The 62,561-nt window shown below is 46.5% G+C and overlaps 1 protein-coding gene across 2 annotated transcripts; it reads right to left on the reverse strand.

Annotated features, from left to right (window-relative positions):
• Nucleotides 1-16,411: 16,411 nt before the first annotated feature.
• On the reverse strand, nucleotides 16,412-59,168 carry LOC134352437 (B2 bradykinin receptor-like). Of its 2 annotated transcripts, none has more exons than XM_063059799.1 (2): nucleotides 59,037-59,168; nucleotides 16,412-20,412 (listed from the first exon to the last, which is right to left on the reverse strand). In XM_063059799.1, the coding sequence occupies exon 2, from the start codon at nucleotides 20,375-20,377 to the stop codon at nucleotides 19,328-19,330; it is 1,050 nt and encodes a 349-aa protein (XP_062915869.1). In that variant the 5' UTR covers nucleotides 20,378-20,412; nucleotides 59,037-59,168; the 3' UTR covers nucleotides 16,412-19,327. The 2 variants fall into 2 exon arrangements, with proteins under 2 accessions (XP_062915869.1, XP_062915821.1); XM_063059751.1 differs by lacking the exon at nucleotides 59,037-59,168 and adding an exon at nucleotides 43,691-44,002.
• Nucleotides 59,169-62,561: the final 3,393 nt, after the last annotated feature.

A 62,561-nucleotide genomic window follows, 5' to 3' on the forward strand; every position in this document is an offset into this window, starting at 1 on the left:
TTCAAAGAGTGACATACCTGTGGCAGAGGAGGTGTGTATGTTTTGGGAGAGTCTGGCCCAGAGCAGATACTTCTAGGTGGGAGGGTTAGAGGTGGTGAAGCATCGCAGAAACTCCTTCACTTACTAATATTCTCTTTCTGACTGTCCATTGGTCTGTGGATGATAGCCAGAGGACAAACGCACTGAAGTGCAGAAGAGCGTGCAGAAGCCGGAGATGAATTGTGAACCCCAGTCCGACATAATGTCCCAGGAGAAGCTGTGGAGGCGAACTACATGTTAAAGAACCAGGTCTGCCATTTGGGTAGGGAGGGGGCTGCCTGGAGAACCGGTCCACCACTGTCAAGATCACCATGGTCCCATCGGAAGGTGACAAACCCGTGATGAAATCAATGGCGATGTGGTACCATGGGCATAGAGGGACCAGTAGGGCCCACAGGAGCCCAGAGGAATTGGACTGGGCATGGAGCAACCAACAGACAAGCGTCTGTGATCATGGTGGGACACCAAAACCAGTGTTACAGAAAATCCAGAGACTATTGTGCACCTGAATGGCCAGAGGGATGAAGAGTGGGCCCACTGCAGTGGCAGTGCCTCAGAGCGCATGGCCACCGGCACATACATGCGGCTGTCTGGTGTGTCAGCCAGAACAGGCTCATGCCGTAAGGGTTTGGTTTTCAAGGTCCCAGATGATCGGGGGGTGGGGGGGGGGAGGCTGAAATGATGGGTTGAGGGTCGATCTCCATTTCAACTGGATCAAACTGTCATGACAGGGCATGCCCTTTAGTGTTAATTGAGGCAGGCGGGGAGGAGATGAAGCTGAATTGCTTGAAGAAGAGGACCCAGCGAGCCTGACATGGGTTGAGTTGGCAGGTCTTGTACGGATATGGGGTTCTGGTGGTCAGCCCAGATTAGGAAAGACTCAGTATCCCATCAGCCAATGTCTCCATTCCTCCACAGTCAATTTAGTGGCAAGTAGTTTCCTATGTCCTTCTCCATAACTCCGCTATATAGAGTGGAACTTGCATGAGAAGAAGTCTTCCCGTCCGGACCTCACTGGGGGAGGATGGCCCTGATGCCCGTGCCAGATGCATCCTCCTCTACCACAAAAGTTCCGGAGGGGTTCGGCTGGTGGAGAATGAGAGCAGGTGTAAAGCATCTCTTGAACTCCTTGAAAGCGTGGTCCCAGGTTATCCATTAGACTTGGGGAGGTGAGGAGTGGTGATTTGGCTGTAGTTTCTGATGGAACAGTGCTAGAAGTTGGAGAAACCCAAGAGGCACTGTAGCTGCTTGAGGGAGTGTGGTCAGTGCCATTCAACAGTGGTGTGCACTTCCTCTGGCTCCATGATTCAAGGTTCAAAGTGCATTTATTATCAAAGTATGTACACATTATACAACCTTGAGATTCGTCTCCTAATGGGCAGCCACGAAACAAAGAAGGCCAAAAGAACCCATATAAAAAAGACCATCAAACACCCAATGTGCAGAGAGAAAAAAGCATCATGCCCATTTGGAAAAAACACATAAAAATAAAGAAGACTGTTGAGCACCCAATGTGCAGAGAAAAAGAACACACCATGCAAACAGTAACAGTAAGCAAATAGCGTTCTGATCTGAAGTCCACAAAGAGAGTCCCATAGATCAGCGCAGAGTCAAGTCAAGGAGCCACGATCTGAACCCATCCCTCGCCTCGGGCCTTGGGCCCCAACCCCCTGACCTTTTCAATGTGTCCCAGTGCCTGAATCACCATCCAAGCATCAGGTTCATCACCTCGACACACACACTGGGGCCAGGACCCCACTGCCTCGATTCAGCCTATAGCTGACCTTTCATATCCAGTACAGCACTTAAATGCGCACCCAAACATGGAGTTGAGTCACCCCGATCCCCTCTGGTGCCTGGACCCTACCGCCCCAATTCGGCCTGTACCTGCACTTTCCGATTTGGCCCCGTGCTTACGTCTGTCCAAGCATCAAGTTCAGTTGATTCGGTACGCTAAGGTGCCTGGACCTCGCTGCCTTGATTTAACCTTCAGCAAGGCACTTAAAATGATTGAACCTTAGGTCTGTCTCACTCTGAGCTGCCTCGCCTTGCCTCGGTTCTGCCACATCGAATTCCCTTCAAGGCCAAAAGGAAATTACAGACTTTTACTTGCAGTGATCACTTACCAGAAAAAGTGTGATTGACAAAGTATTTAGTTGTTTTCCTTGTTTCATTATCCACTAGCTAGAACTCACTGAGGTTCACCAGGGCCATCTTAAACAAGAAGTGCAATGGAGTGGAAGTAAGTAACGCAGAGAAGGATTGACTAGAGTGTAGAACTGGCATTTCTCTAACTTGTAGCACCATTGGTCTGAGGAAATGCTGAAGGACTGAATGGACATGACAGACATGGTCCTGAGGGTCCTTGGAGAAGATGAGGATGTTGAGGTAGACACACACATACCTGTGTAGCATATCTTGGAGGCTCCCGTTGATGAAGGCTTGGAAAACAGCCGGGCTGTTGGGAAGTATAAAAGGCATCACCAAGTATTCACAGCGGCCAGTGGGTAAAACAATAGTCTTTCATGGATCAGGGTTACATGCTCTGTAGATCCCGTTTGGTGAAGATCTGGGCCCTGCGGAGCGTTTCAAATAACTATCCATCAGCGGAGACAGTATTGGTTCTTTCTGGTGATTTTGTTGAGTCCACTATTGTTGATGCAGGAACAAAGACACCCAATTTTCTATTAACAAAGAAGAATCCTGCTCTGGCTGGGGACTGGGATGGTCTAACAAAGCACTTTGGTGATGTCGTCATTCATGGCTTGGATTTCAGGAGGGGAGAGGAAGAACAGACAACTTCGGGGAGGGGTGGTGCCCGGGAGGAGGTCAACCACAAAGTTATGTGCTCTGTGAGGTGGCAGGGTGCTGGCTTTCCTTTTACCGAAGGTGATAAACTAAGTCGTGATACTCCAGTGGGAGATTGGAGAGGTCAAGGGTCTCCTCAGATTTACAAGGTGAGGTCAACTCAGGTTGCAGGCAGGTGGTCCCCAACTCAACAGTGAACTGGGTGACCGTGTGAAGTGAGGGTCGAGAGTGGGTAGCTAGCAGTAACCCAAGATTAGAGATCAGGAGGAATTGGATGGATTCGTGGTGCTCTCCAGTGCTTATATGCACAGGCCATACCATCGCAAACCCCAAGGGACGTCTGTCAATGTCCGTGATGGAGAAAGGGTGAGAGATGGGCTTGGTAGGGAGTCCAACCCATACAAGGTAGGGAGTAGCTGGTCCAGAAAGTTGCTTGTTGAGCCGGAATCCAGCAGAGCCCTGGGCGTGCATAAGGCCATCAGTGTGTGGAGGGGGACAGAGAACATGAGTCAGGCTATGGTGCTGGAACGAGGGACCAGGGGAAGGCCCTTCGTCTCTACCTGGTGGTGCTGTCTTCCCAGATGTAGTGGGTGTTGGATGCATGAATGATCACAAGTTGCTTCTCCACTGACATTTGCATTCTTGGTGGGGAGGGGGAGCTGGGAGGGTGGTTAAGGGAGCTCACTCTAACAGTGTGCTTCCAGAGGCATTGATATGAGGGTCCTGCAGCCTGTAATAGTTCTGGGAACGGAACTGGGGTTGGGGCTGTTGATCTGGAGGGTTGTTACATATCAGGCTTGTCAATGCGGAGGGCCAGAGTGATGAGGCTTTTGAGGTTAGTGAGCGTCTCCCGGATGGACAGCTCATCTTTCAGGTGCTCTGAGAGGCCGTGATGGTGACGGGCCAACAGCGCTTCTGCATACCAACCGCACTGTGCCGCAAGGGTCCTGAATTCCACAGTGTAATCTAGCACCAAGCATGAACTGTAACACAAGCAAAGTATCCGATCCACTGCTTCCATTACACCTCCAGGATGGTCCATAACTCAGCGCGTCTCAATGTTGGTTGAAAATGGGAGTTTTATTGCCCCAGTTAGCAACAGCCCAGATCAGAGCTCGCCCAGTCAAGAGAGAAATGATGAAGGCAATCTTGACTCAGTCCCTGACATACTTCGATGGCTACAGCTGGAAGTGTAGGACGCACTGGGACAGGAAGTTACAGCATCAGATTGGGGATCCATCGAAGTGTTTGGGCACTGGAATCAGAGGCTCCAAGGAAGGAGGTTGCGGTCATAAGATGGAGGGTTGGCTGAGAGTGGCACGGGGATGGTCAATTGCTTCCTGCTGCTTCTGGATTGTGTGTTCATGTTGATGGACGACTTCCTTTACTCTGCTGGGTCCATAAGCGATTCACTCGTCCTGTTCGGAAATGCGGAAGAGGCTTGGTCCAAACACAGAGCAGCAGTGAGCGATAACACGGGACAACAAAGATTTTGCTTCCTGGATACTTCTGGGGGTATCTTATGGATTTTGGACTGCTGATCATGAAAATCACCATGAAATTTCCCTCTCATGCACCATTTTTTTAAAAATCGCCTGTATTTGTTATTTCAATTCATAATTCAAGTCAGTTAAAATGGTGCCCACGATGTAAGCTGCAAAGATTTCTATCTTGGCCGGGCATATAGTGTGTACTCAATGTTATAAAGTAATTTTATTTTCAGGAGTATTTGTGATAGCAAAATGTCTCGCTACTGTTGCAACTTGCTGTTATATTTTTGGCAAGTATACACTTAAATCTCAAGGACTCCTCTTTTTAAGAAAGCCAATGAGCTCTACTTTGACTGTAAAATTGACAACCAAGACAAATCACTTGTTGTGCAACACATACTGTCGATCTTAGAGCTTGGCTCAGAGGTCCTTGGAAATGATTCACTGTCCTGATGATGTGGCGAGAGCAGAAGGATCATGTGACAGACTGCTATTCTGTCTGGCCAGTGTGTCTGGTTACTCAGTTAAAACCAAGAAACCCACTGAATACCCGAATTTCCCTTCAGCCATGAGACCCGTGCCGCATGACGATAGTACCAAAGCCAAGGCCAAGGCCACAAGAGACATGGAGTCTAGAGGAAGCAGGCAAAGATGTCATGATGCATGAGTCAGGAATGGAAAATGATTTTGAACCCTCTAAGTCAAGTGAGCCTTATCCGATAACTCTATCGGAGTTAAATGACCATATAACCATATAACAATTACAGTACAGAAACAGGCCATTTCGGCCTGCCTAGTCCATGCCGAACGCTTACTCTCACCTAGTCTCACCCACCTGCACTCAGCCCATAACCCTCCATTTCCTTCTTGTCCATATAGCTATCCAATGTTACTTTAAATGACAATATCAGACCTACCTCTACCACTTCTGCTGGAAGCTCGTTCCACACAGCCACCCCTCTGAGTAAAGAAGTTACCCCTCATGTTACCCTTAAACTTTTGCCCCCTAACTCTCAACTCATGTCCTCTTGTTTGAATCTCCCCTATTCTCAATGGATAAAGCCTATCCACATCAACTCTATCTATCCCCCTCATAATTTTAAATACCTCTCAAGTCCCCCCTCAACCTTCTACGCTCCAAAGAATAAAGACCCGACTTGTACAACCTTTCTCTGTAACTTAGGTGCTGAAATCCAGGTAACATTCTAGTAAATCTTCTCTGTACTCTCTCTATTTTGTTGACATCTTTCCTATAATTTGGTGACCAGAACTGTACACAATACTCCAAATTTGGCCTTACCAATGCCTTGTGCAATTTTAACATTACATCCCAACTCCTATACTCAATGCTCTGATTTATATGACCTGGTCGGAGATTTGGGTTTGTTAAAGGCAAAGCAGAATTACTGGATTCAAGATTGAGGCTGGATGGTCTGAAGGAATGAAACATGCTGGCGATGCAAGCAGGGTTTAAACAGGCTGCTGGTGTTGTTGGAAATGAGTAGCAGGTGATTCCAGTAAGCTGGGTGGAGACAGTCTGGTTAGTTGTTGGAATCAATTATTAGGGATGAGATTATGGAATACCTGGAAGCACATGACAAGATAGGCCAAAAGCCAGCATGGTTTTCTGAAAAGAAAACCAAAAAAAAAGGAAAATCCTACCTGACAGACCTACTGCAATTCTTGAGAAAATTACAAGCAGGGTAGAAAAAAGAGATGCAGTAGACGTGGTATACTTGGATTTTCAGAAGGCCTTTGACAAGGTGCCACACGTGAGGCTGCTTAGCAAAATAAGAGCTTGTAAAATTACAGGAAAGTTACTGGCATAGGTGGAGCATTGGCTAGTCAGCAGAAAACAGAGTGGGAATAAAGGGATCCTATTCTGGCTGGCTGCCGGTTACCAGTGGAGTTCCACAGGGGCCGGTGTTGAGTCAGTTGTGAAGAAGGTGAATGCAATGTTAGCATTCATTTCAAGATATATAGAATGTAAGAGCAGGGATGTTATGTTGAGGCTGTATAAGGCACTTGTGAGACCACACTTGGAGTATTGTGTGCAGTTTTGGGCTCCTTATTTTAGAAACAATATGCTGATGTTGGAGAGGGTTTCGAGAAGATTCACAAGAATGATTCCAGGAATGAAAGGGGATGAGGAATGTCTGGCAGCTATGGGCTGTATTCCCTGGAGTTCAGGAGAATGAGGGGGGATCTGATAGAAACATTCCAAATGTTAAAAGACCTGAACAGATTAGATATGGCAAAGTTATTTCCCATGGTGGGGGATTCTAGGACAAGAGGGCACGACTTCAGGATTGAAGGGCGTCCATTTAGGACAGAGATGTGGAGAAATTACATTAGTCAGAGGGTGGTAAATCTGTGGAATTTATTGCCACAAGCAGCTGTGGAAGCCAAATCATTGGGTGTATTTAACGCAGAGATAGATAGGTTCTTGATTAGCCAGGGCATCAAAGGGTATAGGGTGAAGGCAGGGGAGTGGGGATGACTGGAAGAATTGGATCAGCCTATGATTGAATGGCAATGCAGATTCGATGGGCCAAATGGCCTACTTCTGGTCCTGTATCTTATGGTCTTATGACAGGAATAATAAATCAGCCCTAGTCTAATGGTGGAGCAGACATGATGGGCCAAATGGCCTAATTCCGCCCCAATGTCTTATGGCTGAGGTGTGCACCATGACAAAATACAAGGAGCATTTGGAGGGGTATGTGAAGAGGAAAGGTTGAGAGAGAAGTGGGCAAATGGCACAGTGGGCCTGAGGGGCCTGTTTCTGTGCTGTATAACCGTACATGTCTTTAAAAGCCACAGCCTGAGCAGATCTGGAACGCAGATTAGAACTTCCACAATGACCGCATAAGGGAAGTTGGTCCTCGGCAGTGGGAAATGTCGGCAGGCATCAGGGGAAGCATCTGGCAGACCTGAGTTACTGCCCTAAACCCCCAATGAACGGATGTTGTGTTGGAGAACTTGCTTCTTACAAATAAGAACAGTTTCAGTGCTTGGTAGTGTAATGGGAAAGCGCCGCGGTGTCTGAGGGCGGAACGCGAATCCCTGTATATTCTGCATTCCACTTTCGGTCTCCGGTGCAGGCTTACAGCTTGAACTGTCAGTGGGCCCTTCTTTCTCCCTCCCTACACGTCAGTATCTCTCACACGAATAATCTCTAACATTGATTTTCACGCACAGTCCTGCCTCTCTGTCTCTGGCTGATTCTCCATGTCCCCTGCACGTTAGTATCTCTCGGGTGCATACACTCACTGTATCCCATTCACTGGCTCTCGCACACACTCCCCACAGTCACTGTCACTCTCACATTGTGTCTCTCACAGCCTCACACACACTGTCTCTCTCACACACACACTCCCCACAGTCACTGTCACTCTTACACTCTCTCACACACGCACTCCACACTCACTGTCTAACCAGTGTGATGGCTAAATGGCTATTACAAATGGGCATAATTTTAAGGTGATTGGAAGAAAGTATAGGAGGATGTCAGAGTAGCTTTTTTACAGTGAGTGATGGGTGCAGGGATGCCTCGCCAGAGGTAGTGGTGGAGGCAGATACATTAAGGGCATCTAAGAGACTCTTAGCCATTCACTGTCTCTGTCACACATACTGTCTCACACCCACACTGACTCTCCCACATAACCCTCTCCACTCTCACTGACTCAGTCTCCCCCAGTCTCCCTCACACACACTCCCACATACCCTCTCCACACTCACTGACTTAGTCTCACCCAGTCCCTCTCACACACACAGTCCCTCACACACACACTCTGTCTCACACACACTCCACACTCACTGACTCAGTCTCACCCAGTCTCTCTCACACACACACTCCCTCACACACACACATTCTGTCTCACACACACTCCACACTCACTGACTTAGTCTCCCCCAGTCTCTCTCACACACACACTCCCTCACACACACACACTCTGTCTGACACACACTCCACACTCACTGACTCAGTCTCCCCCAGTCTCTCTCACACACACACTCCCTCACACACACACACTCTGTCTCACACACACTCCACACTCACTGACTCAGTCTCCCCCAGTCTCTCTCACACACACACTCCCTCACACACACACACTCTGTCTCACACACACTCCACACTCACTGACTCAGTCTCCCCCAGTCTCTCTCACACACACACTCCCTCACACACACACACACTCTGTCTCACACACACTCCACACTCACTGACTTAGTCTCCCCCAGTCCCTCTCACACACACACTCCCTCACACACACACACACTCTGTCTCACACACACTCCACACTCACTGACTCAGTCTCCCCCAGTCCCTCTCACACACACACTCCCTCACACACACACACACACTCTGTCTCACACACACTCCACACTCACTGACTCAGTCTCCCCCAGTCCCTCTCACACACACACTCCCTCACACACACACACACTCTGTCTCACACACACTCCACACTCACTGACTCAGTCTCCCCCAGTCCCTCTCACACACACACTCCCTCACACACACTCCACACTCACTGACTCAGTCTCCCCCAGTCTCTCTCACACACACACTCCCTCACACACACACACTCTGTCTCACACACACACTCCACACTCACTGACTTAGTCTCCCCCAGTCTCTCTCACAGACACACTCCCTCACACACACAGACTCTGTCTCACACACACACTCTGTCTCACACACACTCCACACTCACTGACTCAGTCTCCCCCAGTCCCTCTCACACACACACTCCCTCACACACACACTCTGTCTCACACACACTCCACACTCACTGACTCAGTCTCCCCCAGTCTCTCTCACACACACACTCCCTCACACACACTCCACACTCACTGACTCAGTCTCCCCCAGTCTCTCTCACACACACACTCCCTCACACACACACACACTCTGTCTCACACACACTCCACACTCACTGACTCAGTCTCCCCCAGTCCCTCTCACACACACACTCCCTCACACACACACACACTCTGTCTCACACACACTCCACACTCACTGACTCAGTCTCCCCCAGTCCCTCTCACACACACACTCCCTCACACACACTCCACACTCACTGACTCAGTCTCCCCCAGTCTCTCTCACACACACACTCCCTCACACACACACACACACTCTGTCTCACACACACTCCACACTCACTGACTCAGTCTCCCCCAGTCTCTCTCACACACACACTCCCTCACACACACTCCACACTCACTGACTCAGTCTCCCCCAGTCTCTCACACACACACTCCCTCACACACACACACACTCTGTCTCACACACACTCCACACTCACTGACTCAGTCTCCCCCAGTCTCTCTCACACACACACTCCCTCACACACACGCACACTCTGTCTCACACACACTCCACACTCACTGACTCAGTCTCCCCCAGTCTCTCTCACAGACACACACTCCCACTGATGCGCTAGCAATTACTCCAAAAGATTGGAAGTCGAGTAAATACTGAAAGGCTTTTATTAACAGTAAATGAACCACCGTCCATGCTGAGTATCTGCCCCGGACTGAAGGAGGAGCAGTGGCACAATCACCTTTATTCAGGGGACTGTGGGAGGAGCCACAGGAGCAGTCAGCAGAGGGGCGTGTCCAGACAGGTAACCCAGTTACAACATATATATATGGTTTACCACACCCACACTCACTGACTCAGTCTCCCCCCAAGTCTCTCTCTGACACACACTCCCTCACACACACACTCTGTCACACACACTCCACACTCACTGACTCAGTCTCCCCCAGTCCCTCACACACACACTCCCTCACACACACACACTCTGTCACACACACTCCACACTCACTGACTCAGTCTCCCCCAGTCCCTCACACACACACTCCCTCACACACACACACTCTGTCACACACACTCCACACTCACTGACTCAGTCTCCCCCAGTCCCTCACACACACACTCCCTCACACACACTCCACACTCACTGACTCAGTCTCCCCCAGTCCCTCACACACACACTCCCTCACACACACACACACTCTGTCACACACACTCCACACTCACTGACTCAGTCTCCCCCAGTCCCTCTCACACACACACTCCCTCACACACACTCCACACTCACTGACTCAGTCTCCCCAGTCCCTCTCACACACACACTCTGTCACACACACTCCACACTCACTGACTCAGTCTCCCCCAGTCCCTCACACACACACACTCCCTCACACACACACTCTGTCTCACACACACTCCACACTCACTGACTCAGTCTCCCCCAGTCTCTCTCACACATACACTCCCTTACACACGCACACACACTCTGTCTCACACACACTCCACACTCACTGACTCAGTCTCCCCCAGTCTCTCTCACACATACACTCCCTCACACACAGACACACACACTCTGTCTCACACACTCCACACTCACTGACTCAGTCTCCCCCCAGTCTCTCTCTGACACACACTCCCTCACACACACACTCTGTCACACACGCTCCACACTCACTGACTCAGTCTCCCCCAGTCCCTCACACACACACACTCCCTCACACACACACTGTGTCTCACACACACTCCACACTCACTGACTCAGTCTCACCCCAGTCTCTCTCTGACACACACTCCCTCACACACACACACACACACACTCTGTCTCATACACTCCACACTCACTGACTCAGTCTCCCCCAGTCCCTCACACACACACTCCCTCACACACACACACTCTGTCACACACACTCCACACTCACTGACTCAGTCTCCCCCAGTCCCTCACACACACACTCCCTCACACACACTCCACACTCACTGACTCAGTCTCCCCCAGTCCCTCACACACACACTCCCTCACACACACACACACTCTGTCACACACACTCCACACTCACTGACTCAGTCTCCCCCAGTCCCTCTCACACACACACTCCCTCACACACACTCCACACTCACTGACTCAGTCTCCCCAGTCCCTCTCACACACACACTCTGTCACACACACTCCACACTCACTGACTCAGTCTCCCCCAGTCCCTCACACACACACACTCCCTCACACACACACTCTGTCTCACACACACTCCACACTCACTGACTCAGTCTCCCCCAGTCTCTCTCACACATACACTCCCTTACACACGCACACACACTCTGTCTCACACACACTCCACACTCACTGACTCAGTCTCCCCCAGTCTCTCTCACACATACACTCCCTCACACACAGACACACACACTCTGTCTCACACACTCCACACTCACTGACTCAGTCTCCCCCCAGTCTCTCTCTGACACACACTCCCTCACACACACACTCTGTCACACACGCTCCACACTCACTGACTCAGTCTCCCCCAGTCCCTCACACACACACACTCCCTCACACACACACTGTGTCTCACACACACTCCACACTCACTGACTCAGTCTCACCCCAGTCTCTCTCTGACACACACTCCCTCACACACACACACACACACACTCTGTCTCATACACTCCACACTCACTGACTCAGTCTCTCACAGACAGTGACTCATTTACACTTATTGACTCTCACACATTAACTGTCTAAAGAGGGGCATAATTTTAAGGCGATTGGAAGAAAGTAAAAGGGTGGTTGGTGCCTGTGATTTGTTTTTCTTAGAGCACAGCGGCTGGTGGTGCATGGACTGTGCTGCCACAGGGCGGTGTTAGAGCCTGATACATCAGAGGCATTTAGGAAACTCTTCGATATACATGGAGAATAGAAAAATGCAGAGCTATATAGGAGGGAAAGGTTATATTGATCTTAGAGTAGCGTAAAGGTTGGCACAACATTGTGGGCCGAAGTGCCTGTACTGTAGTGCAGTGTTCTCTGTTTTTGGTCTCTAACACTCACTCTCTCCCACACTCACATGCACACACATGGCTCTGACACAGTCACTCTCACAAGTGAGAGGATGGAAGTTTAAATGTGACGTTTGCGGCAAGTTTATTCTACACAGCGAGTGGTGGGTGCCTGGGATGAGCTACCAGTGATGGATGTGGAAGCAGCTGTGACAGAGGTGTTCACGAGGCTGTTAGACACACGGACGGACAACGAATGGAGGGGTATGGACCACTGACAGACAGATGTGAAGTTTTAATTGCCATCATGGTCAGCACAGGTATGATGGGCCAAAGGGCCTGTTCTTGTGCTGTACCATCCTATGTCCTGTGTGCCAAGTCAAGAAAGAGCTGCCGCCCTCGGTCCAGACCAGTACAGCAGGAACCAGCAGCCCCCAGCAGCTCAGATTTCAGGTGCCCTTCTGTGAAATGGAGCGCCAACCATTCAGGTATCAGACATCTCTTTGTCACCTCACCTCAAGGTTTATTCCCTCGTCCCCCTAAAATGGTGAGCATCCCCAGTCTAAAGCACCATGAGTGAGGAGCACACTTCAGCATGAATGGGTCACAGACAAGAGAACATCTGGAGACGCTGGAAATCCGAGCAACACACACAAAATGCTGGAGCAACTCAGCAGGCCAGGCAGCATCGATGGAAAAGAGCACAGTCGATGTTTCAGGCCAAAACCCTTTGACAGGACTGGAGAAAAAAAAGCTGAGGAGTAATTTAAAAGGTGAGATGGGAGGAGGGGAGGGAGAAACACTAAGTGATGGGTGAAACCTGGAGGGGGGGGGATGAAGTAAAGAGCTGGGAAGCTGATTGGTGAAAGGAACAGAAGGCAATTGAAGAAAGAAAATGCACCAGAGAGAGGTGTTGGGTGGGCAAGGAGATAAGGTGAGAGAGGGAAAAGGGGATGGGAAACAGAGAAGGAGAGGGGTAGTTGGGGGCGTTTCCGCAAGTTTGAGCAATCAATGTTCATGCCATCAGGATGGAGGTTACCCAAATGGAATATGAGGTGTTGTTCCTCCAACCTGAGTGTGGCCTCATCACGACAGTGGGGGAGGCCATGGATAGACATATCGGAATGACAATAGTACCTAACAACAACTCCTCTGCTTGCATCTTCAGAAACAGCTCTATTTCTATCTTTAATATCTCTATTTTTCCCTTTCAGGGTTCTTTTGAAGACCCTGACCTGGAGTTACATGATGACTTTGGTTCTTCACTGTAATGGGATCCGCTCTCGGGGTCTCACGACTGGCCATTATTCAATATGCCACAGACACAGCCTAGAAGATTAGGTCGCCTTCAGAGTTTCAAGATTTTGTGGCTCTGGAGGGGGGCAGACTTGAGGTAGGTGCCTCTCCAGGAAATCGGTGTGTTGAGGGAGACAGAAGATCTCCACCTCACCAGAGACCCAAGTTCTTTGGGCACAGAACTCGGAAAAAGCGACGCAACGGACTTTTAACGTCAGAATCAGCGAGTTGTTTGTTATGTCTCTTCTTCACTGTGAAACGGGGACACCTCTTTTTCCCTTATTAGAGAGAGAGAGAGAGCCTGTGGTATGTCAAATTACTGGGCGAACAAGTAGTCTTTGGAGTACTGCAAGTCTGTGTCTTTATTGATGCTTTGCTGCATATTTGAGTGCTCGGTGGGGTGTGTCGATGCTTTTTTTTGCCGGTGGGGGAGAGGGGATTTTTGCTTTGCTGCTGCTTACGCGTGGGAGGAGGGGGGCTTTGTGGTTCTAACATTTAACTGTCATTCATTCGTTGGGGCACTTAGGGTTTTTGCAGATGGTTGCAAAGAAAAAGTATTTCAGGATGTATACAGTACACATTTCTCTGACATTAAATGTACCTTTGAAACCTTTGAATGGGAAGTGGAACTAAAATGGGTGGCCACTGGGAGATCCTACTTTTTCTGGTGGACTGAGTGTAGGTGCTCGGCGAAGCGGTCTCCCAATTCGTGTCAGTCTCACCAATACACAGGAGGCCACACTGGAAGCACTGGACACAGTATATGATCCCTACAGACTCGCAGGTGAAATGTCATCTCACCTGGAAGGACTGTTTGGGGCCCTGAATGGTAGTGAGGGAGGAGGTGTAGGGGCAGGTGTAGCTCTTGTTCCACTTGCAAGGATAGTGCCAGGAGAGGGATCTGCGGGGAGGGAAGGATGGACAAGGGAGTCGGGTAGGGAGCAATCACTATGGAAAGCGCAAAGTTGGGAGGTAGAATGTGCTTGGTGGTGGGATCCCATTGGAGATGACGGAAGTTTCGGAGAATTATGTGCTGGACGCAGAGGCTGGTGGGGTAGTAGCTGAGAACAAGAGGAACCCTATCCCTAGCAGATGGCAGAAGGATAGGTAAGAGCAGACGTGCGTGAAATTGAAGAGATGCAGTTGAGGGCAACATTGATGATGGAGGAAGGGAAGCCCTTTCTTTGCTAAAGGAGGACACCTCCTTTGTTCTAGAATGAAAAGCCTCATCCTGAGAGCAGATGCAGCAGAGACGGAGGAATTGAGAGAAGGGGATTGTGTGTTTACAAGTAACGAAGTGGGAAGAGGTATAGTCCAGCTAGCTGTGAAAGTCTGTGGGTTTATATTAGACATCCATAGATGAGCTGTCTCCAGAGATAGAGGCAGTAGATCGAGAAAGGGAGGAAGGTGTCAGAAATTGACCAGGTAAATTTGAAGGCAGGGTGGAAGTTGGAGGCGAAGTGGATGAAGTTGACGAGTTCTACATGGGTGCAGGAAGCAGCACCAATGCAGTCGTTGATATAGCATAGGAAAAGTGCAGGATGATCACCAGTGTAGGCTTGGAACATAGACTGTTCCACTTCACTGACAAACAGGCAGGCATAGCTGGGACCCATGGCTATCCCTTTTGTTTGAAGGAAGTGGGAGGAGCCAAAGGAGAAAATAAGTTCTTCTAGGCAGAGGAGAGTGGTGATGGAGGGGAACTGATTAGGTCTTGTGTCCAGAAAAAAACTTTGAGGCCTTTCTGGTGAGGGATGGAGGTGTATAGGGACTGGACATCCATAGTGAAAATAAGATGATCAGGGGAAATCCAAAATCATTTAAAACATCCAGAGTGTGTGAGGTGTCACAGATGTAGGTGGGAAGGGACTGAAATAGGGGGGATAAAACAGAGTCAAGGTATGCAGATACAAGTTTGGTGGGGCAGGAACTACCTGGACAAGCGGGTTTGTGGATCTTGGGTAGGAGGCAGAAAAGGGAGGTGCGGGATGCAGGAGCTATGAGGTTGCTGGCAGTGGATGGGAGATTCATAGAGTCAATAAGATTGGTGATGGTGTGAGAGACAATGAATTGGTGTTCGTTAGTGCATCCTGTTCGAGGGGTAAGTAAAAGGTGTCTGAGAGTTGGTGCTGGGCCTCAGCAAGGCAGAGGTCAGTTCTACACCTGCCCCTTTCACCTCCTCCCACACTACCATTCAGGACCCTAAACAGTCCTTCCAGGTGAGGCAACACTTCACCTGTGAGTCTGTTGGGGTCATATACTATGTCTGGTGCTCCGGGTGTGGCTGCTTAAATATTGGTAAAACCTGATGTAGATTGGGAGACCACTTCGCCGACCACCTACGCTCAATCCGCCAGAAAAAGCAGGATCTCCCAGCGGCCACTCATTTTAATTCCACTTCCCATTCCCATTCTGATATGTCCATCCATGGCCTCCTCCACTGTCATGACGACGCCACACTTAGGGTGGAAGAACAACACCTTGTATCCCATTTGGGTAGCTTCCAACCTGATGGCTTGAACATCGATTTCTCGAACTTATGGTAATGCCCCCCCCCTTTTCCCTCTCTCACCTTATCTCCTTGTCCACGCCCCATCACCTCCCACTAGCGTTCCACCCCCCCCCTTTTCTTATTTCCATTGCCTTCTGTCTCTTTCGCTGATCAATTTCCCAGTTCTTTACTCCATCCTTCCCCCTTCAGGTTCCACCTTTCACCCGGTGGTTCTCTCTCCCCTGCCCCCTCCCCCCTTTAACTCTACTCCTCAGCATTTTTTCTCCAGTCCTGCCGAAGGGTTTTGGCTCAAAACATCAATGGTACTCTTTTCCATAGATGCTGCCTGGCCTGCTGAGTTCCTCCAGCGTTTTGTGTGTGTTACTCAGCATAAGTGGATTTGTTTCTTTCAGTCAGTCAGACACACCCGGAAAGCAGAAGAATGATCATTAATTTATTAACCTTGTTCATGGTAACACAATTAATATCATTGTGACAGTTACCCAATGCATATTTCACTTGCTTGTGGAGTACATAATTTAAGTGCATCACATCAACTCAAAACTAACAAGCCTGGTGAAACATTATGTGGTTTTCAGGGTGATTTCACTGCCATGCCAGTGCACTTTCCATTGACTTCTTCAGTATCAGTGTTTTCCGTCGGTAATTCACTGGCACCCGTGGTGTCCACTGCCACAGTCCCAAACTCTGAAATTCCCTCTCCATCCTCTTTTATAACACTGATCTATGTTTGAATCTCTTTGTGAAGTCAGATCATAAACCCTTCCAGATATTTAATACAGGTTGCTATTAGGTTCTGTGCATGACTTACAAATTTCCAATAATTAGCTACATTTAGCAATAATATTCTTGAATTTTGCCCACCCTATATATTCTCTCTTCTCCCCTCTTTCATCAGGCAGAAGATACAAAGGCCTGAATGCATGTAACGTTAGGCTCAAGGACAGCTTCCATCCTATTGTTCTAAGACTATTGAATGGTTTCCTAGTACGATAAGATGGTCTCTTGACCTCACAATCATTATGAACTTGCACCTTACTGTCTGCCTGCACTGCACTTTCTCTGTAACTGTTACATTTTATTCTGCATTCTGTCATTGTTTTCCCTTGTGCTATCTCAATGTGCTGTGTAATGAATTGACCTACATGAACAATATGGGAGTCAACACCCCACCCAACTTTCCATCCTTGTTTTTAAACTCCCTTTGCCCCCAGGTGGGATAGCCCAGACATCTCCCCCTTGGTTCTCCACTACAGTCTTAAAGAACCTTCCTTCCCCATCACCAACATTTAGGTCATCTGAGTATCCAAATAACATTCTCTTGCTGCCTCTTAGGAACAAATTCCATCTTAGAGATGCTACATAAATTCACATGGTTGAGGTTAAAGTATCTTATTGGCCATTAGACATGCTTTGGGCTCTGTCAATAGCCCTCCGCAGAGTCCCAGAGACTCTGCTGATTTATTTGATTATTCTCTTATTGACAAATTGTTCCATCACCTCAGGATGAAACTCTCCAGTTTGGCTGCTCCCATTGTCCGGTAAGTTTTGACTCTGCAAGTACAGGTATGCACTAATTAATCACTTCTAACCAAGATCTTAAATTAACAAAGATCTGTACCAATCAGTGGCTAGTTAACATCTCAGTAACTTTTGCAATCTCAGCCAAAACCACTGTTATAAGATTATTGGACAGATCTCTTGTACTTTAAGATGAACTCTTGACCACACAATCAATCTCATTGTGACCTCGCACTTACTGTCTCCCTGCACCTGTACTACCTCAATGCACTGATGTAATAATTTGATCTATAGAAACAGTGTGCAAGACAACTTTTTCATGGTATCTTGCTACATATGTCAATAATAAACCAATTCCAAATCCAGCTCCAATTATAGTTCCACATACTAATACACCACCTCTTTCTCTGTAGCAGTCACTGATAAATAGAGCAACATTGAACAGAAACAGGTCTTTCGACCTGCAACTAGATCATATCCCTCCTTATTCCTCCCATCCATGTACTTATCCAAACTTCTGTTAAATGTCGCAATCAAACCCACATCCACCACTCCCGCTGGAACTCGTTCCACTTTCTCACCACCCTTTACTTTGCATCTATACCTTTTCAAAGCTCACTCCAGTAATGATATAACAAACCTCTAGACTTGATGCACACTGAAAGTTAACAGATATAAATGCATATTCAGATGTACAAAGTAAACCATGGAGATATCGGCATCTGTACGTTGTTATTGCTTCCAAAGTCCACTGCTAGTGATGGTAATACAGTAACTACTTTGACAGTAGCTAAGCTCTTAGGCTCAATTGATCTTTGCCAACCAAGTTGCCTACTTGAGGAGTCTCATTTGACTGCACTGCATTTTCTCCGTAATACTTTATTCTGCATACTGTTACTGTTTTCCCTTGTATTACCTTGATGTACCTATGTGATGAAATGATCTGTATGTGTGTCAATAATTTACCAATTCACCTGCATTTCTAACTTCTGGAAACTTTGGTTTACAGACAGTTCTTGGAGCCTTTGCATGACCCTGATGTGACTATACTTAGAAAGATCAGCTCTCCAGCAAATTGCGGGCAGTTCTGTGGTCAGACACCAGTTCGGGTCCCAAGGATGCCAGACAATAAAGAGTAACCTGCACATCATTGGAGACAGTCCAGGAGAAGTTCATCAGGAACATTGCCAGGAGGAGAGTCAATAGTTCAATAGTTCCATTTCCTATCAGAGAATGTATACAATATACAATCTGAAATTCTTGGTTGCCCGATCAAGAGAGGCTTGGTTCTGTATTTCTTGTAGTTTAGAAAATGAGGGGTAATTTCTCAATATATGGAGGATCCTGAAGGGAGGCTGATGCTGAGATGTTAGTCAGAGAATGTCAGACAAGGGGGCACAGTTTCAAACTAAAGAGCCAGTCATTTAGAGTTATAGAATAATACAGCAGGGAAAAGGCTCTTTGGCCCAACTCGTCTGTGCTGACGAAGATGTCCATCTCAGCTAGTCCCACTAAAGTACATAAACATTTCTTCTTGCAGAGGGCAGTGAACCTCTAGGAGGTTTATTGGAGTTGGACAACTGCGGGTATCTAAAGTGGAGATAGATTATTTTGTTGTAATACGGGGGAATTGGTGCAGAAGAGGAGTTGAGGCCAGCATCGATCAATCATGGTCATAGTGAACAGCGGGGCAGGCTTAAGGCCTACTACCTGCTCCCATTTTCCTGAGCTTCTGTGTCCACAGACTGACAGGACGTCCTATCATTGAAGAGAATGTAGAAAGGCAAGGAAATGGCATGTTAAAGGTGGCTCCACAGGAGAGGATCTCTCACCCTTCCCAGCTCAGCGGTCTAACCTCTCCAGAGTGGAGATGAGTGTGTTGTGGGTCACTGTGGAGTCCTGGAATGATGTCAGCGACGACTTCCTCCTGGCCACAGACTGGGTGTAGAGCTGCTTGACCTTGCTGCGGAACTGCTTCCCCACCATAACGTAGAGGATGGGGTTGATGCAACTGTTGGTACATCCAAAGAAGGTGACGATCTGGTTGCCATTATTGAGAGCCTCATTCCAGGCACAGCCAGTCAGCAGGCCCGCATCGTGGAAGAACTTCAGCACCCGGAAGATCTGGAAGGGCACCCAGCAGACCAAGAAGGCCAAGAGGACAATGAGGATCAGGCCAGCTGCCTTGCTTTCCTTGCGCACCAGCGTGAAGCGCTGCAGGCGGTTGTTGCGGAGGACGCTGAGGATCTTGGCAGTGCAGAAGCTGAGGACAGCTCCGGGGATGACGAAGACGCCGACAATGAAGACGATGTTGATCTTGAACTCCCAGTCCTGCTGAGGGTACTGAAGCAGGCAGGCAGACATGTTGAGGTCCTGCCGGAAGACCACGCGGCGGAACAGGAAGGCATGGCTGCTCATCAGCAGGCTGAAGGCCCAGATCAGGCCGCAGTTAACCTTGGCGCAGAAGACTGTGCGGATACGCCCAGGATTGAAGACCCTCACCAGGGCGAGGTACCGATCTATGCTGACCATCACCAGCAGGTAGATGCTGCTCCAGAGGTTCATGTACATTGTGAGGTTGACGAAGCGACAGAGGAACTGGCCGAAGGGCCAGGCAAAGCGCTCGGCAATGTTGGCCGCCCAGAACGGGAGGCAACTCAGCAGCAGGAGGTCAGCACCCGCCAGGTTCCCCAGGTAGATCTCGGGCACTGTGCGTCGGCCCCGGTGTAGGCAGAAGACCAGGAGGACGAAGCTGTTGCCCACTAGGCCAAAGATGCACACCACCATGATGTAGACGGGCAGGAAGGAATACAGCCAGTCCCAGAAGATGCCATCAGGGCAGGAGCTGGAGTTTGTGAGGCTGCTGGCTACGCTGAGGTTGTAGGATGCCATTGGAGGCAGGACCAGTTGTCTCTTTGCGGAGATGCCTGCGGGGAGAGAGGAGAATAGTAACATATGAAATCCATGATCCAAAGTTCATTTATTATCAATACCAAAGTACGTATATGTTACTATATCCCACCTTGAGATTCATTTTCTAACAGGCATTCACAGTATAACAAAGAAATGCAATAGATTCAATGAAAAACTACACACAAAGACTGACAAACAACCAATGTTCAAAAGAAGACAAACTGCAAAAATGAAAATAAAATAATAAATAGATAGGTAAGTAAATAGGTTGATAGATAGATAAATAATACTGAGAATGTGAGTTGTGAATTTCTTCAAATTGGGCCCATAGGTTGTGGAATCAGTCAAGAATTGTGGTGAGTGAAGTTATCCACGCTGGTTCGGTAGCCTGATGGTTAAGTAATAACTGTTCCTGAACCTGGTGGTGTGGGACTTAAAGCTCCTGTGTCTCCTGCCTAATAGCAGCAGAGAGATGGTCTAAATGCTATGTTCTCCAGCGATATCCGGTGGGGGTGGGGGGTGTAACATCACAGATCGCTCAGGTGGGTGCGTGAGAGACGGATCACTAAAGGGAGGAAGAGTTGGTTGAGAGACAGATCAGTACAGTGGTGTGGGGGTGGGATGCAGATTGATCAAGGCAGATCATTGTGATGGGAGTTCTGTGGGGGAAGCAAGAAACGGGTCACTCCTTTGGAGGGGTGGAAGGGAAGCTGGGAGGCACGAGAGACGCACCTGTTGCGAGGTGAAAGCCAAATCGCTCTGGGAGAGAGAATGAGGAGAGATCGAGTCGCATGGAATTCTGTTCTCTGGTAATCGGAAGAATGAGAGGCAGCAATGTTGTTTCCACTGGTAGCTGAGACTAGAACTAAGGGACATGGCCTCAAGATTCAGGGGAGTAGGTTTAGGGCGGAGATGAGGAGGAATTACCAGAGAGTGATGAATCTGTGGAATTCTCTGCCCAAGGAAGCAGTACAGGCTACACAATTAAATATTTTTAAGGCACAGTTAAATAGTTTCTTTTTGCAGTAAGAGTAATGGAGAAAAGGCAGGGAGGTGGAGTGAACTCCACAGCCAGATCACCCATGATCTTACTGAATGGTGGAGCGGACTCGAACAGCCAGGTGGCCGACTCCAGCTCCTAGTTCTTGAGTATCAAGGCAAATGGGAATTTGGATACATAGCTACATAGGGACAGAGGCAGGCAGTCCATTTGTATATAGAGGCATGGCCACCTGGAAAGTTATCCAGAGATACGGAGGTATAGATAATTTGGATAGTCATGGTCTTTTCACCCCAGGAGAGGGACCTGAGAACAAAAACAGGCAAATATAGAGGGAAGAAACCATCAACGTTTCAGGTCAAAATAGTGTATTAGGATACAGGACCTTGAGAAATGTTAACAATTTCTTTCACGCCCCCCCCCCCGCCTTAAGATACTTCTAAACCTGCTGAGTTCCCCCAGCAGATAGTGTCATAGAAAACGACAGCTCATAAACAGGCCCTTTGGCCCATCTAGTCCATGCCAACTATTAATCTGCCTAGTCCCATCAACTTGCAGCTAGACCATAGCCCTCTGTACTCCTCCCATCAATGTGCCTAACCAAATTTCTTTTAAATGTTGAAATAGAGCCCACATCTACCACTTCTGCTGGTGGTTCATTCCACATTCTCACCATCCTTTGAGTGAAAAGGATCCCTCTCATACTCCACTTAAATATTTCACCTTTCACCCTTTAACCTATGATCTCTAGTGACACCATTCCTGCAGCTAGGTGACCAGAACTGCACACAACACTCCAAATTAGGCCTCACCAAAGTCTTCTACACCTCCTAGAGGACCACAATCTTGTCGCATAGGCTTTGGAGGCTGGTATGCCTCAATGACCCGGAGAGCTATGTTAACTGGAGTCAGGGCTTTGTGCTTTGGCTCTTGATGGGGGTCACCATTGCCAAACAGGTCAAAGGGTAGAGGCTAGACTAAGAGAGGTCCACCAGTCCTCCAGGTTTGGGGGTTCAGCTCAGGACTAACAACCCAGACTGGTCAAAAAAATAGTTACCGAAACAGCAATGAAGAGTCCTTCTAAAAGTGTGTGCGATGCTATGAACGTACAGAGATGGAGGATCTTCATAGCTGCCCTAAATGCCAGTGACATAACAGGCAGTAACTAACTAATGTCTTATCAGCTTCAACATAACATCTCAACTCCTGTACCCAGTACTTTGATTTATGGAAGTCAATATGCCAAAAGCTTTGTTTGCGACCCTATCTATCTGTGATGCTTCTTTCAAGGAATTATGGATCTGTATTCCCAGATCCCTGTTCTACTGCACTCCTCAGTGCCCTTCCCTGGTTTGTTCTCCAAAAATACAACACCTCACACTTGTCTGCAGTAAGTTCTGTCTGCCATTTTTCCAGATCCCAGTCCAAGCTTTGATAGCCTTCCTCTTTGTCCACTATGCCTCAGTCTTGGTGTCACTTGCAAATATGCTGATCCAGTTTCCTACATTATCATCTAGTTGACAAACAACAAGAGAGCCAGCACTGATCCTTGCAGCACTCTAGTCACAGGCCTCCAGTCAGGGGTGGTATCTACTACCACCCTCTGGCATCTCCCATTGTCTAATCCAATGTGCTACCTCATCATGAATGCCAAATGTCTGAACCTACTTGACCAACCTCCCATTGTCAAATGCCTTGCTAAAGTCCATGTTGACAACATCCACTGCCTTGTCTTCATCGACCTTCCTGGTAACTTCCTTGAAAAATTCTGTAAGGTTAGTTACCACACACAAAGTCATGTTGACAATCCCTAACCAGTCCCCGTCTGTCCAAATATTTACAAATCCAGTCCCTTAGAATACCATCCAATAACTTTCCCACTACTGATGTTAGGCTCACTGGCCTATAATTTTTCAGCTTGTTCTTAAGAGACTTTCTTTAACCGCAGAACATTAGCTATCATCTAATTGTCCGGCACCTCACCTGTTGCTAAGAGCATTTTAAATATCCGTTAGAGCCCCTACAGTTCCTGCACTAGCCACCTACAAAGTCCAAGAGAACACCTTGCAAGCCCTGGGTCAACACCTTGACCCACCCCAATTTGCCTCAAGACAGCAAAAACCTCCTCTTCTGTAATCTGTATATGGTCCACGACCTCCTTGTTGTTTTACCTTAGAGTTGTTCTACAGACTCTGTGCCCATCTCCCAAGTAGATTCAAAATATCCATTTAAAATCTCCCCCGTTTCTTTCGCGTAAATGACCACTCTGAACTACAAGAGGACTAATTTTGTCCTTTCCTTTTCAATATTGAATAGATTTCAGTGAGATTCCACCACCCCGCCCCCCAACTGCCACTTTCATCATTCAAATCTCCAGTGAGTACAGGCCCAAAATCATTCAACGGTTCTCATACCCTTCATACAGCCCCTACATTCCTGGAATTATTCTCATGAACCCCCTCTGGACCCACTCCGATGCACATCTTTTCTTAGATTAGGGGCCAAACTGCTCACTTTCGGCTCCACGTAAAGATGGCCACACTGATCTTCCAGAGGACCACTTTTGTCCCCCGCTATCCTTTTGCTTTTAATGTACTGGATCTACAGAAGCTCTTGGGATTTTCCTACACCTTCCCTGCTAGAGACTTCCTGATTCCCTTCTTAAATGTTCTCTTGTATTTTTTGTACTCAAGTACCTCATTTATTCCCTCCTGCCTAGATTGGCTCTGCATCTGTAAGATTTTGTGAGTAAAACATGTGAGAGTCATTTTCTGTGTTTAACAAAAGCCGCAGCCCTTTACTTCTAATACGGACAAAATCACTACAGAAAAGGATCTTGGCAATTGTAGGGATGACTTACAGTAGATGGAGAAGCTTGAGCAAATAGACATTAAGAAAGAGGATGTGCTGGGGCTTTTGGAAAGCATCAAGTTGGATAAGTCACTGGGACCTGACAAGATATACCCCAGGCTACTGTGGGAGGTGAGGGAGGAGATTGCTGAGCCTCTGGCAATGATCTTTGCATCATCAATGGGGATGGGAGAGGTTCCGGAGGATTGGAGGGTTGCAGATGTTGTTCCCTTATTCAAGAAAGGGAGTGGAGATAGCCCAGGAAATTATAGACCAGTCAGTCTTACTTCAGTGGTTGGTAAGTTGATGGAAAAGATCCTGAGAGGCAGGACTTATGAACATTTGGAGAGGCATAATATGATTAGGAATAGTCAGCACGGCTTTGTCAAAGACAGGTCGTGCCTTACGAGCCTGATTGAATTTTTTTGAGCATGTGACTAAACACATTGATGAAGGAAGAGCAGTAGATGTAGTGTATATGAATTTCAGCAAGGCATTTGATAAGGTACCCTACACAAGGCTTATTGAGAAAGTAAGGAGGCATGGGATCCAAGGGGACCTTGCTTTGTGGATCCAGAATTTGCTTGCCTGCAGAAGGCAGAGTGGTTGTAGATGCGTCATTTTCTGCATGGAGGTCGGTGACCAGTGGTGTGCCTCAGGGATCTGTTCTGGGACCCCCACTCATTGTGAATTTTATAAATGACCTGGATGAGGAAGTAGAGGGATGGGTTCATAAATTTGCTGATGACACAAAGGTTGCGGGGGTTGTGGATAGTGTGGAGGGCTGTAGAGGTTACAGCAGGACATCGATAGGATGCAAAACTGGGCTGAGAAGTGGCAGATGGAGTTCAACCCAGATAAGTGTGAGGTGGTTCATTTTGGTAGGTCAAATATGATGACAGAATATAGTATTAATGGTAAGACTCTTGGCAGTGTAGAGGATCAGAGGAATCTTGGGGTCTGAGTCCATAGGACACTTAAAGCTGCTGCGCAGGTTGACTCTGTGGTTAAGAAGGCATATGGTGCATTGGCCTTCATCAACAATGGGATTGAGTTCAAGAGCCAAGAGGTAATGTTACAGCTATATAGGACTCTGGTCCGACCCCACTTGGAGTACTGTGCTCAGTTCTGATCACCTCACTCCAGGAAGGATGTGGAAACTATAGAAAGGGTGCAGAGGAGATTTACAAGGATGTTGCCTGGATTGGGGAGCATGCCTCATGTGAATAGGTTGAGTGAACTTGGCCTTTTCTCCTTGGAGCGATGGAGGAGGAGAAATGACCTGACAGAGATGTATAAGATGATGAGAGACATTGATCGTGTGGGTAGTCAGAGGCTTTTTCCCAGGGCAGAAATGGCTATCACGAGATGGCACAGTTTTAAAATGCTTGGAAGTAGGTACAGAGGAGATGTCAGGGGCAAGTTTTTTTAATGCAGAGAGTGGTGAGTCCGTGGAATAGGCTGCCGGCAACGGTGGTGGAGGTGGATACAATAGAGTTTTTTAAGAGACTCCCGGATAGGTACATGGAGCTTAGAAAAATAGACGGCTATGGGTAACCCTAGGTAATTTCTAAAATAAGTACATGTTTGGCACAGCATTGTGGGCCAAAGGTCCTGTATTGTACTGTAGTTTTTCTATGTTTCTAAAAGCAGTAACCTTACACCATAAGATACAGGAGCAGAATTAGGCCATTTGGCCCATTTAGTCTGTTCTGCCATTTCATCAAGGCTGATCTAATTTTCCTTTCACCCCCAATCTCCTGCCTTCCCCTTGTCTCCCCTCATGCTCTGACCAGTCAAGAATCTATCAACTTCTGCATTAAATATACTTACAGACTTGGCCTCCACAGCTGCCTGTGACAACAAATTCCACAGATTCACCACTCTCTGGCTAAAGAAATCCCTCCTCATCTCTGTTCTGAAAGGATGTCCCTCTGTTCTGAGGCTGTGTCCTCTGGTCTTAGACTCGCCCACCATAGGAAACATTCTCTCCACAGTCACTCTATCAAGGCCTTTCACTATTTGATAGATTTCAATGAGGTTACCCCTCATTCTTCTGAATTTTAGTGAATACAGGCCCAGAGCCAACAAATGCTTTTCATATGACAAGCCATTTAATCCTCAACTATTTTCATGAACTTCCTTTGAACCCTCAGTTTCAGCACACTCTTTCACTTTCCCAAGAAGTTTCTCTCTAGAAATGGTAACTTCACACACTTCATCACCCCTGGAACTTCCACCATACTGCCTGTCTTCCACAGAGAAGACTGATGCAAAATACTTCTTCAATTCATCTGCCATTTCCTGTCCCTTAGTACTACCTCTCCAGCATTGTTTTCCAGCAGTCCAATATCCACTCTCACCTCTCTTTTGCACTTTATGTAACTGAAGAAACTTTTGGTATCCTCTTTAATATTATTGGCTCGCTTGTGTTTGTTTTCCATCCTTGCCTTCTTAATGACTTTTTGATTGCCTTCTATGTCTTTAAAAGCGACCCAATCCTCTAACATCCCACTAATTTTTGCTCTATTACATGCTCTCTTTGATGTTAATGTTGGCTTTGACTTCTTGTTAGCCACGGTTGTGTCATCTTTTCTTTAGAAACTTCTTCCTCTTTGGGATGTACATATCCTATGCCTTCCAAATTGCTTCCAGAAATTCCAGCCATTGCTGCTCTGCCATCATCCCTGCCAGTGTTCTTTTCCAATCAGTTCTGCTCTCATACCTTTGGAATTCCCTTTACTCCACTGTATTACTGACATATCTCACCTTAGTTTCTTCTCAAATTTTAGGGTGAATTGTCATATTATGATCACTTTCTCCAAAGGGTTCTTTTACCTTAAGCTCCCCAAGGCTGTCGTGTCAGATCCCGTCTCTTAAAGAGAACACAACTCAATGACTGTGTTTATGAATGATGTAGAACAGATTCTATTATGAACAATATATGTCATCGGTCATCCATTACCCGACACAGGCTCCCCTCCACCCCACCCCAGAGTTCACCAAAACCAGCATGGAGAATCTGGAGCTTGTAGAAGCCATGCAGCTGAGGCCCTATGTGCTTTGGTTGGAGTAACAGCAGGCGACTCTGGCTCATCCGGGGGTGTGCTGACACACACTTGGTCAAGTTGTGAAGCAGGGAGTATGGTAGTGGAACCATCCAAGTCTTGCTCGGCCAGCTTAAGGCAATCTGTATTTACCCTTCCTATCTACAAAAATAGTCTTTTTGCTCTGTTCCAAAACCTGGAATGGGCCATCGTCAGGAGGCTTAAGGGTGTGTTGATATGCACTATGGTGGACAAAGCAAACGGGGTAGAACGTAGGTCATCTGGAACCCAAGAGTGCTGCATTGCCACAATGGGACGTAGGAATAGGTGAGCTTATTGAGGGCAGAACGTTACTGAGGCACTGACCAGGCAGTTGTGGCATCAAGAACAAAATCACCCAGCACCCGTGGTGTCTGCCCATACACCATCTCAGCTGCGGAGGACTGGAGGTCCTCTTTTGGAGCTGCTCTGAGCCCGAACAGGACCCAGGGGAGACTATCATGCCAGGACTCGTCTATCAGGGAGGCCCTCAGAGCAACCTTTAAGGAATGGTGGAACGGCTCACACAGGCCATTGGACTGCGAGTCATATGCTGTGTTGCGATGCCGAGGTTCTGGGCCATTGGAGCCCAGAGGTCTGACATGAATTGGGAATTGTGGTCAGAAGAAATATCGGATGGGGTGCCAACCCAAGCAACCCAGATATTGATGAACACCTGAGCCACATCCACAGCCATCGTCGATGCTAAAGAGACAACATCTGGCCACTTGGTGGTATGGTCCACCATGATAACGAGATGTGTGAAATCACCAGACGGTGGGGAGTGGGAAGAACCAACCAGATCCATATCGACATGCATTTTGTGTGTGTGGTTCCGGATTTCCAGTGTTACGAGAATACACATAAAATTAAGATGTTTGCTGGCCTGGGCTAGCATCAGTGGCATCAGCAGTTGGTCTGCCACCTGCCCTCAGGGGAAGGAGAGATAAGGAACAATGGAGCAGCGTCTGGAGATGTGTAATGAAGGGACGTGGGAGAGAGAGCTGTCTGGAGCGGCTCCCCCCCTTTGAACCCTGAACTGTTTGAAGTGATGGACAGGCGATACCCCAGCAGGGGGATAAAAAGGGACAGGTTCGCTAAGACAGGGACACACACGCCACCCGAGGTAACGAGACCCTGGAAGCGGTGCGCCTCTCACGAGTGGGTGAGAAGTATCAGACAACGACCAGGGTGGAAAGGTACGATCAGCGGGAACCCGGTGTGTGTCCGCCCTTGCCTGGGTGCCGGGTTCACTGCAGAGGATCGACCGCATCTGGAGAAGGGGTCACAGTCGGTGACCTCAGGTGACATCACAGAGGACCCGCCCAAAAGTTGCTTGTGAGCAATCTCGCCGGTCTGTGAGTGAAGCAGTGTTCTGAATGATCAGTTGTTCCTGTTCTCTCTGTCTCTCTTCCCCTACCTGGTCCATCGCCATGGCAACGATTACTGCAAACTGAACTGGACTGAACTTTGAGTCATTTTGAAATTGGTCATTTACCCCTAGACAACGATAGAGCTTGATTGATGCTGTTATCTTAATTATGTGCACATGTGCGTTTATCATCGCTGAACTGTTGCATTTATTATCCTTTCGATTACTGTGTTGCTTGTTTCTTTAATAAAACTTTCTTAGTTCTAGTACTCCAGACTCCAACTGAGTGATCCATTTCTGCTGGTTTGGCAACCCAGTTACGGGGTACGTAACACCAGCACCTGCAGATTTTCTTTTGTTTGAAACTTTAAAGCAACCAATTTCTGTAAAGCCTTCCCGTCCGGATGCAGGAGGCCCGTGAATTGAGTTAAAAGGAGTACGCCTCCGGTTTGCAGGGGCTATGGGGCAAGGGCAACCTGTTAACACGTTGCACAGGAGAGAAGCTCTTGTGTCCCCAAACTCGACGTCAGCCGCCTGCAGGCCCGTGACTGCTGTCCTGTGAGCCTGGAGTTTCGGGTTGCCTGTTCGGTTGGTTACCGTACCAGCAGTCAACCCCGATGTGTACGGCACCGACAGCAGGCTGTGAGAGGCAATCAGCCACAGCATTATTTTCCCCTTCGACGTGCTGAATGTCAGTCACGAATTCCGAAATGTAGGCCATATGGTGCTGCTGTACGCAGACTGGCGTTTAGCTGGGTTAATAATCAGCCCACGTTGGCTTAAGCGCTTGGAAAGTGTGCGGAGATGTGATGTGTGATTGCTTTTAGATGCCCTGTCACTCAGGTAAACAAAAAGAAAATCTCAAGTTTCTTTTTTTAAAAAGAGTCAATTAGTTGCTGGAAAGTCTTGTGCTGCATTTTTCAGCCCAAACGATAGGTCCTACGGGGTTTTCAAAGCAGTTTCTGGAACGTCCTCTTGCACTGAGGCAGCTGATAGTAGCCGACTAAGTCCACTTTAGAAAAAAAAATCTCCCCGGCTAAACGTGCCGAAATGTCTTGAATACGTGGGACCGGGTGACGATCGGGGTGCTGGCTTCGTTAGGGAGGCGGTAATCGCCTCATGGACAGCAATCACCATCGGGTTGAGAGACCACGTGGAGGGGTGAAGCCCAAGTGCTATTTGACCTGCATACAATGCCAAACATTTCAAGCAACATACATCAAAGTTGCTGGTGAACGCAGCAGGCCAAGCAGCATCTATAGGAAGAGGCGCAGTCGACGTTTCGGGCCGAGACCCTTCGTCAGGACTAACTGAAGGAAGAGTGAGTAAGGGATTTGAAAGTTGGAGGGGGAGGGGGAGATCCAAAATGATAGGAGAAGACAGGAGGGGGAGGGATAGAGCCGAGAGCTGGACAGGTGATAGGCAAAAGGGGATACGAGAGGATCATAGGACAGGAGGTCCGGGAAGAAAGACAAGGGGGGGGGTGACCCAGAGGATGGGCAAGAGGTATATTCAGAGGGACAGAGGGAGAAAAAGGAGAGTGAGAGAAAGAATGTGTGCATAAAAATGAGTAACAGATGGGGTACGAGGGGGAGGTGGGGCCTTAGCGGAAGTTAGAGAAGTCGATGTTCATGCCATCAGGTTGGAGGCTACCCAGACGGAATATAAGGTGTTGTTCCTCCAACCTGAGTGTGGCTTCATCTTTACAGTAGAGGAAGCCGTGGATAGACATGTCAGAATGCGAATGGGATGTGGAATTAAAATGTGTGGCCACTGGGAGATCCTGCTTTCTCTGGCAGACAGAGCGTAGATGTTCAGCAAAGCGGTCTCCCAGTCTGCGTCGGGTCTCACCAATATATAAAAGGCCACATCGGGAGCACCGGACACAGTATATCACCCCAGTCGACTCACAGGTGAAGTGTTGCCTCACCTGGAAGGACTGTTTGGGGCCCTGAATGGTGGTAAGGGAGGAAGTGTAAGGGCATGTGTAGCACTTGTTCCGCTTACACCGATAGGTGCCAGGAGGGAGATCAGTGGGGAGGGATGGGGGGGACGAATGGACAAGGGAGTTGTGTAGGGAGCAATCCCTGCGGAATGCAGGGGGGGGGCGGGGAGGGAAAGATGTGCTTAGTGGTGGAATCCCGTTGGAGGTGGCGGAAGTTACGGAGAATAATATTTTGGACCCGGAGGCTGGTGGGGTGGTAGGTGAGGACCAGGGGAACCCTATTCCTAGTGGGGTGGTGGGAGGATGGAGTGAGAGCAGATGTACGTGAAATGGGGGAGATGCGTTTAAGAGCAGAGTTGATAGTGGAGGAAGGGAAGCCCCTTTCTTTAAAAAATGAAGACATCTCCCTCGTCCTAGAATGAAAAGCTTCATCCTGAGAGCAGATGCGGCGGAGACGGAGGAATTGCGAGAAGGGGATGGCGTTTTTGCAAGAGACAGGGTGAGAAGAGGAATAGTCCAGATAGCTGTGAGAGTCAGTAGGCTTATAGTAGATATCAGTGGATAAGCTGTCTCCAGAGACAGAGACAGAAAGATCTAGAAAGGGGAGGGAGGTGTCGGAAATGGACCAGGTAAACTTGAGGGCAGGGTGAAAGTTGGAGGCAAAGTTAATAAAGTCAACGAGTTCTGCATGTGTGCAGGAAGCAGCGCCAATGCAGTCATCGATGTAGCGAAGGAAAAGTGGGGGACAGATACCAGAATAGGCACGGAACATAGATTGTTCCACAAAGCCAACAAAAAGGCAGGCATAGCTAGGACCCATACGGGTGCCCATAGCTACACCTTTAGTTTGGAGGAAGTGGGGGGAGCCAAAGGAGAAATTATTAAGAGTAAGGACTAATTCCGCTAGATGGAGCAGAGTGGTGGTAGAGGGGAACTGATTAGGTCTGGAATCCAAAAAGAAGCGTAGAGCTTTGAGCATTTCAATGCCGGCAAGCCCAGCCTTCGTGCTGGCCAGCTTTTCTGAGCCCAACGTGGACTGGCGAGCCAGTTGTGGAAAATGTGGGCTTGATGAGGTTTGGGAATTTGCCCAGCAGGCAGAGGGCACAGGGTAACGACCCAAAAGTCCTTTTGCATGCACAAGCCGGCAGTTCTGCCGAACAAAGGTCTAGCATCGTTAGCCAAGACAAGGTCCTCGTGTGGTGTGGTCCATCGAAGCAGAGTGTGGCCCGTAGAGTCCTATAATTTGGATCCCGCCGCCGCTGGCGGCCTCCAGCAAGCTCTTTGCCTCATAATAATGGCAGCACCCTGACTTGAGCACCGGAAGCATTACACCCTGATAGGGTGTCCGTAATGAATAGACGACGACCCCGGTAACTTGAACCCACGCTGTTCACAGACCTCTGATATCCCGATGCGCTGGCACTGTCGAGGCTGCAATGAGGTCGGTCCTCGGCGTTCGTGCCGAAGAGTCCACGGTTAAAAACACAAGACCGGCGTGGTCTGGTTCGGAGCCGCATTCTTGAGTAAGATGGACGCTCTGCCGTCAGGGCTTACTGAGGCCTGGCTGACCTGCTGTCTTTCAAGGGCCATGAGAGCGAGGGCTACGCGAACTTGATTAGGCATTTCTTCTTCTTCTTGTGTTGTTTTATGGCGGTTGGCAAACCAGCTTTAAGGTGCATTACCGCCACCTGCTAGACTGGAGTGTGGATCGTTGGATAAACAGGAGAAGGGAAAAGAATTGCATTCCCTATATTCCGTATAATAAACCCGAGTCTTTCAGATACTTCATGATACGGATCTGTATTTCTCTTGAATTCCCACTTAAAATATCTTCTATACCCACAGCAGTTTTTTTGTTTATCTTAAGCGCTCCTATCATCTTCACTCTTTCTCGTTGGTACTTCTTACATTTTATCAATACCTGTTCAACTGTTTCTGGTTGATTACACTGTTCACACAACCCAGTTGGATGTTTCCTTATTTTATGTAATGTGTAATTAAGACTTGTGTGTCCAATTCTTAAACGATTGATGATCACTTCTGTCTTTCTATATCCACTTGACAATCTTTTGTATCTGACTTGCCTCTGTATTTTGTACAGTTGCCTCCCTGTTTCACTCTCATCCCAGTGCTTCTGCCATGTCTCCTCAATACTGCACGTGTTTTTATAATGCTTTTGACTTCTCCTTTGCTTGGAGGGATCTGGACCTCTATTATAGACAATTTGAGTGATTGTCTGGCTATATTATCCACCTTTTCATTATCCTCCACTCCACAATGAGCAGGAACCCAAAGAAAGCTTACTTCTACCCCATTTTTGGTCAGTGTATATAACTTGCATAAAATCTCCAATAAAATATCCTGTCTACTTTCTGATTTTCTTGATTTTATCGAGGTTAATGCAGATAAACTGTCTGAACAGATTGCAGCCTTTTTGATATTATTTTCAAAGTTGTAACAGAAGCAGTTGAGCAGAGAGTACTGCAGCACAACTTCTCTCGTGCCCCATGCTGCACAGAACATGGCATATAATTTGTGAAAGAAGGCTCCAAGTCAAGGGTGTACAGCACAGGCTCACGATCAAGCATACTTTCTTCAGTCAATGACTGGTGTGTCAAGACCGACCTGGACGGGAAAGGCAGTTTCCCGGAGCAATTAGCTTTCACCACATTGCGTCCAGATATAATCGTATGGTCTGACACCAGTAAAGAAGTGGTTATTGATGAACTCACAGTCCCCTGGGAAGACAACATCGATGAAGCCCATGAGCACAAGTTAACCAAGTATGCAGAATTAAAATCAGAGTGCAGAGACAGAGGGTGGAAGGTCTCATGCTATCCATTCGAAGTAGGCTGCCGTGGGTTTATTGCGTTCACTCTCCAGAAGTGGCTGCGTGACCTTGGCTTCACTAGAAGAGAGATCAAGTCAACCAGCAGGGCTGTAGCTAAGGCAGCAGAAAAAGGATCAGCATGGGTGTGGACCAAGTATGTCCAGAGGGGCAGATAGTCAGACAGTATATACATATCTTGCAAACCCTTCAGTAGTTGCATAGACACCTGAAGAGCAGACTATCTGTTGGATGGAAGTGACCAACAACTCTGATAGAGGCAGATGCCAAGTTTTTAAGCTCACCAGTGGGAGGTGGTGCTTTAGCACTGCTAGCCCACCACCTCGAGGGAGTCTTGATCATAAGTGGGCCAAAACTCCTGAAGACCGGTGGCAGATCAACTGATGATCCCACTGGTGATAGCACAGGACAGTTAACATCTTAGTCCAAGTGTATTTTTAACTATTCTTCTATCCAAGATAATGCACACAAAATTGCCATTCATTCTGTTGTATACACTGATAAATGGTTTGATGTTCTTTTCCTGATACTAGTTTTGCACTGAGGAATGTAGTTTGCAATACCTGTGTGGCCAGAGCTAGGGTCTTTTGATCCATCCGTAGATATTACAAGTTCATTTCTAAAATGCGAGTCTATATATTCTTGTACTATCTGTTTGATTCCATAGTTAGACTTCTTTTTTAAAAGTTGTTGCAGGTTTTTATCCACTGTATGCATTGTAAAGAGCCATGGAGGAACATCAGATATTGGAACTGTAGGGCTATATTCCATTTTCGTGTAGACCTTATTTTTGTGCTGCTGCATAACCGATCCATCCAAAGTTATTATAACTTGACTTATTATGTTCCCAGCAGTCTAATATAGCTTTAGCTGGATGTGAGTAGTTATGCCCCATGATGTTAACCCAATAATGTAGCATTGGCTTTATTCTTCTAAGTCTTAATGGTATTTCCCCCATTTCAACTTGACGAGCTGATATAGGTGATGTTCTGAATGCACCACTACATATCCTGAGGGCCTGGGCTTGCTCATCATCCAGCATTTTTAAATTACTGTCTGCAGCTGACATGTAAGCTACACTTCCATCATCCAATGTAGCCCTCATTAGAGCTTGATAAATATTTAATAGCGATATCCTGCTCGCACCCCAGTCCTGCGCAGCAAGGCCCCTCAATAAGTTGTTTTTTTTACATTTGTTTGTAATTTTCTCAATTTGCTTTTTCCATGTAAGTTTCTCATCAAATAACAAACCAAGGAACCGAATTACCTTTACCTGCTCTAATTTTTGTTCATATAATTTCATGGAAATTGGTTTGTGACTTCTTGAGAAACATATCACTTGCAACTTATAGACAATTTGAAACCCCATTTATTTGCCCACTCCTCCACTTTATTTATTGCATCTTGCATTTTTCTTTGTATATAAATTAAATTTCTTCCCCTCACCCATAAAGCCCCATTATCTGCATATAAGGATTTCCCCACACTATGTTTAACTTGCGCAAATATGTCATTTATCACTATGGAAAATAGTAATGGACTGCAGTCACTACCTTGTGGTGTTCTGTTTTCAACCAAATATGTCCTGGAGTACTCTGTTTCCACCTTGACTTGAATTGTTCGACCAAAAAGAAAGTCTAGAACCCAATTATATAATTTTCCTTCCACCCCTAGTTCTTTCAATTTGATTAACACTCCCTCTTTCCAGAGCATGTCATATGCCTTTTCTATGTCAAAAAATACCGCCAGGACCCAACAAACTTTATTTGTTTGAGCCTTCCTAATTTCAGATTCCAAGCTAAGTATTGAATCTACTGTAGTTCTTCCTTTACGAAAACCACTTTGGTAGGGAGAAATAAGATTTCTTTTTTCTAGAAAGTATGTAAGTCTATCAGTTATTATTCGTTCCATAAGTTTACCTAGTTGTGAAGTTAGTGCAATTGGTCTATAATTTGTTGGGTCTGATGAATCTTTACCAGGTTTTAATACTGGAACAATAACAGAATGTTTCTATGCAGTTGGTAGTTTACCTATTTCCCATATTTTATTAAACAGTCTCTGTAGAACTAGAAGTACACTTTTTGATAAATGCTTCAGCATTATACCCCATACTTGATCCTTCCCAGGAGAAGATGGCCAGTCATTCATAATGGCTCTTTCTCTTTCTGTTACACTAATAGGTGTATCCAGCACTTCTTCAGATGTTGTTCTTTTGTCTGTAATTCCTGAATTTTGCTTAAGCCTCTCCTCCCTTTGCTGTCTAGCCTTGACCATCAAATTCTCCGAGCTATGTATGTTTACAAAAGTTTTTGCCAATATTGCTGCTTTTTCTACATTGTTAATTGCCATTTTGTTCTTACTTTTTAGCACAGGAATCTCTTTACTACTTATACCATTCACTTTCCTTATCATGCCCCCTATTTCGGATAGCTGAGTTTCTCTTCCAATTTTGTTACAATACTGTCTCCAAAATGCTCGCTTTACTTGTCCGATTGTTTTCCAAACTTCTGATTGTTTTCTTTTGTATTACATTAGTGTTTCTACCAAATGTTGTCTTTTTAACATTTTAAATGCTTTATTTCTTGCTTTTATACTTCTACTACATTCACAATTCCACCATGGAACATTTTCCTGTTTCCTGTACCTTTACTTTTCAAAATTGTTTCTTCTGCTGGATTTATAATTGCTGTGACCAATTTATAATTCATTTCTTCTGTATCTGATATATTTTCATCTAAAATCTTAGTGCATCTTACTTCACTTCTTGTTTGAAATGTCTCCCACTCTGCCTTATTTATTTTCCACCTTGACACTTTCGATCCTACATTTTGTTCCATTTTAACCTGAATCCTTGTGAGTAAGGGATAGTGATCACTTCCTACTGTAGTTTGTTTCAATATGTTCCAAGTACTGATCCCTGCTAATTCTCTACTTACAAATGTTAAGTCTATTGCAGTTATATTTGTAAGTAGAAAATATATTATATTCCGGGATATATCTCATACCTTCTCCATTATTTATACATACCAGTTTTTCATCATCTAGAAATTCTTCTATCACTAATCCATTTTCATCCACATTTTTACATCCCCATAGTGTACTGTGTCCATTGAAATCCCCACACTATATTATTTTCCCTTGCATCCTACCACCCACTTCGTTTAATGTATCTTTGCTTCGTCTTCTACATGGATTATAATAATTTATTATTACCAAGCTTTCTCTGCCTATCCATATTTTGACTATTATTGATTCATACTTCTGCCCTATGTTGACTATATTATATCTCATCCCACTGGCTATAAATATTACTACTACTCCACCATTGCTATTGCTTCTATCCCTCCTAATAGCTGTACATCCTTGTAAAACAAAATCTAATTGTGGTTTCAACCATGTTCCTTGTATACACAAGAGGTTTTTCCTTAAGTTCTGATACATATTTCTTAAATTCTTGACCATTTGCGATAAGACTCCTTGCATTCCATTGCAGTATATATATTGCTATTAAGATCCCGCCTCCCCTGCCTGTGATCTGTTTGATCCTCCATTCAGTGTTTTTTCAACTGCTTCCCACCTAAGCCCTGTAATACCAAGATATTTTTCTGCAGACTTGACTATAATTTTAATTTTTTTCTGTTCTTTTGTCTGTTTGCGCTGAACAGTTAATTGAATCTACCATAAACAGTACGAAATCTTTTCTATTCATTATTAGTGTATCCTTATTTATCTTATTACAGCCCTCACAGTTCAGCGGTTTATTATTCCCTGTATTTGTTTGCTTAGTAGCTTCCTCCTTTTCAGCAAAACCTTTCACTGCCTCAGCGTAACTAATCCCTTGAGTTACTTTAACATATTGTATCTCAGCTGGCTTCTTGCTAATAATGCACCCTCGTTAAGCTGCGCTGTGTTCCTCGCCGCAATTGCAGCATTTCAGCCTAGCTCCCGCCTCACACTTCCCGTATTCATGTTCTCCAGCGCATCTCCCACATCTTTTTCCCCCTCTGCAGACCACCGCAATGTGCCCAAATTTCTGACATTTAAAACATCTTAAAGGCGGTGGTATATATATTCTGACCTCATAACACATATACCCTAAATAAACTTTAGTCGGCAATCTCTCTTCATCAAAGTTAATCATCACTGATAAACTATCACACTTGTTTTCCATCTCTTGTAACTTCCGAACGTTTGGCCTCAATAATCTTTTCTCCTTTTACGTTCTGTTTAATTTCACCCATTGTAACTTTTGTTGGTATCCCCGAAATAACTCGTCCACTTTCTATTGTCGAGTATTGAGCACTGTACTTTTTTTGCCATCTATTTTATTTAATCTTATCACTTTGCTTTGCTGAGCACTATCCCGACATATCGCTAATAGCAATACACATAAAAATTGCTAGTGAACGCAGCAGGCCAGGCAGCATCTCTAGGAAGAGGTACAGTCGACGTTTCAGGCCGAGACCCTTCGTCAGGACTAACTGAAAGAAGAGATGGTAAGAGATTTGAAAGTGCGAGGGGGAGGGGGAGATCCGTCATCTGCAGATTTCCTCGTGTTTGCGATATCACTAATAGCGGTCCATTTCGTAATATCTTGGCTCTTTTGACTTCGCCTATAAATTTGTTGATTACCTTCGTCAAATGAATCGGGTTCCAATCCCCGAAAGATGCCCCGTCTTCGTACAGTTTTATAATTGCTTTAATCTCATCTTCTTTCCATTCTTTTGCTAGCTTTTTTCGATCATCCCCGACCCCTCAGAATTTGACTGCTCATACCTGTTTTCTTTTCTTACTCCTTACACTCTATTCCTCTTTCCCTCCATCTTCCATCTCTAACTCACTTCCCGAATTGTCACTTCCTCCTGCCATTCCCCCGTCCATTCGCAGTCTAGTTGTTTAGCCAATCACTATCATCCTCCGAAGAACCAGCATAAATCCAAAGTAAAACACTGCAGGCAGAACTCCGGGACCAGCCCGACCAGCTGGCCCCTTGATTTAGCATTTGTTGAATAATGAGCTCTTTAAAAATAAAGCAAGGATACTAATTGCCCAGGAGAGATAGCACGTGGCCCATTAGCTCTGAATGCCTAGCATCACCTGGGGCGGACAAGGGAGCAACAGTTCTGCTGCTCAAACTCCGACAGTCCAAAACTCTGTACTAGGTGAGTTTTCTGAGTCACATATTTATCACGTACAAGCGGGTATTCTAGTAGAGTCACTCTGGCTGCAGTGGAACTTCTTAGCTATGCTACGGCTTGATAGAATTTGGTATTGTCCACGGTGATTTCTCGCAGCGCGAACTGGGCTGGGCTTCCGCCTGTGTGAACCACGCGGTAGCGCGGCTCCCAAATCTCCGGCGGCTTGAAAACGACTGCGTTGTTCGACGTGTCGTTCAGTGACTCCGGTATCGTCCGAGAGCATTGGGGTCACCAGCGTAGCTTTTGTAGATAAATGTGTGCTTCACTAAAGCCGCAGCCCTTTTCTTCCATTACGAACAAAACCCAAAGTGCTATTTCTCCTGGGCAATTAATATCCTTTATTTTTAAAGAGCTCATTATGCAACAAATGCCTAATCAAGTTCGCGTAGCCCTAGCTCACATGAAAGACCTCATTTAAGTCCTGACAGCAGTGCGTCCATCTTACTCAAGAATGCGGCTCCGCATATTCAAGAACGATGATGCACAAAGTAACCCTTTAACTGAATACTTTACATTACCACAGGAAGTTCATAAAGCACCAGTGTTTTATAAAATGTTCAAGCATTCTGTGGGTGAATCGTGTAACAATCTCAAAGCGGTATGGCAGAAAGATCTTGGAAGCGATATTGAAGATAGTGGTCAAATATTTTATCAAATGTGGGTAGACATATTAGGGAAGCGAGAGGGAAATTTATTCCATATAAGATAGTACACATATTATTGGACATCAACTAGACGCTACAAAATCGGGTTTGTTGATAATTTATGCTGGAAATGTAAAAGTGAGGTGGGCATATATTTTCACGTGATTTGGGAGGGTTCCATGGTTCGTCCATTTTGGTGTAAAGTTCTTGATTTGGGGAGTTGGTCGGGTTCCACACTGCCCTTGGGCCCATGACTTTGTCTCCTGAGTGATAGGACAATGAAACCTAATGTAAACAATGCCAAGTTCACTATTTTAAAGGTGGGTCTCATCACAGCTGCAAGAATTATATTGCAAAACTGGGGGAAAAACCCAGATGTCCCACTGTGAAGGAATGGACTGAGGAAATGATTAAGATTTCATCATATGAACACATGTTGAGAAGAACTAACAGTGAGGGAAAAGTGCAAGGCACGTGGGATCGATTTTGGTTGTATGTTAATTTAAACTTAAATTAGAACTACTTTCTGTTTCTAAGTTTTACTTGTTTTCCTGTCATGGGATGGCTGTGTAAAAGTGCTGTACCCTAGCTGCTCTGATATGCCGATCTGCTTTGTTAAATAATAATAAAAATTTGACGTGTGGTCACGTGGCCAAGTGGTTAAGGCATCCGACCAGCGATCTGAAGGTCTTGAGTTCGAGCCCCAGCCGAGGCAACGTGTTGTGTCCTTCAGCAAGGCACTTAATCACACGTTGCTCTGCGGCGACACTGGTGCCAAGCTGTACGGGTCCTAATGACCTTCCCTTGGACAACATTGGTGTCGTGGAGAGGGGAGACTTGCAGCATGGGCAACTGCTGGTCTTCCATACAACCTTGTCCAGTCCTGCGCCCTGGAGAGTGAAGACTTTCCAGGCGCAGATCCATGGTCTCGCAAGACTAACGGATGCCTTTTTAATAAAAATTTGAATTACAAAAAAAAAATGCGGCTCCGAACCCGACAACACCGGTCTTGTGTTTTAACCGTGGACTCTTCTGCACGAACGCTAAGCGCCAACCTCAATGCAGCCTCGACCGTTTCTTACACTGACGGCATTACGTCAGACCCCGTTTCTCAAAGTGAATAATGTGTGTCATCTGTCATTCATTGTATTACCCTACACAATACCACTCCAAAACCAAGGCTACCCAAACTTGTTATCCTTGCCTTTATTCTGACAGAAACATACAGAGCAGCAGCCAAAATGCCGGAGGAACTCAGCAGGCCAGGCAGTATCTATCGGAAAAAGAAAACAGGCAGCGTATTGAGCCGAGACTCATCAGGAACATACAAACTCCGTACGCTCAAAATTTCACTTTCCCACTTACCAGAAAACAACCTGTCCCAATCCACACGTGCCAGATCCTTTCTGATACCATTAAAATTGGCCTTTCTCCAACTTAGAATCTCAAACCGAGCACCAAACCTATCCTCCTTCATAATTATCTTCAAACTAACGGCATTATGATTATTGGGTTCAAAGTGTTCCCCTACACAAACGGCTGTCACCTGCCGTGCCTCCTTCCTTAATAGGAGATCTAGTATTGTACTCTCTCTAGTTGGGACTTCTGCATTGATTAAGGAAATTTTCCTGAACACATTTGACAAACTTCATTTCATCTTTGAGAGTCCTAGTCAATATGTGGAAAGTTAAAACCACCTATCACAAGCTTAAGTTTCTTGCAACAGCCTGTGATCTCTCTACAAACTTGTCCCTCTAAATCCCGCTCGCTGTTGGGTGGTCAATAATAGAATCCTATTAACGTGGCCATATCTTTCTTATTCCTCAGTTTCACCCGTATAACTCAAGTAAGCGAGTTCTCTGATCACTGCCGTGACATTTTCCCCGATTAGTCACGTTACCCCTCCCGCCTATCCCGTCTGAACCCTGGAACGCTGAAAACTAAGATGGTTTGTTACTCCAGATTCTAGTGTATGCCGTTTCCTGTAACTCTGCAGTCAAATAGGCTACCTTGGACTGTGCTTATCCGTGTCTCTCATAATTTTATATCCTAGCAGAGTTAACCCCTCCGCCTCCCCGGAGAAAACAACCCAGGTTTATCCGACCGCTCCTTTTAGCACACGCCCTCTAAACCAAGCGACATGCCGATTAACTAATCCGGCACCCGCACACTCTTTCCGTAATGGGGCGACCAGAACGACACGAAATGCTCCAACACAAGAGAATCTGCAGCTGCTGGAAATCCAAAGCAACACACACAAAATGCTGTAGGAACTCAGCAAATCAGGCAGCATTTATGAAGGGTCTTTGCGCCAGAACATGGACGGTCCATTTCCCTCCATCCGATCCGCTGAGTTCCTCCGTCAATTTATAAAACCACAAGACCTTAAAACATTGGAACAGATTTGGGCAATTCGGCCCACTGAGTCTGTTCCTCTATTCGATCATGGCTGATTTATTATCCCCTCAACCCCATTCTCCGCATGACCTTGACCCCCTTTTCAACCTCCGCTTTAAATACAATTATCCAAATTTGTTTTAGCCATGGATATCTTTCAAAGTTCACAGTGACTTTATTATTAAAGTACATGTTACCATATACAACCTTAAGATTTATTTTCTTGTAGAAAAAAATAAAGTAATACAATAAAATTTACGAAAAAGACATGACTGACAATTAGTGTTCAAAAGACGATAAATTGTGCATATAAAAAAAGAGTTGCAAAGAGTTCTTGAAAGTGAGTCTGTAGGTCGTGGAATCAGTTGAGAGTGGTGGTGATTGAAATTATCCGCGCTGGTTCAAGGGCTTGATGGTCGAGGGAAATAGCTGTTCCTGAACCTGGTGGTGTGGGGCCTTAAGGCCGCTGTATCTCCTGCCCCGTGGTAGTAGCGAGAAGAGAGCCAGACCTGGATGATGGGGACTTGACAGGAGCGAGCGGCTGGAATTTGGGATTGAAGTCCTTTCACTCCCGCTTTCACCCCCCCCCCCCCACCGTCCCCGCGCAACCGGACCATCTGAGGAGAATTCCCGGCACTATATTCAGAGAACACGGAACAGTACAACACGGAATCAAGCCCTTCGGCCCTCGAGTAACCCTATTGAAAACAAATGTTAGATCCGCTCCTCCGAGTGGGATCTTGCTCTGAACACACTTCCTGTCAAATGCTGCCGGCTCTGTGAGAGCCACTAATCCTGACTCAAACCCACGGGCCGCTTTGTGACACAACTGCGATTTGGAGAGAGTTTAAAAAAAAATAACAGTTTAATTCTAAAGTCAGGTTTTGCGAGAGAAAATGGTTTTGTAACCTGAGCCCATCTACCAAACGATATCCGGTGTACATGGATGTTAAGATTGTTTTTTTTTAAGATTCACTCAGTGATTCTTCCCTTCTGCCATCAGATTTCGGTACAGTCCATGAACTCTGCCGTAGACAATCCCAAACCCGGCTGCAACCTTATCTTTGGGAGAGGAGGGGTCTTCAAAGAGGTACTACAGCTGAGGACAGCTTGTAGGACTAACCTAGGACGGGGGACTCTGTCGACGGCCTATACCTATGAACTACCTCGCTATTTTTTTTTGCACTATTTATATTTATTGTTCCTCAGTTTTTGTTTAAATGCTTTGCACTATAATGCTGCCACAAGAGAACAAATTTCATGTCATATAAGAGAGTGATAATAAACCTGATTCTGATTCAGACTCACACATTGTCCCGGGAGTGGGGAATGGGAAGGCGGGTGAACTCTGTTCCCGTACTAATGAAGCATCCTCACCAATGCTCTGGGCACGACTGTTTATTCTCCTCTATTGATGCTGACTTACTTGCTGAATTCCTCGGGCATCTTGTGCATGTTGCTCCCCGGCACTATCATATTTCCCTAGCCCGTAAGTCAGTAGCTCGTCCCCGCTGTATCCATCCCTCAGTAGTCCAGACCTCAGAGGGAAAGAACTCTTCCTCACCTATGCCAGAATCGACCCTGGTTCGCCCTCTGCGTTGGAGAGTCAAGTTTGGGAGTGCCGCGGTGCTGGCACAGGAAACGTGATGGTGGGGTCAATACAATCAGGGACACAAAAGACTGCAGGTGCTGGAAATCCAGAGATGCTGTCTGACCTGCTGAGTTCCCCCACAACAGGTTGGAAGAACTCAGCACATCAGACAGCACCTGTGGAGGGGAATAAACAGCCGACGTTTCCGGCCGAGACCCTATTTAAGGACTGGAAAGGAAGGGCATAGAAACCAGAACAATCCAATCGGGGCAGTGACCCTTCATCGAGATGTCCGGGACATTCGGGGTCATTGGTCCCCCTTGACGCATGGACAGACTCCTAATCATTGATAGCATCTCACCGTGCGTAGAGGTGCAGCCCTCTTCCTCCTTTTCGCGGGACGTCCCAAGATTGGCACTGGAGCCTCTGGTGCGGATGAAGTCTTTGACTCTGATAGCGCTGCGCACCCCGCCTCAGCCGAGTCTGCTTTTGAGGCCAGCTCAGCCGCCGCCGCGCCTTTAAATCCTTCGTCCTGGTGGGGCGCGAACACAGTGCTCTATCATCATTCAACTATTTAAAAGCGGAAGCGCTCTTCTCGCCCTCCGCCGGTCTGTAAGTGGTTTGGATGAGTGTGCCTGACATCTCACTAGTTCAACAGAGCCGCTGTACAAACAACCGTCAGAGCTGTTCGTAAAGTAAATTAGCGACGGAGGAGTTGTCATTTGGGGAAATTCCAAGTTTCCATGAAGTCGGGTTTATAGAACAGAGAACACAGGACATTATAGTACAGTGGTACAGTATCGGACATTCGGCTCACGATGTTGTTCTGACCTTTTAATCTACTCTAAGATCAAAAGCCCTTCATTTTCTGTCATCCACGTGCTTATCTTAAATGCCCCTAATGTATCTGCCTCTACCGCCACCCACCACTCTCCGTGTATCAAACCTACTTCTAACATCCCCCTATACTTTCCTCCAATTACCTTAAAATTATGCCCCGTTGTATTAGCCATTTCTGCCCTGGGAAAATATTTCTGGCTATCCACCCTATCTATACCTGTTATCATCTTATTCAGCTCTGCCAGGTCTTCAGTTGGGTCATTTGCATTGAGATCTTGCTTTTGTATGCCTTAGTTTTACACTGTATGGTTAGATTTTATGTATAAATCGTATATCATTTCTGTCATGTGCATTGTAAGACCATGAGATATAGGGGCAGAATTTGGCTCATTGAGTCTGCTCCACCATTTCACCATGGCTGCTCCATTTCCCTCTCAGCCCTAATCATCCGTCTTCTCCAGTACCCCTTCACACCCTGACTAATCAAGAATCTATCAACCTCTGCCTGTTGCAATGAGCGAAGGAAGTGAACCCAAGTGCTGGACACAGGCACGGAGATTGTGTTAGGATGCTTACGCGGATGTGAACATTGAACAGTTAACAGGAGGGATCTTGGCACGGAGCCTTGACACAGAGAGACGGAGTTTCATAGGTAAACCTTGAAACTGGGGCAAAACTTAGAGCACATGGTCCTAGGCGGCCGGGAAACGTTAATTACCACACAGGCAAAACCAACGATCTGGCGACTAGTGGTTGTAACGCCGGGGTTCTTATGCTGCAGGTCTTGATGGAAACCAGGTGTGCCTTCATCAAAGAGAATTAGAAGCAACTGGGAAATATACACAAACAACAGGAATTCTGCAGATGCTGGAAATTCAAGCAACATACATCAAAGTTGCTGGTGAACGCAGCAGGCCAAGCAGCATCTATAGGAAGAGGCGCAGTCGCCATTTCAGGCCGAGACCCTTCGTCAGGACTAACTGAAGGAAGAGTGAGTAAGGGATTTGAAAGCTGGAGGGGGTGGGGGAGATGCAAAATGATAGGAGAAGACAGGAGGGGGAGGGATAGAGCCGAGAGCTGGACAGGTGATAGGCAAAAGGGGATACGAGAGGATCATGGGACAGGAGGTCCGGGAAGAAAGACAAGGGGGGGGTGACCCTGAGGATGGGCAAGAGGTATATTCAGAGGGACAAGGGAGAAAAAGGAGAGTGAGAGAAAGAATGCGTGCATAAAAATGAGTAACAGATGGGGTACGAGGGGGAGGTGGGGCCTTAGCGGAAGTTAGAGAAGTCGATGTTCATGCCATCAGGTTGGAGGCTACCCAGACGGAATATAAGGTGTTGTTCCTCCAACCTGAGTGTGGCTTCATCTTTACAGTAGAGGAGGCCGTAGGTAGACATGTCAGAATGGAACTGGGATGTGGAATTAAAATGTGTGGCCACTGGGAGATCCTGCTTTCTCTGGCGGACAGAGCGTAGATGTTCAGCAAAGCGGTCTCCCAGTCTGCGTCGGGTCTCACCAATATATAAAAGGCCACATCGGGAGCACCGGACGCAGTATATCACCCCAGCCGACTTACAGGTGAAGTGATGCCTCACCTGGAAGGCCTGTTTGGGGCTCTGAATGGTGGTAAGGGAGGAAGTGTAAGGGCATGTGTAGCACTTGTTCCGCTTACACGGATAAGTGCCAGGAGGGTGATCAGTGGGGAGGGATGGGGGGGGACGAATGGACAAGGGATTTGTGTAGGGAGCGATCCCTGCGGAATGCAGAGAGAGGGGGGGAGGGAAAGATGTGCTTAGTGGTGGGATCTTTCTGTCTCTGTCTCTGGAGACAGCTTATCCACTGATGTCTACTATAAGCCTACTGACTCTCACAGCTATCTGGACTATTCCTCTTCTCCCTGTCTCTTGCAAAAACGCCATCCCCTTCTCGCAATTCCTCCGTCTCCGCCGCATCTGCTCTCAGGATGAGGCTTTTCATTCTAGGACGAGGGAGATGTCTTCCTTTTTTAAAGAAAGGGGCTTCCCTTCCTCCACTATCAACTCTGCTCTTAAACGCATCTCCCCCATTTCACGTACATCTGCTCTCACTCCATCCTCCCGCCACCCCACTAGGAATAGGGTTCCCCTGGTCCTCACCTACCACCCCACCAGCCTCCGGGTCCAATATATTATTCTCCGTGACTTCCGCCACCTCCAACGGGATCCCACCACTAAGCACATCTTTCCCTCTTCTCCCCCCCCCGCTTTCCGCAGGGATCACTCCCTACGCGACTCTCTTGTCCATTCCTCCCCCCCATCCCTCCCCACTGATCTCCCTCCTGGCACTTATCCGTGTAAGCAGAACAAGTGCTACACATGCCCTTACACTTCCTCCCTTACCACCATTCAGGGCATCAAACAGTCCTTCCAGGTGAGGCAACACTTCACCTGTGACTCGGCTGGGGTGATATACTGCGTCCGGTGCTCCCAATGTGGCCTTTTATATATTGGCGAGACCCGACGCAGACTGGGAGACTGCTTTGCTGAACACCTATGCTCTGTCCGCCAGAGAAAGCAGGATCTCCCAGTGGCCACACATTTTAATTCCACATCCCATTCCCATTCTGACATGTCTATCCACGGCCTCCTCTACTGTAAAGATGAAGCCACACTCAGGTTGGAGGAACAACACCTTATATTCCGTCTGGGTAGCCTCCAACCTGATGGCATGAACATCGACTTCTCTAACTTCCGCTAAGGCCCCACCTCCCCCTCGTACCCCATCTGTTACTCATTTTTATGCACACATTCTTTCTCTCACTCTCCTTTTTCTCCCTCTGTCCCTCTGAATATACCTCTTGCCCATCCTCTGGGTCGCCCCCCCCCCCGTCTTTCTTCCCGGACCTCCTGTCCCATGATCCTCTCGTATCCCCTTTTGCCTATCACCTGTCCAGCTCTCGGCTCTATCCCTCCCCCTCCTGTCTTCTCCTATCATTTTGGATCTCCCCCTCCCCCTCCAACTTTCAAATCCCTTACTCACTCTTCCTTCAGTTAGTCCTGACGAAGGGTCTCGGCCCGAAACGTCGACTGCGCCTCTTCCTATAGATGCTGCTTGGCCTGCTGCGTTCACCAGCAAATTTGATGTATGTTGCTTGAATTTCCAGCATCTGCAGAACTCCTGTTGTTTGTGTTTAAATTCACTACAGCGAAGCCTCTTCCGGTGATGCCTACACCGAAGAAGTTTAGATCCTCTCTTCGACGGGAGTTCAGTGAAACCATCTCTCACTGCTCCCCATCTGTAATTTCTTCGGCTCTTCAACTTTTCGACCACACTTTGACTCAAACTCGCTATCACAGCCATATATCCTTTCTTGGAACGTGCCTCCGTCGCCAACTTACTCCAGTTGGCTTTAGGATTCGTTTCCAAGCCTCTCAATTTGGACCTTCTGAGGATCCCAGGTACTCACATTTTATTGACTCTGCCTCTCGCCGCTTCTCCCGTCAAGCTCTGAAGGCGACGCTCTCCGCCATGAGGAGGTACTTGGTGTCCCTATCCCAGACCCTTCCACACCTTCGGGACACTTTCTTCGCCGTCTGTAATGGTCCTACCCGTTATTTCATCCTCCGTCGGATTCACGCCTGCAATCGCCGTTTTTTTGACTTTGTCATGTTAGGCAAAGATCGCAAGATCCTACATCTACGGACTCCAGAGCCTGCCGGCCCCGACGCTAGCAGGCATGAACTTTCAATTGCGGCCCCTGCCATTGATCTCGGCGGCTCCAACACCTCAGGACATATTCAAAACCCGGACTCCAGCAACGACCATGGACACATTCGAAGTGATTGCGCAACCACCAACTGCAACTCCAGCCTTGAACTCCAGGCTGGGTCTTTATGTGCTGCTGTTGTGACTCCCGTCTCCCCTTCCCCCACCACCACTCCGCAGCCCCGTCTTCCTCAGATCCCACCGTCAACTCCTGGGCCCTCAGAGGCTCCATCTTCCTCTCACCCCAACCCTCCCCTCTCCACTGACACCTCCAGCCTCCCCCCTCCCCCCTCTGACCCAGCTCTCATCCGTGCCGGGTCTTTATCATCCCCTCCGACCTTCAACTGTCGGAGGCAGAGCGCTCTGTCCTCAGTAAGGGCCTCACCTTTGTCCCCCTTCTCCCACACCTCAGTGAGTTCCGTGTTCGCCATGATGCAGAACTTTTCTTCCGCCGTCTCCGTCTCCGAGCCTACTTCTTCGGCAAGGACTCTTCCACCCCCACCGATGACCCCCTTCTCCCGTCTTCAACCCTCCTCTTCTTCATGGACACCCCGCTCTGGTCTTCTGCCTGCTCTGGATCTCTTTATTGCTAACTGCCGACGGGACATCAACCGTCTCGACTTCACCGCACCTTGTCCTCACTCCTTCGGAACGCTCTGCTCTCCACTCCCTCCGCACTAATCCTAACCTTATTATTAAACCCGCTGATCAGGGGGGTGCTGTTGTAGTCTAGCGTACTGACCTCTACCTTGCCGAGGCGCAGCGACAACTCGCGGATACCTCCTCTTATTTACCCCTCGATCATGACCCCTCTAAGGAGCACCAGGCCATTGTCTCCCACACCATCACCGACTTTATCCGCTCAGGGGATCTCCCATCCACTGCTACCAACCTTATAGTTCCCACACCCCGCACTTCCCGTTTCTACCTCCTACCCAAGATCCACAAACCTGCCTGTCCTGGCCGACCTATTGTCTCAGCTTGCTCCTGCCCCACGGAACTCGTTTCTGCATACCTCGACACTGTTTTATCACCCCTTGTTCAATCCCTTCCGACCTATGTTCGTGACACTTCTCACGCTCTTAAACTTTTCGATGATTTTAAGTTCCCTGGCCCCCACCGCTTTATTTTCACCATGGATGTCCAGTCCTTATATACTTCCATCCCCCATCAGGAAGGTCTCAAAGCTCTACGCTTCTTTTTGGATTCCAGACCTAATCAGTTCCCCTCTACCACCACTCTGCTCCGTCTAGCGGAATTAGTCCTTACTCTTAATAATTTCTCCTTTTGCTCCTCCCATTTCCTCCAAACTAAAGGTGTAGCTATGGGCACCCGTATGGGTCCTAGCTACGCCTGCCTTTTTGTTGGCTTTGTGGAACAATCTATGTTCCGTGCCTATTCTGGTATCTGTCCCCCACTTTTCCTTCGCTACATCAACGACTGCTTTGGCGCTGCTTCCTGCACGCATGCAGAACTCATTGACTTTACTAACTTTGCCTCCAACTTTCACCCTGCCCTCAAGTTTACCTGGTCCATTTCCGACACCTCCCTCCCCTTTCTAGATCTTTCTGTCTCTGTCTCTGGAGACAGCTTATCCACTGATGTCTACTATAAGCCTACTGACTCTCACAGCTATCTGGACTATTCCTCTTCTCACCCTGTCTCTTGCAAAAACGCCATCCCCTTCTCGCAATTCCTCCGTCTCCGCCGCATCTGCTCTCAGGATGAGGCTTTTCATTCTAGGACGAGGGAGATGTCTTCATTTTTTAAAGAAAGGGGCTTCCCTTCCTCCACTATCAGCTCTGCTCTTAAACGCATCTCCCCCATTTCACGTACATCTGCTCTCACTCCATCCTCCCACCACCCCACTAGGAATAGGGTTCCCCTGGTCCTCACCTACCACCCCACCAGCCTCCGGGTCCAACATATTATTCTCCGTAACTTCCGCCACCTCCAACGGGATTCCACCACTAAGCACATCTTTCCCTCCCCGCCCCCCCCCTGCATTCCGCAGGGATCGCTCCCTACACAACTCCCTTGTCCAATCGTCCCCCCCATCCCTCCCCACTGATCTCCCTCCTGGCACTTATCCGTGTAAGCGGAACAAGTGCTATACATGCCCTTACACTTCCTCCCTTACCACCATTCAGGGCCCCAAACAGTCCTTCCAGGTGAGGCATCACTTCACCTGTGAGTCGACTGGGGTGATATACTGCGTCCGGTGCTCCCGATGTGGCCTTTTATATATTGGTGAGACCCGACGCAGACTGGGAGACCGCTTTGCTGAACATCTACGCTCTGTCCGCCAGAGAAAGCAGGATCTCCCAGTGGCCACACAGTTTAATTCCACATCCCATTCCCATTCTGACATGTCTATCCATGGCCTCCTCTACTGTAAAGATGAAGCCACACTCAGGTTGGAGAATCAACACCTTATATTCCGTCTGGGTAGCCTCCAACCTGATGGCATGAACATCGACTTCTCTAACTTCCGCTAAGGCCCCACCTCCCCCTCGTACCCCATCTGTTACTCATTTTTATGCACACATTCTTTCTCTCACTCTCCTTTTTCTCCCTCTGTCCCTCTGAATATACCTCTTGCCCATCCTCTGGGTCACCCCCCCCTTGTCTTTCTTCCCGGACCTCCTGTCCCATGATCCTCTCGTATCCCCTTTTGCCTATCACCTGTCCAGCTCTCGGCTCTATCCCTCCCCCTCCTGTCTTCTCCTATCATTTTGCATCTCCCCCTCCCCCTCCAACTTTCAAATCCCTTACTCACTCTTCCTTCAGTTAGTCCTGACGAAGGGTCTCGGCCTGAAACGTCGACTGCGCCTCTTCCTATAGATGCTGCTTGGCCTGCTGCATTCACCAGCAACTTTGATGTATGTTGGGAAATATACAGTAGGAACTGTAGCACAATCAAAGGAAATTAGGAGAAGGATAGGGAATTAACAATCAGGACTGTGACACTGCCTTAAGTTTGCCAAATGACTTGGCCTCCACAGCAGCCTGTAGCAACTAATTTCATAGATTTATCAGTCTCTGTCAAAAGAAATTGCTCCTCATCCCCTTGCTAAATGGATGTCCCTCTACTCTGAGGTTGTGTCCTCTAGTCAGACTCCCCCACCATCGAAAATATTCTCCCCAGATCCACTCTTTGAGGTCTTTCAACATTCGATAGGTTTCCGTGAGACTCCTCCTCATTCTTCTGAATTCCAGTGAGTAGAGACCCAGAGTCTTCAAATGCTTCTCGTATGATAAGCCTTTTGAAACAAAATCATTTCCGTAAATCTCCATTGAACTCTCTTCAATATCAGCACATCCTTTCTTAGATAAGGGGCCCAAAACTGCTCACATTACTCCAAGTGAGGCCTCACCAGTGCCTTATAAAGCCTCAACATTATATCCTTGCTTTTATATTCTAGTCCTCTTGAAATGAATGCTAACATTGCATCTACCTTCCACACCACTGACTCAACTTGCAAATTAACCTTTAGGGAACCCTGCACGAGGACTCCTTAGTCCCTTTGCAGCTCAGATTTTTGCATTTTTTCTCCATTTAGGAAATAGTCCCCCTTTTCATCCCTTCTACCAAAGTGCATGAGCATAAACATCCCGACACTGTATTTCATCTGCCACTTCTTTGCCTATTCTCTTAATCTTTCAATGTCCTTCTGTAGTCTCTCTGCTTCCTTAACACTATCTGCCCCTTTACCTCTCTTTGTATCATCAGCAAACTTGGTCACAGAGCCATCAATTTCATCATCCAAATCATTGACATATAATGTAAAAAGAATTAGTCCCAGCACAGAACCCTGTGGAGCACCACTAGTCACAAGCAGCCAACCGGAAAAGGCCTTCTTTATTCCCATTCCTTGCCTCCTGCTCTATCAATGCTCTATCCATGCTAGTATCTTACCTGTAATACCATGGGCTCTTAACTTGTTAAGCAGCCCCAAGTGTGGCACCTGGTCAAAGGCCTTCTGAAAATCCAAGTACACAACATACACTGATTCTCCTTTGTCTATAGTGCTTGTTATTTCTTCAAAAAATCCAACAGATTTGTCAAGCAAGATTTTTGCTTAAGTAAACTAAGCTAACTTTGGCCTATATTATCATGTACCTTCAAGTACTCTAAAACCACATCCTAAACATTCAATTTCAACATCTTGGCAGCCAATAACCTATAACCTCCTTTCTTCTGCCTTTCTCTCTTGAAGTGTGGAGTGACATTTGCAAATTTCCAGTCCTCTGGAACGATGCCAGAATCTATTGATTCTTGAAGGATCATTACAAATGCCTCCATGAAATCTTCAGCCACCTCTTTCAGAACCCTGGGGTGTCAATCATCTGGTTCGGGTGACTTTCAGTTTCCCAAGCACCTTATCCATAGTAATTGTAACTTCACTCACTTCTGCCCGCTGACACTCTCAAACTTCCAGCTTACTGCTAGTGTCCTCCAGAGTGAAGACTGATGCAAAATACGTATTCAGTTTCTCCACCATTTCCTTGTCCCCCATTACTACCTCTCCAGCATCATTTTCCAGTGGTCCAATGTCTACTCTCACCTCTCTTTTACACTTTATGTATCTGAAGAAACTTTTGGTATCGTCGTTAGTATTATTGGCTAACTTACCTCCGTATTCCATCTTTTCCTTCTTTATGGCTTATTGGTTACTTTCTGTTGGCTTTTAAAAGCTGTGCAATCTTAATTCCCAATATTTTTTGCTCTACTTTAAGCCCCGACTTTGGATTTTATGTTGGCTTTGACTTATCTTGTCAGCCACAGTTGTGCCATCCTGCCTTTAGAATACTTCTTCTTCTTCTTCTTTGGATGTATTTATCCTGAGACTTTTGAATTGCTCCCAGAAATTTTAGCAATTTCTGTTTTGCTGTCATCCCTTCTAGTTTTCCCTTCTAAGCAATTTTGGCCAACTCCTTTCTCATGCCTCTGTAATTCCCTTTACTCCACTGTAACAGTGATACATCTGACATTAGCTCCTCTTTCTCAAATTGCCGGGTGGATTCTATCATATTATGATCACTCTTCCCCTAATGGTTCCTTTACCTTAAACTCGCTAATTAATTCTAGTTGATTACACAACTCCCAATCCAGAATAGCTGGTTCCCTAGTGGGCTCAACCACAAGCTGCTCAAAAAATCCATCTCATAGGCATTCTACAAGTTTTCCCTCTTGGGATCCAGCACCAAACTGATTTTCCCAATATTCCTGCAAATTAAATCCCCATGAATATCATAACATTGCCCTTTTGACATGCATTTTCTATCTTCCATTGTGATTTGTAGACTGCATATTTGCTTCTGCGTGGAGGTATATATATCACTCCCATCAGGGTCTTTTTACCTTTGTTGCTTCTTAGCTCTACCCACAATGACTCTATACCTTCTGATCCTATGTAATCTCTTTCTAATGAATTTAATTTCATTTTTTTTTACCAATAGAGCCACCCTACCCTCTCTGCCTACCTGCCTGACTTTTCAATACAATGTAAATTCTCAGGCATTAAGCACCCAGCTATATCTTCTTTCAACCACGATTCAGTGATGCCCACAATGTCATGCATAGATAAGAAATCTACAGCACATTACAGGCCCTTCAGCCCACAACGTAGTGCTGACCATGTAACCTCCTCTAGAAACTGCCTAGATTTACCCTACCATATAACTCTCTATTTTTTTAAGCTCCACGTACCTATCTAAAAGTCACATAAAAGTCTCTATTGTATCCACCTCCACCACTGCCACCAGCAGTACATTCCACGCACCCATCACTCTTTGTGTGAAAAACTTACCCCTGACATCTCCTCTGTACCTACTTCCAAGCACCTTAAAACTATGCCCCCTTGTATTAGTCATTTCGGCCCTGGGAAAATCCTCTGGCTATCCACACAATCAATGTTTCTCATCATCTTATATTCCTCTATCAGGTCACCTCTCATTCTCCATTGCTCCAAGGAGAAAAGGCCAAGTTCACTCAACCTATTCTCATAAGGCATGCTCTTCAATCCAGGCAACATCCTTGTAAATATCCTCTGCATCCTTTCCACGGTTTCCATGTCCTTCCTGTAATGAGGTGAACAGAACTGAACATCGGTTTTGACCAAGGTCTTATATACCTGTAACATTACCTCACAGGTTTTGAACTCAATCCCACGGTTGATGAATGCCAATACACCATACTACTTCTTAACAAAACTGTCAACCTGCACAGCAGCTTTGAGTGTCCTGTGAACTGGGACCCCAAGGTCTCTCTGATCCTCCACACTGCCAAGAGTCTTACTATTAATACTGTATTCTGTCTTCAAATTTGACCTACCAAATGAACCATTTCACACTTACCTGGGTTGAACTCCATCTGCCACTTCTGCATCCCATCGATGTCCCACTGTAACCTCTGTCAACCCTCCATATTATCCACAACACCCCCAACTTTTGTGTCATCAGCAAACTTACTAACCCACCCTTCCACTTCCTCATCCAGGTCATTTATAAAAATCATAAAGAGAGGTCCCAGAACAGATCCCTGCGAAACACCACTGGTCACCGACATTAATGCAATCTGTAACTGTGCTACGGGTTCAATTACCTTATTCCATATACTGCATGCATTCAAATATAATACCTTCAGTTCTGTATTCATCACCCTATTTGATTTTGTCCCCCTTTTACATTGCAGCTTCTTCTTCTGATTTTTAATGGTGGTTGGTAGTCCAACTTAAAGGTGCATTACCACCACCAACTGGACTAGAATGTGGTGTAGAGATTTGGGAAGCAAAACTCCTACTAGTTCTTTATCAACTGAAAATAAAATTTCTCAAAAAGCCCCATAGATTGTAAATAATGAAAGACAATATTGTGAATGTAATTAAAGTAAGTCACTTCCATGACTTGGAAAAGTTTCTAAATGAAATCTATCAACCCCTAAAGATAGTAGTGCAGCCTACATTTGCTTTCTTTCAAACTTAAATGCTTCACATTGTAAAAGAATGTGTTCAACTGTTTCATAATGATGATAAAAGCTATACACCCCAGAGTGATGTTTTCCAACAAGAGACAAGGAATAATTAAAGCACAGTATGTCCACTTCTAAGTCGAGTCAATATAATTCCTTCCTTTCTTGTTTTACCCCCTTCTCCCATCAATTTTATGTATTCTGTAAAGGGGTCGCCCCTTATGCTCATTATCCCACAGGTCTTGCCAAAATCCCCTCATTTGCAACTTTGCCCTATCAGCAGCCTGTCGTTGCTAGTGGCACACTGCTTCCATTTTCCATTCCCCTGCCAAATTAGTTTAAATCCTCCCGAAAAGCTCTAGCAAATCTGCCCACAAGGATATTGGTCTCCCTTGAGTTCATCCCGTTTGTATAGGTCATACCTGCCCTAGAAAAGATCCCAATAATACAGAAATCTGAACCCCTGCCCCTGCACCATTTCCTCAGCCATGCATTCATCCACCAAATCATCCTATACTTAGCCGCACTGGCGCATGGCACAGGTAGCAATCCAGAGATTACTACTCTGGAGGTGCTGCTTTTCAGCTTTCTACCTAGTTCCCTATAATCTCTTTTCAGGGCCTCCTCACCTTGTCTACCTATGTCATTAATGACAATATGTATCAAGATTTCTGGCCGCTCATCCTCTTCCTTTAAAATGTCGTGAACCGGATCTGAGACATCCGTGACCCCGGCACCTGGGAGGTAACATACCATCCAGGTGTCTCCATCATGTCCACAGAATCTCATCACTATTCTTCTGACTGTAGAATCTCCTATCACTACTGCAGTCCTCGTCACCTCTCTTCTGTTCTGAGCTACAGTGCCAGATTCAATACCAGTCTTCTGCAACCAAGGGGTGACTACCTCCCTGTAGCTCCTATCAATCATTTCCTCAGTCTCCCGTATGAGCTGAAGGTCATCGAGCAGCAACTCAGTCCCTTAACACATTCCCTGAGGAGCTGCAGCTCGCTGCACTCGGGAGGCTGGAGGTCTCTCAGACTTTCCACATCTCACACAGTGAACAAACCACAGCCTCTGTATCCATTCTCACTGCACTAATGGTGCTCTAACAGATGTGCAATGAAGAATAAAGAAGGAGAAATTTACCAGATACTTATCTCAGCCAATCCTGATCTTGCCTGAGCATGGTGAGCCAAAGCCACTCCTTCAATAGCCCACTCACAGAATGGCTGCTCGGGTTGCCCCTGCCTTATTTTTATTCGCCCTTTCTAATGAAGCCGTTCATTGATTGAGCACAGTCCAACTCCAAAAACTGTCACAAAGTGCAGCATTTTTTAATCTTCAGCCGGGGACCTAAGTGAAATTGTTGCCTTTTCTCATGCTCTTGTACACCGATTGGGCACAGTCGAACTCCCTTGTCTTTACGTACGTACCTGTGACGGTGCGAGAAGTGACTTCATTGTATCGCACCTTGTTCGGCGACGTAAGGTACAATGGAAAAAAATGCTTACAGTGGTATCCCAGGCACATAGATTTATAGGAAATTAAAGATTTGCTTTATTTGTCACATGGGCATTAAAACATACAGTGAAATGTATCATTAGCATAAATGATCAACACAGTCCAAAGAAGTGCTGGGGGCAGCCCACAAGTGTCACCACACTTCCTGCACCAGCATAGCATGCCCACAACTCACTAACCCTCACCCAAAAGACCATAAGGCATACATACAGAACTAGGCCAGGTGCCCCATCGAGTCTGCTCCACCATTCCATGATGGCTGATTTATTAACCTTCTCAACCCCACTCTCCTGTCTTCTCCTCATACCTTTTGACACCCTGATTAATCAAGAACCAGACAATTTCTGCTTTAAATATACCCAATGACTTGGCTTCCACAGCTGAATGTGGCAATGATTTCCATAGATTCATCACCCTTGGGCAAAACAGTTCCTCCTCATCTCTGTTCTAAAGGGACATCCTTATATTCTGAAGCTGTTCCCTCTGGTTCTAGAATCACCCTCTATAGGAAGCATGTTCTCCCCATCCGTTTTATCCACTCATCCATTCTAGGTTTCAATGAGATCCCCTCTTATTCTTCAAAACTCCAGCAAGTACAGGCCCAGAGCCATCAATCAGACCTCATGTTAATCCTTTCATTTCTGGAAGCAACGGAGACCTTTGGGATCTGGGAGGAATTTAGAGACCCACAGGGAGAATGTGTAGACAGTGAGAACTGAACACCACTCTTCCGATCACTGGCACTTTTGCCCCCACGATATCTGTGCCAAGCAGGAGGCAAAATTAAACTAAATCTCCTGTCTGTACACGATCCATATCCCTTCATTCACTGCACATTCACGTGTCATACAGATTCTTAAACAGCTCTATGATATCTGTTTGTAATACCACCCCTGGCAGCCTGTTCCAGGCACCCACCGCTCTCCGTGTAAAATAACTTATCCCGCACATCCTATTTAAACTTTTCTCCCTCTCAACCTTAAATGCATGACCTCTAGTATTTGACATTTCAACTCTAGGGAAGTGGTTCTGACTGTCTACACTATCTATGCTCTCATGATTTTATAAACTTCTATCAGGTCTCCCGCCAGCCTCTGCTAGCACCGAGAAAACACCCCAAGTCTGTCCAAGCACCCTTTATAACTCATGCCCTCTGATGCAGGTAGCGTTCTGGTGAACCTCCTCTGCACCTTCTCCAAAGTCTGCACAACAGCTTCTTCTCACCCACCACCAGATTTCTGGACAGATAATGAACCTATTAACACTACGTCCTAATTTTGCTCTTTTTTTTGTATTATAAAGGCATCCGTTAGTCTTGCGAGACCATGGATCTGCGCCTGGAAAGTCTTCACTCTCCAGGGCGTAGGACTGGACAAGGTTGTATGGAAGACCTGCAGTTGCCCATGCTGCAAGTCTCCCCTCTCCACAACGCCAATGTTGTCCAAGGGAAGGGCATAAGGACCCATACAGCTTGGCGCCAGTGTCGTCGCAGAGCAATGTGTGATTAAGTGCCTTAAAAGTACATAAATACCAACATATATTTACAATTTAAAGAGCATTATAAAAAAGTGGTTTAAATTGTTTACAGGGCAGTACAATGACAGTGATACAGGAGGGTAGCGGGGGGCTAACTAGAATGATTCATCAGATTAACTTCTCGGGGAAAGAAACTTTTAAGATGGAGTGAAATTTTTGTTTTAATAACCCTATGGTGCTTTTGGAAAAGGCAGCTTGCAAGGTGGGTGGCACTTGCAGATTTTTCCTGCCCTCTTCTTTACCCTGGACACATACAAATCCTGTACTGATAGTAGACTGCAGCCAATGGCCTTTTCTGCCAAGATGGCAGTTCACTGTAGTTTGTATACATTGTGAGAGGATGCTGCACTGAACCAGACACTAATGGCTGATATAAAGATGGCAATGTAGCATACTTAAGGTCCTTGTAGCAAGTCATAGGGACGTACAGCACAAAACACTGACCAAGAAGCCCATCTCAGCTAGCCCCATCCGCCCAGGTTTGGCCCATATCCCTCTCAACCTTTGATATTTAGTTCAAAGATTCAAAGCTTCATTTATTATTAAAGAATTACAACTCTGAAATTCTTCTTCTCTGGGCAGCCATGGAACCAAGAGAGGAAGTATGATCATCAACATCCAAAACCCTCCTCCCGCACAAAAAAAAACAAACAAGAAATGGAACAGGCACATCAATCCTCAAATCCCTCCTCCCGCACAAACAAACAAGAAAGATCAGGTGAAAAACATAGAATACTGTATAAAACACTATAAGACTAATAAAAGTCTATAGTTCAGGTCCACATCCAAAACGTAGAAAACCTGGGTAACACTCTCTGGGCACAGTGGCAGGCATTCCCGTCTCCATTAGCGGAATGATCAGAAAGGCAGGCAGCCGGCGCTCATCCTCCACTCTCACCTCGATGCTTCAGTCTCCCTCATCACTTTAATCAGTGCACAATGGAAGCTTGAGTCAAACATCAGCTTGCACCCTGTCCCGCAGCCTAGCCACCACAAGGTCTGTGCACACTGCCTCTGTCTCCTGGAATCCCCTTGGAGACTGCAGTGTGCTGAAGCACCCAAACAATCTCCAAATTTCCACACTCACCTCGATGTTTCAGTATCCCTTGTCGATTTAATCAACGAACAACGGAAGAGGTAATCGGTGAATTGGAGTTGAACATCAGCTCAGGCCGCGACCCGCAGCTTGCCTGCACTTGCCACCTCTGCCTCCCAGAATTCTCGGAGTCTGCAGAATTCTCTTAGAATATCTAAACAGTCTCCAAACAGCAAATCATGGGCTCCAACAGTTTCAGAGTCACATCGAAGATGGAAAACAAGCGTAACAGACATAAAAGAAGTGAAATATATGGTTTCATTATATATCCAGAAGATGTCAACCAAAGGAGCATAGCAGCATTTTGAATGGAAGTGCTGGTATTGGTACTGATTTATATTTGTCACAAGTACTGTAGCAAGAGACAGTACAAGGCTTGTTGTGCATATTCTTTATACAGATTAAATCATTACACAGTGCATTGAGCTAGATTGATCTTAGAGAAAACTAAAGTTTGACACAAAATTATGGGCTGTACTATGCTATAATATTCTACATATGCTGCTTATTCTATATTCATGTGTCTGTCTAAGAGCTTCTCCAATGTCATTTTCAGGGGGATGGGAGCCAGTATGATAGAAATGAGGACGAGCCAGCAGGTTTACAAGTAGATGATGGGTGTAACACGAACGTAAGGAAGGACAAGCCAATGATTGAGTACAAATGCAGACAGAGCGAAGAGTTAAACTGTACTACAGAGGCAAAGTTCAAAAGGGCGAAGAATGCAGTACTGAAGGTGCTGTACTTAATGTGCGTAGCATTCAGAATAAGGTGGACGAACTCGTCGCGTAGTTAGAGATTGGTCAGTATGGCATTGTGGCCATCACTGAGTCGTGACTGACGGAAGGCCATTGATAGGAGCTTAACATCAAAGGGTAAAAGTTGAATCGAAAGGACAGGCAGGAAAGGCATAGACGGTGGTGTGGCTCTGCTGGTAGGAGATGGAATTACATCTTTAGAAAGAGGTGACATAGGGTCAGAGAATGTTGAATCTTTGTGGATGGAGTTCAGAAACAGCATGGGTAAAAAAAAACATAATGGGAGTCATATATAGACCTCCAAATAGTAGCCAAGATGTGGGGTTGAGATTGCAAAGGGAGCTGGAAAAGGCATGTAATAAGGGTGATGTCACAATTGTAATAGGGGACTTCAATATGCAAGGGGATTGGAAAATCAGGTTGGTGTCAGAGCGCAAGAGAGGGAATTTGTTGAATGCCTACGAGATGCTTTTTTGAGCAGCTTGTGCTTGAGCCTACTCGGGGAAAGGCTATCTTAGATTGGGGCCTGTTAGGGAGGTTAATGTAAAGGAACCCTTAGGAGGCAGTGATCATAAAATGATTAAATTCATACTGCAGTTTGAGAGGAAGTAGCATAAGTCATATGTATCGGTATCACAGTGGAATAAAGGGAATTACAGAGCCATGTGAGAGAAGCTTGCCCAGGTGGATTGGGGCTGGATACTGGTGGGGATGACGGCAGAGCAGAGATGGCTGAGGTTTCTGGGAATAGTTCACAAGGCGCACGGTAGATATGTCCCAAAGAAGTCGTCCTCAAATGGCAGGAGTAGGCATCCGTGGCTGACTAGGGAAGTTAAGGACTGCATAGAAGCCAAGGGAAGGGCATGTAAGGTAGCAAAAGTGAGTGAGAAGTTGGATGATTGGGAAGCTTTTAAAATCCAACAAAAGGCAACTAGAAAAGCCGTAAGAAGGGAAAAGGTGAAATGTGAGGGCAAATTAGTCAATCATGTAAAGCAGGAAACTAAAAGTTTGTTCAGTTATATAAAGAGCAAAAGCGAGGCGAGAGTTGATATCAGACCACTGGAAAATGATGCTGATGAGGTAGTGATGGGGTTCAAAGAAATGGCAAATGAACTTAATAAGTACTTTTGCATCGGTCTTCACCGTGGAAGACACTACTAGTGTGCCAGAAGTCCGTGAGTGTCACAAAGCAGAAGTGAGTGCCATTGCTATTACAAAGAAGAAAGTGCAAGGCAAACATAAAGTTCTGAAGGTGGATAAGTCACCTGGACCAGATGGACTACACCCCAGAGTCCTAAGATAGTTTGCTGAAGAGATAACGGATGCATTGGTCATGATTTTTCAAGAACCACTTGATTCTGGCATGGTCCTGGAGGAAGTAACCAGCAGGGTGGACAACGGAGAGGCAATGGATGTCATTTACTTGGATTTTCAGAAGGCATTTGATAAGGTGGCACACATGAGGCTGCCTAACAAGATAAAATGGTATGTCCTTACTGGAAAGATACTGGCATCAATAGAGGAGTGGCTGACAGCCAGGAGTCAGCAAGTGGGAATAATGGGGTCATTTTCTGGTTGGCTGCCAGAGATCAGTGGTGTTCCTCAGAGGTCAGTATTGGGACTGCTAACTTTCACATTGTTTGTCCATGATTTGGATAATGGAATTGATGGCTCTGTGGCAAAGTCTGTGGATGATACGAAGGTAGGTGGAGGTAGGTCGTGCTGAGGAAGCAATGTAACTACCGCAGGACTTAGACAGATTGGAAGAATGGACAAAAAAGTGGCAGATGGAATACAGTGTTGGGAAATGTATGATATGCAGTTTGGTAAAAGGAACATTAGTGCAGACTATTACCTAAATAGGGAGAAAATTCAAACATCAGAGGTGCCGAGGGTCTTAAGAGTTCTTGTGCAAGACTCCTAGAAGGTTAATTTACAGGTTGAGTCTGTGGTAAAGAGGGCAAATGCTATGTTAGCATTTATTTCAAAGAGAATTGAATATAGAAGCAAGGAGATAATGCTGGGTCTTTATAAGATACTAGTCAGGCCACACTTGGAGTATTGTCAACAGTTTTGGGCTCCATATCTCAGAAAGGAGAGATTCCAGAGGAGGATCACGAGGATGATTCCGATAATGAAGGGATTGACATATGAGGAGTATTTGGCAGCTTTGGGCCTGTACTCACTGGAATTTAGAAGAATGTGGGGGTATCTCATTGAAACCTACTGAATGTTGGAAGGACTAGATAAGGTGGATGTGGAGAGGATGTTTCCTGTGGTGGGTGTATCCAACACTAGAGCGCACAGCCTCAAATTGAAGGGCAACTTTTTAGAACAGAGGTAAGGAGGATTTTTTTTTTAGCCAGAGAGTAGTGAACCTGTGGAATGCTCTGCCACAGGCTGCAGTGGAGGCCAGGTCCATGGGCATATTTAAAACGGAAGCTGATAGTTTCCTGATTGGTCAGGGCATCAGAGAATATGGCGAGAAGGCAGATGTATCGGGTTGAGTGGGATCTGGGATCAGCCATGATGGAGTAGACTCGATGGGCTGAATGGCCTAATTCTGCCCCTAATGTTTTATGGTCTCATGGTTGTATCTGCTTCCATCATCACCCTGGCAAAGCATTTCAGGCATCCACCAATCTCTATGTAAAAATCTTTCCCCACACATCTCCTTTAAAGTTTCCTCCTCACACCTTCTAGTGTCTGGTGCTCCATGTCCTGTCTGCTTAATCAGGGTGAACAGGAGACTTTCCCT

Source organism: Mobula hypostoma, chromosome 1 (genome assembly GCF_963921235.1).
Source record: "Mobula hypostoma chromosome 1, sMobHyp1.1, whole genome shotgun sequence".
NCBI classification, from domain to species: domain Eukaryota; kingdom Metazoa; phylum Chordata; class Chondrichthyes; order Myliobatiformes; family Myliobatidae; genus Mobula; species Mobula hypostoma.

Excerpts from the sequence above, each read along its gene's own strand:
- LOC134352437 (XM_063059799.1), bottom strand. The coding sequence starts at position 20,377 with ATGGCATCCTACAACCTCAGCGTAGCCAGCAGCCTCACAAACTCCAGC.